Source organism: Tiliqua scincoides, chromosome 1, assembly GCF_035046505.1.
Source record: "Tiliqua scincoides isolate rTilSci1 chromosome 1, rTilSci1.hap2, whole genome shotgun sequence".
In the NCBI taxonomy this organism is placed as follows: Eukaryota; Metazoa; Chordata; class Lepidosauria; order Squamata; family Scincidae; genus Tiliqua; species Tiliqua scincoides.
This window is the reverse complement of record NC_089821.1, coordinates 264704962-264776094: the sequence shown is the minus strand read 5'-3', so window position 1 is coordinate 264776094 and position 71133 is coordinate 264704962. Positions and strand designations below refer to the sequence as shown.

The window sequence follows — 71133 nt, the reverse complement described above, 5'->3', positions numbered from 1 at the left end:
TTCTGGAATAGGAAAGTTTCTAGAAACAAATTAAAATATTGATAATTATTGGTGGCTGCATTATAAAAGCAGTAGTACTCCCAACTCTGCCCACTCAAGACTGTCTAGTTCTGTCCACTCAAGGCTCACATTGGTGGCCATTTCAAGATGATTGTCACCTTTTATATTTTAATAATGCTGGTGGAGGGGTGGGGGAGATAGCCCTCTAGCTATTCTGACTGGCGAGTATGGCAGGGTGCTTAACGGGAGTAAGGAGTAACTTTAATAAATAATTGTTGCTGTACACAATGCATTCATCTTAAAGGGAGAGGAAAGCCTCCAAAAGTAAAAGTAGTTGCTCTTTTTATATTTCTGATGTTAACAACTCACAAAGAGTAAAATAGACATGTGGGCTTGGCAGGAAGGCGTGAGATGCTTGTTCTAGCTGTAAGGAAATCGCAGGCTTTGGAGCGTGACTGTTTTGCACTAGCTTACTGTATTTGGAGCCGCTCCACCTATGAAGGAAGGCTGGCTATGGTCCTGCCTCAACACTGCTGATCAAAAATAGGATGTTCAGGACTTGCTTTGCCTTTACCTCCATCTCTGATTCTGTGCTGCCAGCCCCTTTCCCCAAAATGGATGTTCTGCTTTGAATTCCTTGTTAATGGAGCAACAAGTGAGCAGAGACACTTGAAAGTGAAGGCTTTGGATCCTGTGTTTCTTGTTTATTTGGGGGGCACAGTTTGCTGATATCTTACCTTGTTTAGTAGATAAAGGGAATGCAGTAGACATCACCCATCTCAACTAATTTGTTTATCCATCAGTGATCACTCTGTATGGCTCTTTATAGCACAGAAAAAAGTTCTCAGTCTAAATTTCAACACAAGAAGACAACACGTTAGATTTTACTGATTCTATCCATTGTTTCATCTAGTTTAGGCTGCAGTCCTATGGGCACATTCCTGAGATAAGCCATATTGAACTCAAGGCGACTTACTTCTGAGCAGACTTGGATTGGGCTGTGAGTTTGCCTACACTGGCTGGCAGTAGCTCTCCAGAGTTTCAGATAGGTGTTCTTTTGGAGCCCTACCTGGAGATTGCAAGGATTGTATCTGGGACTATGTCCTGCATACTGCCAAGCTGCAGCTGTTTCCAAATGGAAGTGAAGCAAAGTATGGGAAGAAAAGGCGTTCTGTTTCTTTACGTGAACTTGACCTTTGTGTCAGTCAAGAACAGAGGTTGTGTCAAAGGTTTCATGGAAAAGGTGGGTTTTATGGAAGAATTTGCAACAGGAGGGATAGGCAGGCTCATAAGGTTGTTCCAGGAGGCAGCTTTGATAGTCTGATTGGTCTGGTCCATTAGCTACAGAGCCAAGGAGAAACTAGCTTCAGAGGTAATGCTTGTTGCCTGACTGGATATCAGTACTGAATTAGGTTCCATAGGAACTTATTCTGGAATGGTGCTTTTCAGCCACTGGGAAATGGTACTTGACCCACTACTGTGGAGATTGTGTGGCTCTGTCTTGACTTGTCCCCCTCCCCCGAAGTGGAGGGCGAAGGAGAAGTCAGGAGATGGCAGCAACTGGAGAAATCTCTCTCTCTCTTTCTCTGCAGGAACAACTAAGTGGCAAGCCACCCATGCTTGTGCACAGCAGCTGTCTCTGCTGGTTGCAATACTTGCAAAAGTGTTTCTCACAGCAGTGATACTTGCAAGAACTGAACAGACCAGGTTGAAAGGCCTTGTCCTCAAGCATGCCAAACCTGATGACTGCACTGAAAGTGTGTGTTGTCCTCTTTGTTTTTTTAAAAATAATTTTACAAATAGAATAAATTACAAGTACAAACAACATGGGGGAGAAAAATATAAATTATAAAGATATTGGAGCAGTCTATACTATGCATGCTTCACACGCTACTTATATAAGTCTAGGAAAGGCTTCCTAATATTATCCAAAGTGTTCCAAAATGGCATTCCCTTTGTGGACCACCCAGCTCTGAGAAATTGCAGATACTTTTTTTGTGCTGGGATTCAAAATAATGTTGGCAAGCTGGAGGAGGGAGCTGCAAAAAAATAAGGTGGAATAAATAAAATGCACAGTTGGCAACAACTGGCCAAGCAGTGGCAAGCAGACTTGAGGGTGGGGCAGTTAGATGAAAATGGAACATGAATCAGCAGTGAGATGTACTGCTGTTGCGTTAAAAAGGGAGGGGGGCTAATGGATTGCATTAGCAGAAGCTTCATGTCTATATTTCAGGAACTGCTGCTGATTTACTTGACTCTTCTGATGAACCCTGCGCAGTCTTGGATACCATGATTATAAAAACAGATGAGAAATCATATTTTATTACTGGAGGCTTGAGGCTTTTCCAGGCAACAGTGTGCCCCTGCTTCAGTCCCAGTGTTGCACAAATAATACTGCATTGTGTCCTCATGTAATGAGAAGGATATCCATGAGGCTTCTTTTTGTTTTTTAAAAAGGACGTTGTGCATTTCAGCATTAAAAAGAGAGATTATGTTGCCTTGGGACTGAAAAGGCAGAAAAATACAGCAAAAGTTTGATGGTGCTTGTCTTATTTGTTTTCGGCATGAGTGTGCTATTGTTTAGCCAGATCTCTCTGAGTGGTGAATAATAATACTCTAAAAGACCTAAAATGTAGCATAGAACAATCATGGGGTATTGGTAAATGGAAGAATATTTGAGGAACACTCACCAATTTGCTTGTCATCCTTACGCAGGGGCCATGCTAATCTTCTCTGTATCGTTCCAATTTTAGTATATGTGCTGCCGAAGCAAGCATGAGGAACACTCCATGGCTTAGTGGAAGAACACCTGCTTTGTCTCTAGAAGGTCCCAGGTTCAACTCTTGACATCTCCAGCTAGGGCAGAGTAAAAAATTCTGTCTGATATCCTGAAGGGTCACTGCCAGTCTGGGTTGTCAGTACAGCACGACATGGCCCAGTGGTTTGAGTAAGGCATCATCTGATGAATGAAAGCTTGATAAAATCAAGGGAAAGAGAAGAAATTGGCTAATGAAGGTCACAATCCAAACTGTGCCCTAGGCTGGCGCAAGTCCCTCGTGCCAGTCTCCGGGTGTCGCAAACGAACCTGAAGGTATTTCTCTGCCACCACAGGAGGTAGGCTAGCACAAGAACATGCACTAGCCTCCAGTGGCTGAATTGAGGTGCCCATGGTGGACAATGGAGCTCCCAATCGTGCAGGATGTTGCACCCAAAACTCTGTCCAAGAAGGAACGGGCCACACCCCTTGGGCACTCATTATTATACTTCTTATGCTAATAGTACTGAGGTGACTTCATACTTAGACTGTCCAATCAGACCCTAGAGGAACAGAACCTTCCAGAAGTTGACCTGGTTGCTAACTCCTCCTAGTTCTTACCCCTCGCAACTGGAGATCCATAGCTGCACTCCATCACGCTTGATCAGGCACCTCTCTGTCTTCTAAGGTGTTAAACATTCCAATGGGTTGTAATTCTTGTTGTCTGTCCTTTCTGGCCAGCAAAGGAGAGACAACAATCTTTTTGTTTATTTACTCACATTCTTGCAGATAGGAACTGCTAGCAACTTCTCAGTTACACTGTCTTAGTGTGGTTCAGGCTTCTACTGCCAACCTAGGCCTAACATGTACATATTCATGACAGCGTCTCAGCCTAGCACTGGGCTGCTCAGATCTGTGCCACCTCTTTAGGTGGCGTGAATCTAAGTAGCTCTATTCAGTCCACTGCCATGCGACACAGGGCAAGTGATTCCCTTTGTCCCAGGTTGTGCTGCAGCCAGCTCCAACCCTGCACTGGATACAGCACAGGCCATTTGCAGCGCAGGATAGGATTGGGCTGCAAGAATGCAATCCTATCCACACTTTAATGAAAATAAGCCCCTTTTGAATTCAGTGTGGCCTGCTTGCATAGCTATGGCATATTGAAAGGCCTGACCAAGCAGAAAGATTTTTCATGGTGCTGAAAAGGCTAGAAGTTTGGCACTCAGAGTATCTCTGAGAAAGGCATTCTAGGTATGAGATGCTGCAACCAAGAAGACGGATTTTGTATTTAAAATTTCCATTTAAGTAGTAGCATAAACATTAATGTGTTTCAATTTAGTACTTTGAATTGGTTGCCTTTCTGTTTCATGAATGGGCTGTATCCTAAGGAGTGCCTGCACCAGTCCTTTCTCCCCCTTTCTCTCTATGGCAGGTCCTTGAATCTCCCTCCCCCAAATGTTCTTGAGGGTCAGGGAGTCCTCAAGAATGTTATGGAATGCTGCGCAGGGGGTTGCTGTAGGAAAGAAAAATGGCCAAAATTTGCACAGGTTTTTGCAATTTTCTCTTCTGCATCCCACACAATTCCTTGGAGTTCCCCACCCCTCAGGACCATTTGATTTAGGGACCTGATGTGGAGAGCAGCAGGTGGACAGCTCAATGCGAGTGTTGACCCAATGTGCTGCAGCAGTGAAGAAGGCTAATTCTATGCTTGGGATCATTAGAAAAGGTATTGAGAATAAAACGGCTAATATTTTAATGCTGTTGTTGATAAGGCCACACCTGGAGTACTGCATCCAGTTCTGGTTGCCACATCTCAAAAAGGATATAGTGAAAATGGAAAAGGTGCAGAAGAGAGAGACTAAGATGATTACTGGGCTGGGGCACCTTCCTTATGAGGAAAGGCTACAGCGTTTGGGGCTCATCAGTCTAGAAAGAAGGTGCCTGAGGGGGGACATGATTGAGACATACAAAATTATGCAGGGGATGCATAGAGGGATATTCTTTACCCTCTCACATAACACCAGAACTAGGAGACATCCACTAAAATTGAGTGTTGGGAGAGATTAGGACAGACAAAAGAAAATATTTCTTTACCCAGTGTGTAATTTGTGGAACTCCTTGCCACAGGACATGGTGATGGCATCTGGCCTGGATGCCTTTAAAAGGGGATTGGACAAATTTCTGGAGGAAAAGTCTATCACAGGTTACAAGCCATGATGGGTATATGCAATCTCCTGGTTTTAAAAGTAGGGTACCACAGAATGCCTGATGAAAGGGAGTGACACCAGGATGTGGGTATCTTGTTGTCTTATGTGCTCCCTGTATCCTGTGAGATACAGGAAGCGGGACTTGATGGGCCTACAGCCTGATCCAGTGGGACTCTTCTTACATTCTTATGAGAGGAAAGAGCAGGGAAGAGAACTTGTGCAGGTGCTCCTTGAGATACAAGCCAATGTATTTTCTCATCATGCACCATAGAAGCCAATAAGTTGCTTAATCATTTGATTTTCCTTTGCTGAACTGCCTCCAATTTGAGAGTCAATAACAGTATCTCTGACAGGAATGGAGTATTGATTGGTTTGATAGCATTGTAATAGTTTTTCCATCTCATATATTATACTTTGTTTTTTTTCTGACCTCAGTTGCATACCACTTGATGGCTGTATGTTTTTTTAACTTTATTCAGTAATGCTTAGCTTTTTCTTGCCAATACATTTTTTTTCTTTTTTCTTACTTATTTATGCAATCCAAATTAGTGCTCAGAGTATACTAGCAGTCCTCTTGTCTACATGTACTGTAGTAGAGTCGCAGCTTATGCAGTGGGTCTGGGAAGCTATTTGCCTGGAATGAATTATTAGTTACCTTTGTCACTGAGAAGAATAGCTGCAAGGCTTACATTCTGCCTTGTTCAGAGAGCACTGCCTTGTAACTCTCAAGGAGCTGCTCCAAGGCCTGTCTAATCTAAAAAGACACAGAACCTGCATGTGCAAGACTAACTGATCAATTAGGACTCAAACTCTTTCAGACAAGAATCTGCTTCATCAGATTAAAACCACTGCAGCAAAAACAAAAGTTGCGTGCTCCCTGCAATGGAACTGTTAGGGCTGTTGATCCAAGCTTATTTCTTACCCTTGGCTCTTTAACGCCACAATCCTTATTTTGCTTGTTGGGAGAAATTCATTTAAATGATGTGAGGCCCACTGCTATTTGGAGTTGGGCCATAGGATTTCTGCCTATGTACAGTTTAGTTTTAGCATGGCCCCACAATTCCCCATGTAGCTGATTCATGTGGAGAAATTATCCTGCTGAAGTTGTAGGTCATAGGTGTTATCTTTTTCACCCATTTGACGCATGAGGGGTCCTAGTGATGCTTGCTCTGCATGCAGCAAGGTCCCTCGCAGTATAGCAGATGTTGGAGTGCACTTCTTGAAAGTACATGCTGCTTCATTAGTGCTTGCTTCAGAAAATATTTCAGATCCAAGACTGGGCTGCTTGTACAGTCAAGCCAATATTGAATGAAGTAGCTCGATCCCTCACCTCTGTGTTCTTTCCTAGATGTTCTAGATGTCCTCCTAAATCGAACGGGAGTGATCCTCGGCTACATTTTGATCAGAGCTGCAATGGCAGCTTCACCACTTTGCCTGGAGCTGGGTTTTGCTCTGGATAGGATTAGGATATTCTGTGTACTGCAATAGGGTACTCAGCAGCAATTTTTTCACAAATCGTAATTTAGCAGATGGCTGCCTGGAGAACCCACTACCCTTTTGATGGCTGTTGGGACTGAAATAGTACAGGTGCATGTTGAAATAGAGATTCTGTGTTTACAACTATGTCTTATTTCATTTTGCCTATCTTCCAAATGGTGTTTGGCTGCTTTAGGAAAATTTACTTCCTGCCTTTCTGCTTTAAGAAGCAGACTTAGAGTTCATTCAGCTACTTTAATTGTACTCCCCTTGGAGAGAAGTGTTGGCATTTAAATGCTAACTGTTCTATTGTAGCACAAGCTTTTATGGACTGATACAATCTGTGACAATTCTATGTAAAACTTAAATATTTATGAAGAGGAGCATGACAGTTCAGAACGACAGTAATAGAGAATGTCTTAATAAGGCAAGGAAATTACATTAACACCTGTATTGGAAGAAGAAACCACTATCATGAATCAAGATTGAACATTTAGAATCAAACTTCCTGATTAACTTCTCATAACAGTAGTTTCATGCTAAAGCATTCCATTGTTAAAGAATGGTGGTTTCAAGTCAACAACCAAGTGTCCTAGGTGCCAAAAAGTTCATTCCACTGCTTTCTAAATGTTGCCTTTTAGAAAAAAATATGAAATTTTATTATTTCCTTGGAGACCAATTTGTCCTCCAGTTCCTCTAGTTTTTCAGTCTCTTCTAGACTGGATTTTTCTAAAATTGCAGCATCATCTGAAGATTTTGTTCCTTTGCTATTTGTCCAAAATTAGGTAACAATAGTGAATGTGTAGCAACATCTGACTTGGCACAAAACTAAATTCAGAGAGAGAACCCTAAAAAGGCTTTGCAACAATCTTCCTCTTCCTCAGTGATAGAAAACACTACAGTCAAGACCTAGTGGCATATGTTTATTTGTTCCTTATTTAAGAACCAGCTCTTCAGTTCTCTCAGTGTTCCATTGTTGCCATTAAAAACACATCTTTTGGTTCAATGAATCTCTAGCATATATGAGAGAGAGAGCGAGAGAGAGAGAGCTTTCTGTCAATTGTCTTTACATGTTCAAATTATGTTTTATATTTGATGATGGAACCTGAAAATTTGGCATATTTCCTAAGCCTTGCCTTATTCTGCAAGAAATCCCACTGAAATACTAATTTGGATAATTTGATATTGGGGTGTTACGAGCAAGGGTGGGAAATCCCTGGCTAAATCTCATTAGACCAAAAAACGTGTCGCGTAACACAGTCTCTGAAAATACCTTCTGGGCAAGAGTTTTGCCAGCTTTGTTGTTAAACTGTTATGTTGCTCCTAGCATAGGTGTGCACTCTGCATAGGAGCCAAGGAGAGGTTGCCTGAAGTCACTTGCAGGTCTGCTTTACTTCATTCATAAGAAATGTGTGGAGGGGAGATGCATTTGCTGCTTTCACTGCAACAGACGGATGGCCCAATCCTAACCAACTTTCCAGTACTGACCACCCACAGTGCAGCCCCAAGGTAAGGGAACACACATTCCCTTACTTCGAGGAGGCCTCCGTGACTGGCCCCCCCACCACCACACGATGCAACACATATTACATTGGCATGGCCCTAAAAGTGTAGCACATGAAAGGCTAGCCATTTGCTTTCAGTATGACCTTTTGTGGGCTCCACGCATCTGATGAAGTAGACTGCAGTCCACAAAAGCTCATGGTGAAATAAATTGGTTGGCCTTTAAAGCACTGCAAGATGCTTTGGTTATGAGAAACTCACTGGTTTTCTTTGCTCAGTTCACACAATCTTACACATAGCAAAGAGACTTTGGCTGTAATCTTAACCATACTTTCCTGAGAGTACGCCCCCTTGAACAAAAGAGTACTTACTTCTGAGTAGACTTGGTTAGGATTGTGCCCTTTATCCCATCAGTATTTAAGCAAAAATAACATACTCGAGTATGATCATGTCCATTTACATTGCCAGCTCTTTCATGCACTTATTATATAGGCTTACACAGTAGCAAAAGTAACTTCCATCCTCTGTGCTGTTAAGCTGCTTAAATCTCACAGAAACCAGTGGGATTTATGTAGCCTATGTGCAGGATTGCAGTCCTTGCATTTTCGGGCATACAGGCACTGATTTAGACACTGCCACTTCCATGTTCTCACAGATGTCTGAATCTGTGTATTGTTCCTTATTTTCTTGCATTGTGTCCTGTGTGAATTCAGCAAAATCTTTTTGCATTTTTTTTAGCAAAGTGACACATATGAAAGTCTTCTTAATTTTGGATTTCCCAAACTGTTATAATGAGCACCACAGTTTAATAGGGTTTGTCCTGCAGTCTTTTTTTCTTTCCAGTTTTGACACTAGAAAAGAATGCCTTCTGAACATGTACAAGCTGCACTTTCTTTGCCATGGAGTAGTATTCAAAGATTCTGAATTAGGGAGTAGTGCTATCTTGGGGCCCCGTTCACACATGCCTATAGTTGCTTCCCTATAGTTTCATTACCCCCCCATCACATGGGGAGAGGGCAGTTCCATGGGTCTTCACCACCAGACTGATCACTGACCTTCCTCAAAGTCTGTGGGAGCGTCCCAATAGTATTAGGCTCCACCCTTATGTTTATATCATTCCGACACTGCTGTGGTTACATTTCAGTGAGGTCTCGGTAGGTTAAGAGCATTAGACCTTTTCATTTTACAAACTGGAGATCTTACCCAAGTGCAGGGTCAGTAATTCAATCGTGGAATCGTGGTAGGAGAGGAGTCAGCCCAACCACCTCCATGGAAGTAGAAAAGCAGGAGCAGGTGTGGGAGGGCTATTAAGAAGGGGGAAGGGACAGGGCTAACCATTAGCCACAGGGAATATAAACACAAGCAAGTCCGATAATAAGAACAGTCTCCAACTGGAGGCATCCAGGTTGCTGATCTTTAGGAGGCTCCTGAAGCCAACCCAGTGACAGAAGGACCAGCCCAGGAGGACACCCTGGGTAAAATATAACCCCCTCCCCTAGGATAGTTGCTGAGGTCTTGAAGGGCAAGATTGGTCCAGAAAAAGGGTGAAGTGGAGGAGAGCATTGGGGAGGCTGATAGACTGGGAACCCTGGAAGGCCCCAGAGACCTTGACTTACCCCAGCAGCAGAACAGACTTCACACATTCTGACTTAAGATTTAAAATAGGGAGCAACAGCATAAAACATTATCTAAAGTGAAATCAATAAATAAAATCATCAAAGCAGCCATAAAATATCATAAGCCAGCATCAGCAACATAAAACTAGTCCATACTCCATTATCTGTATTGATTGAGAGGGATTGGAACTCAACCATCTAGTCCAACTCTACACACAGTGATTGGATGAAAGAGGAGTTGCATCTCCTATGGTGACTGCCCATATCTCTCTAAGTATGGGCAGTTACCAAGGCCAGACTTACACTTTGACCAGTCTGGCCTTAACCTGATTGTCCATTCAGTAATATCCATGTAGCCTGGATAGCGACATACCACTAGTTTAATTACTAAGAATTTTCAGACTGGCTCAGTGTATGATAGTAAAATGTATGCATGTTACTTTCCTGAGCATTATGTACACAGAAGGAAGATTGCTGGGGTTTTCAATTGGGCTTCTGTGATTCTATTAAATACTACTTTTTCAGAAGTAGTTAACCAGAGTATCTGTATTTGTTTGTCTGTATAAATGTATAAGTGATATATCTTTTAAAGTAACACTCTGTTTTTTTGAAGAAATTGGATATTAAAAATTCTGTTTCCTCCTGTAGGTCATGAACCTGGGCTTGTTCAGCTGGTGAACTATTACCGAGGAACTGATAAACTTTGTCGCAAAGCACCCCTAGTAAAGTAAGAATTTTTGTCACAATAGGCCATTGAAAGGTTGAGATGGACCATAACTTGGGAGGAACAGTAGGTCTATAGCAGAGCATATATTCCTCATTCGAAAGGCTCCATCACTCTCCTCTTCTCCATGCCTTTTCCTAAGCTCCAACCCGCTCTTCCTTTCTCAGTTGAGGGAGTGGGAGGAGTAGTGGTAGTGAATGGGTGGATGGAGGTGAGTGCCCCCCCTGCCACTCTACTTGCTCAGTTGACTGCCTCAGTCAGCCTCATGGATGGGCTGTCCCTTGATCTATGATGGTCCTTTAGGGGGAACTATAGCTTAGTGGTGGGCATCTGTTTTGCCTGCAGCATCTCCATGTAGGGCTGGAAAACACCCATGTCTTTATGTGTGCATGTGTTAATGTCATGCAGATTTTTTAAATGCTGTGTGTTCTACAGGAAGTAGAATAATCAACATAATCAAAGGAAAACTCCACCTCTTCTTGTTTAGATTAATCAAGACAAGTCCAGAATTGGCAGAGTCTTGCATGTGGTTCCCAGAATCCTACATGATTTATCCAACTAATCTAAAGACTCCAGTAGCTCCGGCACAGAATGGGATGCAGCATCTGATAAACAACACAAGAACAGATGAACGGGAAGTCTTCCTAGTGTCGTACCAGAAAAGGAAAGACAGCGGCGAGGGAAATGTATGGATAGCCAAAGCCTCTGCAGGTGCCAAAGGTTAGCACCTAACTAAGTCTGGAATAGATTAGTTTTGTTCTTTGATCATTTTATTCATCCTACAGATGCTAGAGTAATATGGTGGCTAAGACTGGGCTATGAATGAGCAAATTCCCAGTTCAAATCTTGTCGCTGCACAAATTTACTTGTCGGCCTTGCACAAGCCGCAGTCTCTCAGTCATGGTCCCCATCAGTTTATGGCGATAAAGGTACTGATCAATAATGTATATGAAGCTCTTTGAACACTCTAAACATGCTACTTAAATGCCGAGTATTATCCTGATGAATGAGGAATATAGTTTTATTATGTCTGCCTGCTGGTTCTGGGTTTGTGGATTATATTGTTTGCTGTAATCTCCTAAACAACAAAAGAGCCCTGCTGGATCAAGGCAAGGATTCATCAAGTGCCACATCCTCCTTTCCACAGTGACCGGCCAGATGCCTCTGAGAAGCCCACAAGCAGGAGAGAACAGCATACCTCTCTTCCACAGTTGCTTGTTAATAGGAAGTAGAGCATTGTTTGTTTAGGTTCTAAAACTGGACTCCATTCTTATTTATGTACTTATAATTACTCATGGTGTTCTGCAAGTTTCTGCTTCCTAATGAAACTCTACACCATGAGGAACACCACAGAGGAAACAGGTGTTCAGGAATGAATGGGAGGGCAAGTGATGCAACAAAGCAAGTGGAACGCAGAGAATGAAGCAGAGAGTTCAAAATAAGCTGAGAGGATTGTCACCAAGGCCAGATTTATCTCTGTTCCAGTTGGAACAACACCAGGACATGTTTCTGCTTGAAAAAGAATGGAAGACTCCCTTCGGGGATGGGATTACAGCTCAATGGTAGAGCACATTCTTTCTATCCAGAAGGTCCCAGATTCAGTCCCCAGTTAGGACTGGGAAAGATCTCTGGATAAAAGGGGATCAAACAGATTAATGGAGGAAAAGTCCATCACAGATTACAAGTCATGATTGCTATATGCAGCCTCCAGGTTTTAGAGGAAGCCCATCTCTGAATGCCCAATATATGGAAATGGCAACAAGATACAGGTATCTTGTTGTCTTGTGTGCTCCCTGAGGCATCTGGTGAGCCACTGTGAGATACAGGAAGTTGGGCTAATGGGCTGTTGGTCTGACCCAGTAGAGCTGTTCTTATATTGTTAGAAAACTGTGGAGAACCACAGACAATCAGTGTAGACGATCCTGAGCTAGATGACCAATTCTCTGACATATCTTATGAAAAACTGGAATGGGAGGCAGGAGGGGAAGGTATGAGTATGCTGCATGGCAAGGCTGGGTAAAGTTAAAAGGAACAAAGTGGAGGAGGAATGACCAGATAAGCAGATCCTAAGCTGGGGTACTTTCCCCATCTTTTATTGTGAAATATTGCTATTTTGCAGTTAAAAAAAAAAAAAAAAAAAGAATTAAAGCCCTCTTGCTTCCCTTCCCCCGGGCACTGAGGGACAGAAACTGACAAAAGTGGAATTATGAGCATCTGTAATCCTGCTGCCATGGGGAATGGGGGGCCATAAAACAAAGAAGCTGCAAGGAGGAAGCTACTAATGAAAGATGCTAAGGGCCTTTGATTAATGGGACTTGCTTCTGAATGAGCCTTATGGAAGAAGCTTGGTTGTTTGGGATAATTGCTGGATAATATAGCACTACATTAATAGCCGGATCCTACCTAACTCGCTGTGTGCCGATGCAGCTGTGCCAACAGGGTGCTCATTGCATCCTGTTGGGGAGTTTCAAGCCACGGCCTCCTCAAGGTAAGGGAATTTTTTTCCCTTGCTCCAGGGTAAGCTCTCGCTGACCTGCTGGGTGTATTCAGATCTGTGCCAGCTAAATAGGTGGTGCAAGTCCGAGTGGATCTGGAAAGGCATACTGAGGCCAGGAAGGGAGATAGGATATTGGCAACACTGCAGCAACCAATACTGCCCCCTTCCTAGACTCAAAACGCCCTCCTCCCTGTTTCTCCCCCTCCCCACTCCATTCTACCCACTCCCTCCTGCCCCTGGCACTGAGTTTTCTATGCCAGGGCTCTTTCTCCAGCTACTGGAACGTAGATCCAGCTGCTTGTGGCAGTTGCCAGGCCACACTGCATGGCATGTCATGCTTTGCGACAGCCGTAAAGGATCTTATGCTGCTGGAATGCTAGTTCTGGCAGCATAAGGCCATTTTAGGATTGGGTCATTGTATTTAATTCCACTTCCAAATAAAGCTGGAAAATAAATGCCTCCATAGCATGAAAGGGTCCTTCTGTAGAAGAAATCCATGTTGGAGGCCTGAGTGACTATAAGCAAAGCAATAGCTCTAATGCCATAATTTGGAACTAGAAAGTCACTTTGTGCGGTATCTGAGACATTTGGGTAAAAAGATACCAACTTGTAACTGGGCCAGGAAGCCTTTGAGGAAGCTACAGGGCCATTCTTATTGCAAGCATCTTTTACAGCAGGGGTCTCCAAACTTTTTGGCCAAAGGGCCGCATCAAATATCTGGTGTGGTGTGGAGGGCCGGAAAAAAAATTTAAATTAGAGATGGAACTTAGAGGAGAGAATAAATGAATGAATGGGCTCATTCATTCAACCTCTCTGGCCCTCAGAACACCCTCCAGACACAATCAGAGCACAGTACTGGTCATGTTCAGTTGAGCGGGCCAGAGGCTTTCAGGGGACAAGAGGTTGGCCAGGGCCAAAAAGAGGCTTGCTGCAGGCTGCATCTGGCCCCCAGGCTGGGGTTTGGAGACCCCTGTTTTACAGGGTGTGCACATTGTCATCAACAGTTATAATGCTTCATGTATAGCTACGTAGTTTTTCTTCTAGAAGTGCATATGGATATTGCAATATCACTGTGCTTGTAAGAAATGTATGCTGTGGTGGTGCTTTTGGTACATATATTTATGCTTCTGCACTTTTGTGCTTTTGCTATGTATGTTTTTTTTTTCTTGTTAGGACAAGGCATTCTTATTTCTTCAGAGGCGACTGAACTTCTGGACTTCATAGATAATCAAGGACAAGTGCATGTGATCCAGAAATATATTGAGAGGCCTCTGCTCTTAGAACCAGGTCATCGTAAATTTGATATTAGGTAATGTTTTCAAGAGTGTATAACTGAGTGAAGAGGGAGATTGATGGTAGATTTGTTTCTTGGAACACTGACATACAACCATCTTTTTCTTCTGACTTTTAGAAGCTGGGTGCTACTGGATCACCAATATAATATCTACCTCTATAGAGAAGGTGTTCTACGGACCTCTTCTGAACCTTACAATAGTGCTAATTTCCTAGACAAAACCAGCCATTTGACCAATCACTGCATACAGAAGGAATATAGTAAAAACTATGGGAGATATGAAGAAGGGAATGAGATGTTTTTTGAGGAGTTTAATCAATATCTGAAGAGTGCTTTGAACGTAACTCTGGAAAATACAATCTTATTGCAAGTCAAAAATATAATAAGGTAATGTATCTTACAGTAGTGCGCCTCTTGAGGACTCTACCAAGGCAAGGATTGCCATTATTTCTATTTCCCATTGGTTTAAATCCTAGTCTTTCTTCCACTGAGCTCAAGGCAGCAGACGTCTCCCTGCAACAGCCCTGTGAGTTACATTAGGCCAAGAAAGAGAGACTGCCCAAGGATACCCAGTGAGCGGAGGGGGAGGGGTTCCAACCTGAGCCTCCCAAGTTTTAGACTGACTTAGACTGTAACCACTACACTACACTGGCTTCTAATGTAGCTATTGTAAGTGTACAAAGTGAGATTTGTCCCCTATCCCAAGATCATAATGTGCAGTTCTTCTGCTTTTCAGTTTAATAGAGGGAGTAGCTCTCTCTGCGCGCGCACACACAAAGAAGGACCCTCCATTGATGTGAATAAAAGAACCTGACTACATGCATTGTAGAGGTGTGTTTAACCAAACCCCCTTTTTTCCAAAAACATGCTTTGGGAGAGGACAAGCAGAGCAGTGGTGTGTGGAGGAGTACCCATCCTCTTCTCTTCTTGCCCTTCTTCCCCAATACTATGCCCAAGAAGTATAGTAAGGGTTTGGGGGGGTTTGGTGGCCTCTTTTTGTAGTGCAGAAGTGGCAGACCCAAGATAACATCAGGTGGACTTCTGGCTTGTACAGCCCCTGGACATACCCGACTATGACAAGGGTAGAAACCAAGAATAACTTTGATAATTGACATCACCTTTCCTTTCACAGAAGCTGCCTTATGAGTATAGAACCTGCTATCAGCACCAAACATCTTCCCTACCAGAGTTTCCAGCTCCTTGGCTTTGATTTTGTGGTGGATGAGGACCTGAAGGTCTGGTTGATTGAAGTCAACGGTGCCCCTGCTTGTGCCCAGTAAGCATTCTCTCCCTGTATGTGTGTCAGTGGTACAGTAATGTACTGTATATCTGGAATTGGAACAGAAATATTCTCCTGTGATTTGTTTTCACTGCTTCTGCAGCATACAAAAACACAGATATAACATTTATCTCCTCTTTCCTCTCTCCCTGCCAATCTTCCAGACAACCTGAGCACCTCCTTGCAAAGGGAGTGGTAGGAAAACAGCCCTGGATGGAGTTACTTGAGGCGTACAATGAATCATACTAAGCTGCTTGGCTCTGCATCCCTTTCCTTGCTTTAACTGTATGTTCTCCCTATCAGAGGTGGATGGCAACTAAGGCAGGGCCAGAAAGTTCTTAGGAACAGTGTTGTCTGTACTGAGCTATGAATGTATGAGGCTGCCTTTTATAGTCAGATCATTGGTCCATCAAGCCATCTGACCAACAGCAATTTGAGGTCTGAGGGAGGAGACCTTTCCTAGCCTTACAGTCCAAACTCCAGTAACTACTGATGCCAGGAATTAAACATCCAGCCTTTTACATGTGACTGCTTTTTCTAGCAAGCAGTGACAGCCCATCTGTGCAGCCACCTGATGCAGGTTGCATCAGCAGCAATTTGCAAGGGGTCTGAGGGTGGCAGGTTCAGGGTGCATTTCACCCGAGTCTGCCACCACTGCCTCCATCCAAGCTATTGCCAATGCAAACCTTGGTCTCTGCTTCTCGCTCACTTCCTTACCATGCTGCTTGTGCACAGCTGTGAAAACAGGAAGTGCAGGACTTCCAGGTTTCATAGCAGCATGTGCAGAGCAGGGTATGGGTTTTGAGAGGGAGGGTTGTAGCACAGAGGTGGTGAACCCAAAACAGCATCAGGTAGTGTTCCATATTGCGCCACGCTTCCTGGTAAATATGGTTGATAGTATATAATTCTAGCGGGCTAGTTGTCTTGGAGCAGAAGAAAACTTTTGCTGCTTTCAGGATCTGTTTTCAGATTGTTCCGTTTGGGGCAGCTGCAGGCAATAGCATAAGAAAGCCCCTCAACTGTTGCATACCAAATATCAGACACATCAAGTATAATCCTTGAAAGGCAGCATTAGCAATTCACAGGGGCTCTGCATGTGGTCAGATAGACAGTATGTTTTTGAAAGGCAAAACTGCCAGCCTCTCCAGTTTAAAAAACATTCCTTTATTTCACTGTTATCCTGGTCTGTTGCAACAGTGAAGGGATAGTGGAGGTGAGAGGCTGTTGAATACCCACAATCTATAATTTTAATCTCTGAAAATATAATGGCCAACAAAACAAGTGGTGCATGTCAACAGTTACATAATTGGTATAAAAGGGCCAAGATGCGAGGAATGTTGGAGACTATTTTCACTTTCATTAAAAGAATGAAAGGAAACTGGCCTGCTGGTAGAGTTCAGATGTGAGTTCTCTGGCCTGTGTGAATGTGAGAGAGAGAGAATGAATATATCTTTGTAGGGTGGTGTCCTGCATTCTTGATGTAAAATGATGTGCTCTGCCTAGCACAATGATATAAAAGAAGGGGGCCTTTTGTCTTCTAAAATGAAGACTGATGATTAATTCCAAGCATAGGCTTCAAGTGAGGCTGGGCAGCCAAGTGGTAATAAATAATAAATGTTTTTATTCTTGAATTATGTGCATAATCACATGCAGATTGGCCCCTTAACTCCTGTATGCATTGTATTCTCCTTGCCCCTGAATGTGCTAGGCACTGCTGATAACATTAATTGGATCCTAATTTGGAAGGATCAACAAAATTGCTGGGTAGACGAGAAGGTTCAAGTTGGTTCAGCAATGTCTTGTCATGAGAGGGCATAATTGGGAATCCTTATGTCCTGAAAGGTATTGCATTTTTTGCTCTGCAAATGACATGGCTGTAACTGCTGTTTTTGAGATGACTCCACATTTAAATGTTGGAAATGTTACTGAAAGACACGAAAACAGCAATTTACCAAATGACATTCATGCTCACAAACTGGGAAGGATGAGGGCTTGCCTACTTTGGGCAGCAAAAGGTGTCTACATACAGGTGTCTGTAGCCTGTATTCATGCTATGTGGGCCTCTGTGTTCAATCCAGAATAAGTAAGTGATGTGGACCTGTGGAATCAGCATGTTGATGGAACTAGGCCAATAAAATGGTTAAGTTGGATCATGTTTGCTTGTTTTCTATTTTAAACTAGAACCTCCTGCTCTCTTGTTTTGTTTGGTTTTTAGGAAACTTTACGCAGAGCTTTGTCAAGGTATAGTGGATGTGGCCATCTCTAGCATCTTCCCCCTTAGTGACACCATGCAAAAGCAGAGCCAGCAATCAGTATTTATTAAGTTGTGATGATAAAAAGCCATCCATGCAACGTTCAAGGAAGACCTGCCACCTATCAATTCTAGGGACAAAGAGGAGATGTGGATTGATATTTCACCTGCACATCATGTCAGAAGAAGGAATTAAGAAACGACATCATCTTGGAATTTCAGATGGGGAGAAAAGTTTCCAAGAAGAGTTCAAGATGAGCCAAAGTTGTCTCAACAACTGTGTGTGTATTTTGGAAAACGTTTGCTTTAGAAACAGTTCCTGTAACTGAAGTATATGCCTGGGAGAACAGCAAAATGATTTGATTTTCATTTTCTTTTTAACCCAAGCAATTCCAGGGATATAATTATTTTAAAACATTACCATGTAAAGTTTCTTTGCCTTTTTCTTTTCCCTTTAAAGTAATAATTTTAGCAAACGGTAGTACCAGTAACTACCTGGAAACTTTGTATCTTGGAGGTTTTGTTAACTTTTGTGGTTTCTGTTTTTCTTCGCTTGCTACAGTTCTAGTGCCTTAGCTCCCCCCCCCCCCCGCAATAACAAAATCTTTTTCTTACATTGGTCATAGAGAATTTTTTTAAAGCTGTCCTGTTCTGTGCTATGTAAACGTGTTCCTTGAAAAACTGTTTTTTGAAAATATGTGTTGGTTTCAGTGTCTTTGTGGTTTTGTTTTAATATCTTAACACTGCTAGGTGTGGAAGACAAACCTGAAAGATGTAGGACATGCCCCATTTTTTTTCTCTTGGAGGCAAGCACATCTCATTATCTAACAAATCAACACAGTCCAGCAGCCATCTTTTGTAGTCTGCCAGATGTTCGGCAGTGTCTCTATTTCTGCAGGCATCTTAAAATAAAGTGTAGCAAGCCCCTGTTTGGCACCTTACTGAACATGGTTGGTACAGCCTATTTTCAGATTGGTTGGTTGCAGCTTGGTGCAGATTGACCTAAATTCAATATCAACCCATTATTCCACCAAATCAGCTTATTGCTGAAAACAATAACTATTAAGTATGTTGTGTTTATCCCAAAACTGGGAATTTCCTGTTCAAAATGTTCACATCATTTGGACTTCAAAGCTTCATGTGTCCTTTGCTTTACACCACCTTTCATCATTTTGCATTGTATTTTTTTGTTTTGTTTTGTCTTTATGCTTCCTGCCTCTTGAAGGAGAGAAAAATTGCTGGAAAGAAACATTCCTAACTTTCTCTCTTTCTTAAAAAATTAACTTGTCCTTTTCGGTTCGCATTTTTCTTCACTGATTCTGAGGTTCTGGAATAAAGGCTTTTGAATGCTACCAGCCCTTTTCCTGTTAGAAAAACCCTGTGCTCCAGTTTAGACAATACAGCTAAACCATGGCTTGGACATTGCAAGTGAGCTTTGGTCATCTGTTCCCCTTGTTCTGCCTACCCCATTTGTGTGTTCCAGTTTCCTTCCCTTCCCGGTGTTTGGTAGCTATAGTTGGCCATGACATCCAAATCTAGAAACTGAAGGATTGTCTCTGCCCACACTTTTCAAAGGAGACCCCATTGCATATCTTACTTCCAGATGAGGTGCGGTTGGCTTCTTGATAATGACTCCCAGGGCACAATCCTAACCCCTTATGTCAGTGCTTTCCAGGGCAATGCAGCTCCGATGTAAGGGAACAAACATTCCCTACTTTGAGGAGGCCTCCGGGGTGACTGCAGGATGCAGCACGTCCTATTGGCACCGCTATGCCAGTGCTGGAAAGCACTGACATAAGGGCTTAGGATTGCGCCCCCAGTCTGTGAAACATTTGCCATGGAAAACCTAACCAGTCCCTCTCTGAATGTCTTTTGGTATGCACCAGTTGAAGACCTTTCGTAAAGGCCTTTCCATACTTCTGTGGCTTTTATTTGTTGCCTGTTTTGAAAAAATTGTTAATATTGGTACTCTCTGGTAAGGTTGATTTTGTTTTGCTGGTGTTTTATATTGTTGGCCACTCAGTGGCTTTGTTACTTGTAAGTGTTGTGATGCGCTTCTTGACTCCTTAACAAATGGTGGTTATCACTAACCATAGTTTAACTTTGATCTACGGTTGGATACCTTGGTTCGGTTGGATCTACGGTTGGATACCTTGATTTAAACTGGAAACCCCACTCAAACTGTATTTCAGTTTCTAGGTTGGAGTCACACTATGATTAGCATAGTTTATCCAATTTGGATCATGGCAAACTATAGTTCCCATAAACCAGTAAGGGGCAAGGAACATGTGAACTTGAAGTCTTTTCACAATGGCAAAAGAATGATCTGACCATGATGATGATTGAACCAGGTTTGTTTTTCCTTGCCATTGTTTTAAAAAAAGAAAAAAGCAAACACCAAAAGAAAATGTACTTTGGCAATTGACAACTGGAGTTCCCAGGTCCAAATCCACCCATCTGAGGTGGGTGTTGCCCTCTCCCTCCAGTTATCAGCTTCAAAGATGAGAAATGAGAATATGGACCTGCTGGCAGGCTGCTTTGGCTGAAAGTTGGAGAGCAGTCTCTGTTATTACTATCTAAAACATTTTAGTAATTTTACAAGAATTTAACATTTTAGTATAATTGTCGCATCTATATGGGATCCACTGAACATCAAGTATAGTACATTTTGTGATTAGATTTATGGTATAAAGAAGTTTGCAGTGTCCCTCTTTTAACAGCTATTGATTCTGTCCTAAATGTCCTTGTGGGTGAATGAGACTGTGATGTGCAATAGAACATACTAGAACTTGTTTAGAACAGGAGGCTTTGTTTCTTAGGAGCCCAGGAGGTAGGCTGAATGATTTAGATCTCATGTATAGGCTGCGTTGCCCTTTTGTCTCCTGAATTTTCAGTAGAAAAGATATTGGCTGCAAACGTATATCCTGATCCTACACATATTCCTACATAACTTACAAATAAGTCCTATTGATTTCATTGAAACTTGGTTCATGTTTTGGTACTTAGGGTGGCAGCTTTAGATTTCATATTCTGGAAGTCACACTAGGCTCTGGAAATACTTGTAAAGAAGAACTGGTAGGATTCTATAAGCTATTATGCATTGTTAAGACATGGTTATTTCTCAATACACTGCATGTTTTAGTTCAAAAACATTTGGGTTTTGTGTTTCTAAGTGTCTGAGAACAGAATGAAATGAAGTTACTGGCAAGAGCATATAAGATTTTATTGCTTTACCAGGGAGCCTTTCTGTTAGCAATCCATTGAGAATACTGTTGTGATACTTGGGAAGCCAGTTCTGGCTTTGTCACTGAAGAACAGAATAATGGTCTGTTGGTTTAGAATGAGAATATTGGTTAGTGATTTTTCTCAGCACTCAGACTATTTCTCATTATTGTGCTTTTAAAGCTGCAATACTGTGTATAGTTACTTGGGAGTACGATCCATTAAGTTCAGCAGAATTTTCAACCAAGAAAACATGCATTGGATTGAATTGCATATGACTGCCTGCAACAATGATGACCAAGGATTTGCATGCAAGTAGAAACAAAACCAGGGCCCATTATGAATATGCACTCTGCAGCTTTCAGGCTTTTGGATATCTAGCTTGAATGTGCACTAAACACGCTGATATAATTGTGGTCTGGTATGTATAATATGGCCGTCCTTGCGAGTTGCATCTATTCAGCATGGGATTTTTTTAGCTTTTGGATTTGGTCACATTTATTCACCTCTTGGCTGCCTTGGCAAACTTAACTACAGAATCATGTCTATTGACATTCTGTGGATTGTATTAAGTAACCCAGTACATGTCAGTTTTAAAATCTTTGTCACGGTCAACAACTGCAAGTCCTTCAATGGTACAAAAAGTACTTCTAAAGTATTTAGGTTAATCCTCTGTGCATCTTTGATGGGGCTAAATGCAGATGCTTTAGTTTAGCTAGGTTTAGGGTTGCCAATTTTTTATATAGCCCTTCTCCCTGCACCTTTTTACCTGCAGCTTAATTAACCAGGGATAAAATTTATTCGAGTGTTAGAAAACACCTCATCTGCAGATTTTTGCAAACTAAGCTACTATTATACACATAGGCTAAGCTAGTCTTTTTTATTCAGCTGGCATCTCTCTACTAAATAAAATTGTGGCTTCCTCCCTGGAAACCAGGATCATGAAATCCTGGTTCATGAAATAAAATAGTAGTACATTTTCTGTCTCCCCTGCTTACTACAGAGGGTGTTTGGTGTTCACACTCTGGTCACACAGAATGCTAGTCAGGTGCCTCAGTTCTCATTGTTAGTCAGTGTGAACCATGAATACACCCTGGAAAGGATCCAGCCCTTTTTCTGGAGCTGGCTGCTCATTGCGGGAAAAGGCTTTTCTGCCTTTATTGATTTTCTCATTAAGGATGTGTTGAGAAGCTTCCAGATAATCCTGGACTGCTCGAACAGTCTGAAAATCACTGCCTTGGGGCACGTCTGCATTGGGATTTTTCAGGTCTCTGCTGAGGTCATTTAGCCAATTCTTGTTTTTATATCTGAGTCGGTTTAGAACAATGTATACTTTATTTTTCTTTCAGTTGATCCTGTATTTGTGAATGTCTGTGTTTTTAAAAAAAACAAATTTCTTTATTTGGTAACTGCAAGATCTCTTGTCCCTGCTGACCTCATTGCTAACACCTCATACTAATGATCTGGATTTTTTTTAATTAATGGAAGAGAAAGCAAGATGTAAACTATCAACAAATTGATTAAATTTCCTTGGATTATTTCCATGGTTTCCTTTACAACCTAATGTATTAAAATCTATTGTGCAGATTGAGTGAATGATTGTAAAGTCTCATTCCTATGGGGATGGGATACAGAGTTTCTTAATTTTAGGAAGAGCCGGATAATATGGATTGGATGAAGGCAGTTTTACTGGCCTTTTGGCTCCCCTTGGACATCTTTGGCATGCATCAGTACATGAAAGAAGGAAGCAAGCAAAACTTGTCTGGATTACTTTTGTGAGTTTCGCCAGTGCAAAATGGCAAGAAATGTTAACTTGTAGAATTGCAATTGCTGTCCACTGTTATGAGGCTCTGTTTTGTTTTCGTAGTGAAAACCTTGTTTAAGAACACATGGGGGGGGGATCTGTTAAAAGGGCTGTATTCCAGTAGACAACAATTATGTATATGCCCCATTTGATATTTGGGTCTATATTTTCTACACTGTACTTGGTTGTATCATACCGCCTGGAGTTTATGAAGCTTTCAACATCCAATGGCTAGCAGACTTTTTCCCAGAGAACTTAGGAATTAGTTCTCTGCTCAGCACACCTTCAAAGCAATAAGTGTAGAATAAATTCATGTATGAAAGTGTAGATACCCATATTTTCAGTCAAGACACTGTACATTTGTTCCATAAAATGACTGAAAAGTTGTATACTAGATATTGATAAGCAAAGCAAATCTTAAAAATAGAATGAGCTGGGTGTGCAAACGTAAAATTTGAACCATTCCCTCTACCTCGTGTCGTGCCTTGGTGTAGATACATGTAACCCAATTGAAAATAAAAACTGAAAGCCCAACTATACAAAGAGTTACTAAGGGCCCGATCCTATCCCATTTTCTAGGGCCGGTGCAACCATGCCAGTGGGGTGTGCACTGCATCCTGCAGTGTGGGGAATAGTCACAGAGGCCTCCTTCGGTGGCATCCTGCGGTGTGGGGAATAGTCACATTGTGGCTGCACCGGTGCTGGAAAGTTGGATAAGATTGGGCCCTAAGGCTGCTGTCCTGAACCCATTTTCTTGGGAGTAAGTTCCATTGATTCAGTGAGACTTCTGAGTAGGCATGCCTAGACATGTACTGTAATTATGCCTTTTTGTTAAATACAATATTTAGTGCAATCGTTTGTCTAACCTAGGGCTGGGTGGCTCAGTGTTGCTTCACACCTCTGGAAGGACTTTTTAGCCAGATGGGAGGGGACAAAGAGATAGGGTTTGACTGCAGTTGAGTGCATTTTCTGTTCTTATATACATTGAGTTGAGCTGTGGTTCTTGTATTCCTACAACTGCCTAGATGTAGCTCTGTTTCAAGATCTCGTAGAGATGTTTTCAAATTTTCTACTCTCAGAAAGCTTTTGTACATTTTATTCTCTGCTAAAGGAAGCCCTTGAGTGCCTACCTTCAGAATTTCAGTGTTTCTGATGATTCTGTAACATATTCAGGGTATGCATTCAGGATATTGATCACGTCATAGGGGCATAACACCATCTCACAAGAATTAAAAGTCTACCCTAAGGTATGACCAACACTTCTTTGTGACTGTGCATTGCAGGACAGACTTGTGGTGGGCAAGAAAAATGTTTCTTTGGTTACTGATTTTTTGCACAGATACATTTATGATAAGCTGCTAAGGAACTCGATGGTTCCCTAGGACAGGGGTGTCCAAACATTTTGGCAGGAGGGCCACATCATCTCTGAACCTGAGTCGGGGGCCAGGAAAAAAATGAATTAATTTACATGTAAAATTTGAATAAATTTACCTAAGTGAATTTATTAGAGATGGAACACACATGAATGAATGAACGTCTTGCTGTAGCTCAAGGCCTATAAAAGGCCTTGCACAAAGCAAGGCTAGCCTTTCCTTTGCTGCTGCTGCTACATCACAGGCGTGAAACAGCAAGCAGTGGAGACCCTTGTCCCACAGCTCAGGTGAGAGGTTGAACAGTCGTAATCATGCTGAGAAAAGTTGCGTTAGGCCAGCATGGGCTCCAGCAAGTCTCCAGAGGACCAGAGGCTCATTGGAAACTGGGAGCTCCCCAAGGGCCAGGTTGGGAGCCCCCTAGAGCCACAAGTGGCCCCTGGGCCGGAGTTTGGGCACCCCTGCCCTAGCACAAAACAGATCTAGCATTGTGATCATTATGACCCTTCTTTTGAATTTGAATTGGTCTAGCTTTCAAAGATAATTTTCTGAGCATTGTGTGCAATTCTTGTATGGAAGGAGTTTATGTGCACATGCACTTCTGTTTTGAAGTAGGGAAGTGACACATTTCTGCAGTATATGGTGATATTAAAATAGAAACCCTTTTAAATGCAAGCACTTTAAAAAAAACAAAACACTAAGTACAGCACCAAAAATATTCAGTGGTTAAAGAAAACTTCAGGCTTAATTCACCTCTGATGGCTTCCATTGACAACTGACATTCATTCTCCTTTGCAGCATCCTTTATAAAATTTATTGTGGGTTGTGATAGCACTTCTGAAAATGAAAATAAAAGTGATGGTTACTGAAGGAATCGGGAAAGACCATTGTACATTGGTTGCTTCTGAAACAGCAGGAAGGTTCCCATCATTGTTCCTGACAATGGCTCTGTGCCTTCAATGCACGACAGATAAATATTCAACAGATGTTTTCCCCAGAATGGAGGTTGCACCAGTAGCACTTGTACAACTGTTGCACTTCTGGCTGTCCTGGAATTAAATGCACAGAGCCTTACTCAGGAATGAGGTGGCCACCCTCATTAAAAAAAAAAAAAAGAGCCAATGGTTGGTCTCTCTCTTGCATGCACACACGCTCCCCATCAAGAAACTTTCATGTTCCAATGGTGGATTATCATAACCAACTTGAGCTCATATAAAAATGGGAAGGAGTATAATTTTCCCTCTTCTCCCCCCCATAGAGTTGTTGAATGTGGTCAACATAACTTTAGACAGAGTTGGCATGCATAAGGTAAACATGAAACTGTTCCCATGATGGTTTGGTTTTTTCTTGAGCATATGATGGGATGGGATAGGGTGGTCTAGAAATGGAATACAGTTGAGTTAACCACAACCTAATGTAAACCCATAAGAAAATATTCTGTTTTAAAATTACCGCTCTTGTACTTAAACACTGCAAACATGCTCCTACTACAATTAGAAGTTGGCATGAAAATAGTTCAGAAATGCATTAATGCTGTTTATGAGCACAAAGTTCATCAGACTTCCATATTGCACTGTATTTGAGAGTTTTCAGGACTGAATGTGAATGGTCAGTGGATTTCTTTTTCCAGATGCTGCCTATTTAAAAGAACAACTCTGTATAGTATGGCTGAAAGATTGCATCATCATTTAATGTTGGCTCAAGTGGTCTTTGGGGAAACAGTTGGGACTTCTGCAAGACCTGAAACCATCATGGTGTATGGATGCAGCACTTAAATTTTCATCTGACTGATCTTTTATTGGGTTTTAAGATTGTTGTAGTGTGACTGTAAAGTTTGACATTCTGACAGAATATGTGACTGTAAGCAGTGCATGGTTTGCTGAAACTTAAATTCAGACGTCTCCGAAGCAAATTAAAAATATAAAATCTCATTTTGTGAGTGGTTTCCTCTCCTTATCAGTAAAAAATGCATTTTTTTTTTAATGGCAGATTGGGGATCCACAGAAATAATTTAGGTAAGCAAATTGTCTTTGCCTTTTCAAGCCTCAGGTTTTCAGAGTCCAGGCTTGTAGAAGCTATGTTGGGTTGGTGGTTTTTCCCCCCCACTATAACTGCTTTCCACATGCACTGCCTCCGATGCATTCTCGGCATCACCTGGCAGGACAAAGTTCCCAACAACACAGTCCTGGAACGGGCTGGAATCCCTAGCATGTATGCACTGCTGTAACAGAGACGCCTGTGTTGGCTCAGTCATGTTGTGAGAATGGATGATGGCCGGATCCCAAAGGATCTCCTCTATGGAGAACTCGTGCAAGGAAAGCGCCCTACAGGTAGACCACAGCTGCGATAAAGGACATCTGCAAGAAGGATCTGAAGGCCTTAGGAGTGGACCTCAACAAGTGGGAAACCCTGGCCTCTGAGCAGCCCGCTTGGAGGCAGGCTGTGCAGCATGGCCTTTCCCAGTTTGAAGAGACTCTTGGCCAACAGACTGAGGCAAAGAAGGAAGGCCCATAGCCAGGGAGACAGACCAGGGACAGACTGCACTTGCTCCCGGTGTGGAAGGGATTGTCACTCCCAGATTGGCCTTTTCAGCCACACTAGACGCTGTGCCAGAACCACCTTTCAGAGTGGGATACCATAGTCTTTCGAGACTGAAGGTTGCCAACAACAATAACTCCAATATTCACCAACCAGATCCAACTGCAACTCAGGCAGCAGATTGGGAGTGTGTGTGCGCCCATCTCTGCACGCTGCAGCCCACCACTTTCCTCCACACTTCCTCTCCTGCTCCATTCCCTTCATTTCCAATTCATGGAAGGGGAGGAGCAGAGCCAGGCACACCACCTCAGGTACCAGGAGGTCTTAGAATACTTGGTCTGTCCTCCAGGCTTTTCTAACAGTTTAATTGAGGGGGAGGAAAACAGTACAGTTGTGATTGTAAAGGGACTGGAATCGGTAATCCTTGGCAGTGTACCATAAACCATTCAGTGGACTATTGGGAGATCTGCTCTGTCTTCTGCCCACCTGACCTAAATGCTGGCGCTGTCCCCTGTTCATGTCAAGTTCCCTCAGGCGGAGGGAGAAGAGGATGCCTCAGAAGCAAACAAAGGCCGTTGTTGCAACTTTCAGACAGGTAGCTGTGTTAGGGCCCAGTCCTATCCAAATTTCCACCACTGATGCAGCTGTACCAATAGGGCATGTGTTGCATCCTATGGTGATGGAACAGTCACTCAGGCCTTCTCAAGCTAAGGGAACATTTGTTTTACCTCAGGGCTGCATTGCAGCTGCATTGGTGCTGCAAAACTGGATAGGATTGGGCTCTTAGGGCCCAATCCTAAGGAATGCACTCTGACTTACTGACTTACTGCTGGCGTGCAGTTGCAAATGTGCCATAGGGCACTTTTGTGGGTCCTAGTGTTCTGTTGGAACTAGCCCACTGCTAACCAGTGCTGGCCTAGCGCCAGTGGAGTGTTGGAGCTCTGCTGCTTGGTGGTCATATGGACCGCCAAGCAGCGCAGAGGTAGGTGGGGGTGTGGGGGAAGGCAGGGAGGAGGCTTCCAGGGTGGGGGGAGGTGGAGGGAGAGTGGGGAGGAGGCATGCCAGGAGGGAGGCGGGACAGGTGGAACTTTGCTCCACCAGATCCAGAGCCTCCATGGCAGACTGGCTGCCCGACAGAGAGGCTCTTGATTCTATGCTGACCTTCAGGTTGCCGTAGAATTGAGTAGCCCTATTGTGGTGCCACTCCGTTTACCCAAGGGAAGGGAACAGAAGTCCCCTTCTTCTGAGGAGGAGGCGGTGACTGCTGCCAGGAATATGCTGGATGCAGCGGCAGCCATTTTCGGCACTGTTGCAGTGCTGTGTGCAGGGCAGCTCAGGATTGGGCTGCCCATCTGTTGTAGCAAAAAAAATGCAGAGTCTCTCAGCACCTAAATATTAACAGACTATTCTAACACAAACTCTTAGGAACTGCAGACCCCGTGCTCTGATGCATGAAGTGCAATTCTTAGAATAACTTGTAAGATAAGTATTTCTCCCAAATTGCAACTGAGAGACAGTAGCTTGAAACCATCTTGAGGAGGTCATGGTGGGGATGAGATTTGAACTGAACCTCCTGATTCTTAGTTAGATCTTTCTTGGTCCATCCAGTCTGCATTAAGGCAAAATAATTCCCTCCACCCCCTTCATACTAAGCTGCCCTTTTCATCCATTTCATACTTCTTTTTTAACTGATCCCATTCCTGGTAGTTATAGTTAGGTAAGCATTCCTAAAGATTTGACTAAGTGTGCTGGTTGGATTTACATCTTCCTTTTTCCATTCTGTTTACCTCCTGGTATATGAAAGTAGACAGGGAGGATCAGGTAGCGTCTTGTCCCTTTGCCAGCTCAGGGAAGAAATGCCAGGGGGTGAGAGAGGCACAGCACTGCCAATCCTCCTGTCATGTCAGGTTTCCCCTACCAGGGCTGGCCCATCCATGAAACAGTTGCCTCAGGCAGCATATTGTTGGATGGCACTCATCTCATTCTGCCTGCTTGCCTCCACTCTCCTTCTCCCTGTATTTGAAAAGGAAGAGGGGGACAGAGAAGAAGAGGAAATGTGGAGGGGAGATGAGTACTGGATTAGAACACAGGAGACTGGGAAGTGCAGAAGCTGGCACATCATCGGTAAGAGGGGCAGCATTTGGCACCTCAGGGGTTAGGTCTAGGGCAGTCCTGTCCCAGTGCTAGAAATGCAGGTGAGAGCTCAACCACAGCAACTGTCTACTGTGGTACTGGGGGCCAGGGCCCATGAGAGAGGATAAAGGGGGTGATTTGTACCCCGGCCCATGGTCAAAAAGGCCCTGAAATTTCCTTGGATCTTATATTTTCCACTCTCAACCAAGCTTGCTACCTGCACTACTGTGGGCATACGGTGATGACTCCTGGGTCCAGGAATGCAAATATGACACTCCTTAACACGGTGTCAAATCTCAGAGGAAGCTGGCCTGCTGCAGTAGCTCTTTGGCACATAGATCTGCTTGCCATGAAGGAGTGTATAGGAGCTCAGGGGACACAGCTTCAGGACTACAACTGCTGCAGAAGTCAGTTATGGTACACACAGGTCACTTTCCATTCTAGTGTGAGCCTAAATACAATGATGCTAATTTTCTGCAATGATTTTCTGTAACAGACTTAGGAGTGTGTTTGATTTTCTATGTTACTGTATATAGTTGCTGACACTGCACAGGCAGGTAGACCTGGGCTCCAAAAACGTTTCCAGTTGTTGCCACCCTCCCTCTGTCCTGTTTCACTCCCTCTCCACCCCTGTTCTGCCCACCCTCCTGCCCAACATTACCACCACCACCACCCGGCTTTGTTTCATCACCTTTGGGAAGGGACCAGAAGAAACTGTACCCCTGATAAAATTCCTCTCAGAGGCCCTGCTTGGGGCATGGCAGAACCTGGCCATAAAAATCTAAAAAGTTTGGAGTGACTTTTAAACTTCAGTTTAAACTTCTGGCACTGCATGGATGTCCAAGGCTGGCTCTGAATCACTAATCTATAAGCATGGAGTGTTGTCACCTGCAATGCATCGTTATTGTGAAACCCTGAGTTATGCTGCATTAGAAATTACACCAGCAAACCTGTTCCATTTGCAAATGTGCAAACAAGGGCTGCCGATAGTGCATGAATGCAGTCATGTTTTACTTGGATGGATTTGGATGGGGGTGGTGGTGGTGGAGATCAGGGTTACCAGATATCCTCTTTTTTTAGCCTTGTGTCCTGGAAAAGAACTTAAACATCCTCCTTTTCCCTGAGAGCGGGCAGCGCCTAGCCTTCTTGTAATAATAAATTACATGTAGTAAATTATATGTAATATAGTTTTCTTTCTTTCTTTAAATAAATAATATAGTTTTATTTATTTAAATAAAAAATTTAATAAATAAATTAAATTTAATTTAATAAATTTAATAAATAAAACATAAAAAATAAAAAAAATGTATTTATTTAAATATAGTTTTAAATTTAATGATTAGTGATATAGTGTTTACATTAACCACATGCAATCCATAGGCAAGCGTTTTTAGCTTTATTTGCATTTTTCTTGGCTGTCCTCTTTTTGTGGTCACCCTGGGAGAGATGCTGTTGGTCCTGCCTGCGCTATGGAACTACAAGTCCCAGCAGGCATCGGTGTGCTTGCGCGGGGAACTTCCGGCTGACTGAGCCCTGCAGCGAGGAAGAAGCATGGATGCTGCGTGCAAGTGGCGTGGCTTGCCCAGCGTGCCCGGCTTGAAGCACCTGACGGCGCTGGACTACGGGCTGCCCCAGGAGCAGCAGAGACCCGCCCTGCAGGAGCTGACGCGAGCCCACATCGAGTCCTTCAACTACGCCGTGGACGAAGGGCTGCACCGGGCTGTGCAGGTGAGGGGCAGAGGTGGGCGAGGGAGCTATGGGGAGGGCCAAGAGAGCACCTGGACCTCTTCTGTGGCCCCCTACCTGGAAGGCCTTCTGGAGGCAACACTCCTCTTGCTGCAGCCCACTGTTGAGCTGCCTCCTTGGGGTAGGTGAGGTTGGATGCCCTCTTCTAGTCTTGGTCCTACTCCCTTCCTCCCTCTCTCCCCAATGGCCTCTCTCACTCAGGTTCCTCATGCTTCAGGTGCGCATGCATGGATGGGAGCACTCCTCTCTATCACTAGTTCATTTCATAATTCAGCCACATTCAACCACTGTGCCATGGCACACCGCTGTGCCGTGAGTGGTCCACAGGTGCCACAGGAATTTGGGGGAAGGTCATTTATTAGTAGGGCCAGTGGGGGATGTGAGCCCCCCTCAGGCAGCATGGTGTGCCTTGTCAATTGTCAAAAACCTGGTGGTGTGCCTTAACCATTTTAGTGCCCTGAGAAGAAAAAGACTGAAAATCGCGGTGATAATGAGATGTCGCAGGACTTCTCACTTATCATCTGACAAGCATTTGGTCGTCTGATGGAATGCTGGATTTCTTGGTTGTTGTCCTGTTTTCAAATGAGTATAAGTAAACTATGGTGTTCTTTTTTTGTAGGCTATTCCACCTTTGGAATTTGCATTTAAGAATGATCAGATCACTTTGGCCATTGTGGGGGCTGTTATCAGCCCGCCTGTGGTACCTAAAGGGAGCATATGCAAAGAGCTGAAAGTTTACCCAGCAGAATGTAGGGGACGACGAAGCACCTACCGTGGAAAAATAACAGTGAGTAGCATGTGTAAAGGAATGAAATGATGTTTTAAAGTATTTTGGGGGTCATTATGATTCCTTTGAAAAATCAAGAGGTTCAAGCCTGGTCTACACATCTATCAGGTGGAAGAGACCTGCGGCATACTACTTTAAGTGTAGATTTTCATTTATGGATGTTACCCTTCACCAGCGGTTTTCAAACTCCTAGAGAGTTTGAAACTGCTCTAAGTCCTTGCAGGGGTAGGGGGAGGCAGCGGGGGCAGGGGAAAGGCAGCGGTGCAATCCCCAGGATCGTGTCGCTCAGGGGGCTGCAGGGGCTTGGCTGTACTTACCAGAGCCTCCTGCAGCCTCCCAGGGGTGCAGGGAGCCCTGCGTGACCATCTGCAGGGCTCCCCGAAGCTTCAAAAGCAAAAGTGGAGCGATAGCACCCCGCCTCCACAAAACTGGAAGTAGAGCACGATCACACCACTTTCACTTCATCAGCTTCTGGAAGCCCTGCAGATGGTCACTCAGGGCTCCCTGCACCCCTGGGAGGCTGCAGGAGGCTTTGGTAAGTACACTCAAGCCCCTGCAGCCCCCTGAGCGACGCGATATCGCATCCCTGCCTCTCCCTGCCCCCGCCCCTTAAGGGGGCAGAGGCCAGGGCCCTCAGGCTGGGGCGTCACAACACCCCAGTTTGAACAACCCTGCCCTACACTATAAAATAACTTGCAAGTAGAAATCTAGCACTGTAGGAAGTGGGCTGGGGCAAAACCTTTCTTACTGAAGTACTTGTCACTTGCATGACAATCTTTAGAACAGAATGTTGGGTTCTTAAGTATAGGATTGTTGATGTTCCAAAATACTTTTAAAAGAGCATCTCTTTCCAGGATGAGGTAAACTCTGGCATTAAATTAAACATTGACTGAGATCTAGCAATGAACTCTTCTGCAGTGCAGGTGCCACTTCTAAGAGGCTAACTTCTTTAGCTAATAGACTCTAAATAGAGCTTTCTGGGTGATGCTTTGTGTATAACTCCTTTCCATCTAATGTTTGACCAGATTCAGGTACTTGAGTTGCTTACCTATGTGCATGGTAAAAACGTTCCTGTTTTGGCTGTCATTAATCTTTATTGTGAGTGTGTTCTGTTGCTTATTTTTCACTATATGTAAACTGCTAAATACAAGATGAAAATGGTGTGGATTTTAATATATGTTATTTTATGTTAGGTTCTACATCTATGGATGTGTTATGATGATTCTCCACTTTTGGGAATGTATATTGCTGGTGTAGTGTAGTGGCTAGAGTGTAGAATTACACTGGGGAGACCCATATTCAGCTTTGCTCACTGTGTGACCTTGAGATAGTTACTATCCCTCATTCCATCTTATGTAGGGTAGTTGCAAAGATAAAATGTGTGTGTATGTTTGAGGGGAGTACATATATGCCTCCTTGAACTTCTTGAGTATTTCCAAAATGTGGTTAGGACATCAGAAACAGGCTTGTTCATACTTCTCTCTCTTCCTCTCCTATCTTCGCTTTTTGGAACTAATCTTGGTTGTCTTTAAGGCAAGTGCATACATAACACTAATATTAATTTAACCATGCTTAGCTCCAAACCAGGTAGCCATGGTTGCATGTTGTGGTTTGTAGCATAAAGATTGGCTTGTAAGATCTGTTTAAGCCATTTCTGCCCAATGTTGCATATACGCAACAAGGATAAAATGTGTACACCTGTGGGCTGGGCAGAAATGCGTTAAACGTAAATATGCACATATTACACTAACAATGGTTAAGTTTGAGAAGGGGAATTCAAGTGCAGGAGGAGCAGTGCTGTAGAAGCCTGTACTGTGTTTTGACAGTACATCTCCTGACAAAGCTTAGAAAAACCGACAGAATTGCATCTGCACCAGGCCGCACTCTGGACTTTGCTGAAACTTAGTACAGTGCATGCATTTCTCACTTTAGATCTAACTTGTCATCCTTTCTAGAGAGGATCCTTTCTTGTCATCCTCTCTAGAACAGTAAAGGAATCTGCTCCTTTCAAAGTTTTGTTACATGTAATGGTTAGGCACAGTGCCTGTTTTTTGTAAGATTTTTACCATGTTGCTGTGTTTTTTTGAGCACTTTATTCTCTTTCAACAATTGAGATTGCTGTATCCACTATATTTCTAAAATCATTCATTTTTTTCTATGCAGGTTGATGTCAGCTGGTCAGTGAATGGTGTCCCTAAAGGAATTATTAAACAGTCTCTTGGACATGCTCCAATTATGGTTAAGTCAAAACTTTGCAATCTCTGTGGCCTTTCTCCCAAAGCATTAATTGAACATCACGAAGAAGAAGAGGTAATAGTGAATTTTATTGTTTTTGGTTTTCTTCTTCTATATTTATTTAGATACCTGTATCCTGCCTTTCAGCCCTCAGACTTGCTATATGAAATGAGAGAGTGAATGTGGGGTATGGATAATATTACATCTGCTGTGGTGGTTTTTGCTAATCATAGTTAGCACCAGCCACAGCTTGCAACCATGATTAGAAGTAGGTTTGGAAAATTGGCTAACAAAAATGCCAGTGCATGCGCATAACCCTAATCTGATTAGTTCTCGTATGAATGGAAGGGTGAATCCTCTTGGCAGCAGGAGAGTGTAGGTGAAAGAAGGGCGCTCCTTGTCTTTGCTATGAGGAAGTATTGGTGTCTGCACTGCACCATTGTTGGATGTAAAGGTTACCTTTTATTTTTATTCCCTTACTTAAGTAACAGATTGGAATCAAAATTGCCTCCACAATGCACCAATTTGCCTGTACTTTGGATACCCACTGATTAAAACGAGCCTTCGCTGATTAGTCACCTAAAGTTTTACTGATCTACCTGGTACATCTTCCTGCCCAACTGAACTGCAGCTTAACTTCACTGACGTTTAATTTTTTTCCTCAGGAAATGGGAGGTTATTTCATAATTAATGGTATAGAAAAAGTAATCAGAATGGTGATCATGCCACGACGCAACTTTCCCCTTGCAATGATAAAACCAAAATGGAGATCCAGAGGCCCTGGCTACACAAAATATGGTAACTTTTAAATTACATTTATTAAAATATATTTCTGTTTTGCATTAAAATATTTTGTGTATATTTCACTCTTACATGGGGCTCAAGTAATTTCCCCTCCAAAGGATGGATCAGATCAACATGCATATCTGCAGGCCTTCTGCAGCACCAATCATACTTAATCATGTTTATTAAGTGAGGCATTGACCCTTATCAGGTCAGCAGGCCTAACAGCATTTTCATTGCTCTGCAGTGATGCATTTCTTGTGTCAGTCTTAATTCTGACACAAGCCATTAAAGACTGTTCAGAGATTTCAAGTCCAACATACAAGGAGCCACACTATTAACTGGGACTAAGTACAGTATATGAAATCAGTCTTAAAACTGCATTGACTTCCCATTCTGGTCACAATTCACACCGTTGGACTTTGTCACGATATTTCTCAGAGACCAGCACCCTCCCTTAGAGGCATGCTCTGCGATTCCTACCAAGTTGTGGCTCCCCAGCATGGAATGAAGCATGCCTGTTAGAGCCTGATATCTTCCTGACACTAGGGGAATACCTTTCTGGGTTCCCAAGACCTTTAAGATGTTTATCTTTTATATAGAGTTTTAAATTGAGGCCATCTGTTGTTCTGCAACTACCATTTTATGCATATGCTGTTGTAGTCTTTTGCTGTGCTAGCTGCCCTCAGGAAGGTCTTGTCTGAAGAACGGAATAGAAATGTTTGAAATAAATGCAATACATGGTGCCACAAAAGTGTATGGAAGGGGCCATAGGTTAGTAGTAGAGCACATGTTTTGTGTGCAGGAGATTCCAGGTTTATTCCTTCTTGGGCAGTAGGTTCACAAAATAGTGCTTGTTATCTGCTCCGACTGGTGCAGCTACATCAGGTAGATGGACCAGTGATTCGACTTTGTGTAAGGTCCCCTGAGCCCACACAGTATTTATTGCCTGATGAATTAAATATCTACTCCTTAAATCTCTGTTTGTTGTGGTTAGGATTATACCGTCTCAGTTTTGTAGCATAAGAGCTTGTATGCCGCATCCTCATTTTCAAAAAATCAGTTTGTTTAATAGTAGTCAGGTATTTCATTAAAAGTGTTATTTAAATTGCATGTTGGTTCAAGTGTGAAAAAGGAGCCTATGTAGTATCTAACTCCCTCTGTATTGGGTGACAGTTAAATTCCAAGAATATAGAAATTGTCCTTTTGCTAGCAAACGTGTCTGTGATTACCTATCTTTAGACAATTATATGCTACTGTAATACTGTGGGCTGCTTCTTTTGGGTGATGTTAGGTGTCTCAATACACTGCGTTCAAGATGAACACACTGCTGTCAATATGACCCTTCACTACCTTGAAAGTGGTGCGGTGATGGTGAACTTCATTTATCAGAAGGAGTTGTTCTTTCTCCCACTGGGATTTGTGCTGAAGGTATTATAGTCATGCTGTCATCTTGGAATACTTGTTAAGTTTACTGATTTCTTCCTCAGAAGTGAGACACATGGTACAATAGCTATGCAATTAAATCCACAGAAGTTATTAGCACACCTGCCTGTACATACTGGTGTAAGTCATTGGTGCCGTATTGGCAGCCTGGAAAAAAAGAGGAGGTGGGACCTATTCCTCTTCCAATTTATGAGGAGCTTATTTGGCTGCTTGAAGGACATTTTCTCTCAGGCAAGTAGGCAAGTGGATTTTTACTTGTAAAAATATGAATGAGGGAGAGGGTGTCACTGTAGCCTGATTCAAGCATAATAGCCTGATATTTCTCCTTGGCCTGCCAAGAGGCTTCACCATAGGGCTTCACCGTAGGCTTCACCGTTATCTATTCTCCTAGATAAGAGAAGTGGGACAGGAACTGCTTGCTGGTGACCTCTGATTCACAGGATTCTTCCTGGGGAGTTGTCTTTTTCACCCCTCACCCATGTCCAGGGAGAAGCATCTGAATTCACTGCCTACTTAATGTAGTGGAGCCATGGATCTCCATGACATTAAATAAGGCTTGGGAACTAGCAATTTTTTTTTCCTGCTCAGTTTTTTTAATGGATATTAGAGAAGAATTCAGGGGTTTGTAAATTTCACATCTCCTTGGAGATAAACTTCACTATAAACCCCTGAAATTCATTTCTCAGCTTAGAAGAATTTAGCCAACATCCTCTTTTCAGCAGAAAGGTTCACAAAGCAATTTACTTTGTGAAAAACTGTTCCCATCCCAAACAAACTTACAAATAGAATGTTCTCTTTAGTCAGCATAGGTAACTACTAGGAATAGAAAGGTATCTGTTTAATAGAGCATGTTTATGTGGGGCATATGAGAATGAATTTCAAAGTGAACCTGTAGTGGGCATGTTATGAAGACTCTGTATAAATTATTAAAAAGACTATTCTTACTGCATACTCTTGTGGCTTAAATTACTTTTGCACACATGCAGACCTTAAGTATCTGACACCTTTAGCTATACCTGCTGGACACAAACTGATTTGCTTCAACCTTTTCTTTCTTTCCAGGCATTAGTTGGCTTTTCAGATTTCCAGATTTTTCAGGAGTTGATTAAAGGAAAAGAAGAGGATACTTTCTATAAGAACTGCATTTCTCAGATGCTGAGGCTGGTAACAGAGAATAGTTGCATGACACAGAAACAGGTCCTCAACTTCTTGGGGCAGCGCTTCAGAGTGAAATTGAATGTTCCTGAGTGGTACACGAGTGAACAAGTTGGAGAGTTCCTCTTCAAGTATGTCTTAAGTTTTGTTGTACTACAAGAACTGTATACTTGTTACTGTTTGTGACAACCTGTGTGCAGTGACTGATCCAAATTCAGAATAGTGCATTTTGAGAAACCTTTTTTCAAGAGAATGAACTTAAGAGATGTCGCTCCTGCCAAGAGTGATCTTTGTCAAGTCTTCCAGCTGACTGGGCCAGAGTGGGACAATGCAATGGCAGCCAAGCATTGCGGCACCGGGCAGCAACATCACTGCCACGCCCCAACCAGCTGAAGGCTGGGGGAGCGTGGGAGCAACCCAGAGAAGCCCCAGCTGCCAGTGATCAGCTTCCCAAGGTAGAAGGGTTAGGTCAGCTTCCCATGCGGAGGTTAGGTCAGGGCCAAGAGGGATAGAAGTGCTGAGCAGTGGTGTCACTAGGATTCATGTCACCCAGTGCAGGAGGCCTATGCGTCACTCCATGCAGTGGGCGGGGCAGCAGCCCAGGTGGTGGGCATGGTGATGTACTATCGCATCGCCCCACTCCCACTGTTTTTTTGGCTGTACCTTTTGATAGAACACAGATATTTCAATGTGGTTTGTTTCATTGCATTCTGCATGAAATTGTGCATTGATTGATATATAACATAATGGTCTTATTCCTCCAAACTCTGATTTTAGTGATTTTGAAAACTTGTAGAGTCTCTCACACACACACCCCGTGTCAACTTACTAACAACTTATTGCAGCAGTTCTCAAACTTTTAGCACCGGGACCCACTGTTTAGAATAACAATCTGTCCAGGACCCATTGGAAGTGATATCCTGGCCAGAAGTGACATCATCAAGCCAATTAAAATTTATAATTATAAATAATTAAATTAAATTAAAATAATTAAATAAGGGAGAGCCAGTCCTGTTCCACCAATTGAATTTTCTCTGTAGTCTAACTGCAATAACATCCCCCTCCCCCCCAAAAAAGAATCAGTGAGATTTTCAGCCCTCTCCAGTGCCCAGTTTAAAGTTCTTCTATTTCAAGCATATCAATATAAAGACCCATCTGGCTTTACAAGTGCAACATAGAAAACATTCTCCTTACCAGTTCAAGCCTCTTTTTTTGTCCTTTTTAGTGGGGTGGGGGGGAGGCTGCCTTCTGGAGCATTTCTTGTGCTACAGTTCCATTGGATCGGGACCATTCTGATGTCCTCATATTCCCCTTTGCCTGGCCTGATCAGAAGCCAAGGCACATCTGCCCATTCGCAACTAAACGCGACCATGTGACTTAGTTTCACTTTCCATAGGGCTCAATACACTCACAGCTGGGAGGGAGGGAGGGACTTCCTTCTTGGGTGTTTTTGGGGGGCTGCATTCATTGGATAGGGACCATTCTGATGTTGTTGGATTCCTCTCAGCCTTCCCTTTCCGTAGGACTAAGGCAAGTTCGCCTTCTCGTGAGTAAACGCGTGATACGGCTCGGTTTCACTTTCCATAGGACTCCATGCATTTTTTGGTTTCCTGTTTTTTGGCCATAACTTTTGAAGGAAAGGAGCTATTTCACTCTGGTTTTTTGCATTGCATTTCGTTGGAAATTCTGCATCCAACAGAATATGGCATGATGGGGTTGCTCCTAAAACCGTAATTATAGCATGTCATCCCCCCAGTGCGCGTCACTCCCCCTTGTGCGTCACTTGGTGCGGCCCGCACCCCTCTAGTGACGCCACTGGTGCCAAGGGAAATGTAGGAAGGGCGTGATGGCAGAAGCAGGGGAGTGGAAGGAAAAGAGGGACTTAGGGGGAGAAGAGTGAAAGAGATTGAGATTGTATTGTTTTTTGAAGTCTTAGTTTTTATCTTTTTAAATACATTTAGTGTTAAGTCTTCATTTTTATTATACAATGCATAATATGTTAATGATTTTAATGAGGAATATTTCATTTTTTCCTCATGGTAAGGCAAGGCCAAAGGGAGAAGCCAAACTTAGGCCAGAAGGAAATACAGTAAAATGTCATGATGTTTTGTTCAAATGTATGTATGATGCCAAGATGTGTTAATGCTGAATAGTGCTTATGAACCAAATGTTATGTTATGTAAGGAGAAGATGTAAGTTCAGCATACCCAAAGTCCATACCCAAAGTAAGCCAACATGTATGTTTGCTCAGAAGCAGCCTTCTGCTCAAGCAGGCCCAGAGAAGCAACTTTGCTCTCTTTCTTTCTGAGAGGGTCTGTTTGTGCAACAGGCCACTGTAAGCAACTTAATGCTAAATGTTTACTCATGTTTACTAATGCTGAAACTAATCATTTATGCAAATGCTTGTTCATGCAATGTTATGAGTAAATTGGTTAGGCTTATATATATGATTCCATAAGACAAACAGCAGGATACATTTCTGCCCTCTCTCTGTTTGAGACAGTTGGAAGTAGGTGAAAGGTACGGCTAGTCCAATTATTGGCTAGTCCAATAAATCAGTCCAATTAAAATGCTATTTGACAGCTAGCAAATAATTAGAGAGGACCGCAGCTAAAGGAATATCCAGTTTTAAGGAATGTCCAGGCAAACTGCCAAAGGAACTGATATGTCAAGATGAGTGGCTAATTAGCAAAAGTTGTATTTTGTAAAAGTATGCAATAGGAAAAGCTAAGGTGAATGTTAGAATGTGATTCAACAAGATTCCCTTTTTAGCCAAATAAACAAATAAAGTACACAATAATGCTTAAGAACATATCAAATGCTAGAAGCCTGAGTGTTTTAAGCATTTCACAAATAAACAAAGGCAAATTTAGGGGTATGCTCAGAGGACAGAGAGTGGAAGCTGGTCAGGCAGTCCTGAAGGGTGTTGCTCTTGGCAGCCTGCCAGAATGATGAGTTCAGAATGATCCAGTTGTCAAGAAGTTAATTGAATTGATAAATGGAGCCAGGCTGAACAAAGAACACACCCCCAAAAGCTTGAAAGTCAAACTGGACAAAAGGAGCAATTTGGACATAATTAAACCAGGAAAATAGCTTTAATAATTACTGAAGCTATTCTTTAAAGTACAAGTATGGTATTTTAAGTGAATTTAATAGGTTAATTGTAAGAATAAAAGTTAGTTGGAGTACATTCCAATTCTGTAAGATTCAAAGTCTTGTTTGATGTTTTAACTGAAACATAACTCATAAGGAGATTTGAAAATAATGAGAAGTCAAAGATGCACCTGGCCAGGAAATGAGTTAATTTAAAGAACTTATCTCTTAGTACCATGAAAGAGACATAACTCAAATCAGTTTAAGAAAGTCTGAGCTAAGCAGCCATTAATCTAGTCTCACTAATGAGGACATTTGTAAATCAAGTCCAGCTAACTAACATTGTGTCTCTAAGATAAGAGAAACACCTGCATAATGAGGTAATAAATTGTCTATGAAGTTGTTTAATTGGCCAACATTCTTGAAAGTCCACTGGTCAGCAAACCATTAATGAAGCTTCTAAAAGCTGACAGAAAAAGTTAAGTTTAATTAAAATAAATAGGAAAAGAGTTCTAAAAAGGAAACCTTTATTTAAAAGTTAGTTTCCCTGTACAGAATAAATATATGTTTACTACTATACCTTGCTAACATCTCCTAAAGTACACATATAAGAGAAAACTTAGTTTAAACAATGCTGGCACACAGCCCCTATGAAGCCTGGTACTAAGAATGTTAAAGAGATGGTCAAGGTCAGGCCAATAGAAGAATAAGCAGAGACAGGCAAAGACAGTAATAATTGGGTGAACAGTGCCACCTCTGGACATGTTTTATGCAAATTTCTATTTTTCTTATTGGTCAGCTCAACCTAGCCAACCAAATGTCTGTAAAACGAGCTAATTAATTTCTAGCGAATGAGAGTGTGAGATTTAGAGACAAAGAGGCCAGAATACTATTTAAACAATGGACACCTATGGGAAGATTGCTTTTTCTCTGGGACACTGAGAGACCACAGCTCTCTGTGTTCCCCATTTTGAACCACCAAGAGAAGCCCATTGCTGGCAATGAATAAAGATTGAAGATAACCACAATTCTAAGTCTACTGAGATTGTTTTGAACCCTGATTCGCCGTGCAGCAATGGAATACTGGTTTTCTGTCTTCCCAAAAGAGGACTTTTAACAAAGTTGATGTAAAGATAGACAGCTTTTTTTTTCTCCCGTTCAAAATGCGTTGGGAAATGATTAAGCTGAAGTTTTGTAAAGTGGTGAACACTGTTTTGGTTGAAATGAGTTGGATAATCTTAGCATAATTATGAACTTGAGGTGGTCCTTTTGTTCTTGCAGCCAGTGCATCTGTATCCACCTGAAAACCAAAGATGAAAAGTTCTACTTACTTTGTTTCATGACTCGAAAACTCTTCACATTAGCTAAAGAAGGCTGCATGGAGGACAATCCGGACAGTTTAATGAACCAAGAGGTGCTTACGTCAGGACAACTGTACCTCATGTTTTTAAAGGTATAATTTTCGGGTAGTTTGCATTCTTTCATTCTCATGTGTAACATGAGTCACAGACAGTTTCGTTTCTTTTTATAAACTACAGTTGCCCTTTTCTTGATCCTGCTGTAGCATTTAGGATCATGTGGTTTCCATAGAGTTTAATGGAATGTAGGAGTGTTGAAACTACCCTGGTTAAGATGTCCACCCCAGGTTAACCCATAGCAAGACCTTTGGCCTGTTACTGGGTCAGTTGGGTGAAACAGTGTATTTCCCAAGGAGGAGTGCTTGTCATTCTACTTTGTGTGATTTACGTTGGAGGAGGAAAGAGATTTCCCAGCTGCACTGCCTGTGATCTGCTCTGATGATCCCCTCCTTTATAAGCCAGAAGAGAGCTCTTCAGCTCTTAAAAAGCTGCACCTAGGTAGTTGTGCAGGGATTTATGTGTCTACATTTTAATGCCACCCTTCCTCCAAGGAGCTCAGGGTTGTGTGCATGATTCCTTCCCTCCTTTTTGTCCACACAACAACCCTGTGAGGTAGGTGAGGTTGAGAGATAGCGACTGGCCTAAGATCATCCAGGAAGCTTCTTGACCAAGAGGGGATTTGGACCTGAAAGATCCAGGTTCAGCCACAAAACACCATCCTGTCCAACAGAAATGTTGTGTGTGTCTTTGAAATATTTTGTCTTGTCTTGCTTCATGCTGACTTGCAGGAGAAGATGGAAGCCTGGTTGCAGTCTGTTAAAATGGGCTTTGACAAGAAAGCTCAGAAATCAAATGTAACTATTAATTCAGAAAGCATGATGAAGATTGTTGGCATGGGTACTGATCTTACAAGGATGCTAGAGTATCTCCTGGCTACTGGTAACCTGCGATCGAAAACAGGTAAAAATGGCAAACCACAAACCTGTCAAGGGCACTGTGGCAGAGAAAGCTCCACCAAGCACTTAGTGGAGCAGGATCAGAAGAAGGAAAGCTGACCACTGCTCCTTTCCTGCCTTTGCCTGTGGTCTCAGATAAGGGTGAGAAAGGTCTGATGTGCCTGTATGGCTTTGCATCCTCCTGGTGCCCTCCTGGTCCCTACCTTGGGGATGAGAGAACAGTTTCTCATCAGTCATCCCCCCCCTTACGGAACTGGCACAGCAAGCTGCATAGCTGCACCAACAATTTTTGGGTCCTGCAGGAAGGTTGGCCGTGTCATCCTTGCAGTGGCACTGGAACCACAGTTGACCCTTGCAGTTGTCAAGGTACTGACCACCCTGCAACTCAGGATAAGGCACCTGAGATCCTTATTCCCCTTTGTTGGTGTCCAAGGAAGCTTTTTTCAACCCCAATTGGGATGGGGTGAGTTTGGTGAGTGGCCTCCCTCCCCCTGGCTTCTGTTGACCAAAACCCAGCCCGAAACCTAATGAGGCCACTGACAAAACCACCGACAGTCACTAACAAAACCAAGACAAAATATCACAGGCAGTAGCAAGTGGTGTAGAAAAGCATTTTCCACTTTGTTGATTTCTACTTCACTTATTTATTTTAGGAGTTTATATACTATCCATCTTATGCAAACACATCTGCTAACAAAACAAAATCAGTGTACAAACAGCAAAGTATAAGATGCATATCAAGTAACGTATACAAACAAGATTAAAACAGCAATTTTAGAACAAACTATAATCCAGGCAACCAATAGAACAACAGCAGACTGTAGAATGCTGGGAATTCCAGGGTGTAATGCAGGAAGCCTCTTGTAAGTGGTAATGCTTCAGAGGCTTCTCTTGACCTTGGCTTCTGCATCACCTGCCAGGCTGATAATGAAACTAAAGATTTCAAGGAGCAACATCTAAGATAGTGCCAAGGAACTAGAACTAGAAAATGAGATCAGGGAATCCTTGCTCTCTGCACAGAAGCTCCTGCATGCGTGCAGACAGCTCTTTAATTTTCATCTCAGTGTTAACTTACCCCAGTGGTTCTCACACATTTAGCACTGGGACCCACTTTTTAGAATGAGAATCTGTCAGGACCCACTGGAAGTGATGTCATGATCAGAAGCGACATCATCAAGCAGAATCCTAGGCTGCAATCCTACCCACACTTACCCAGGAGTAAGTCCCACTGACTATAATTGTTAAAAGAATATACACAGTAGCTTGTTAAAAGTACAGAGCTGTAACATTTCCCCAAATGCAGTCACATACCATGGTAGCATCAAGTCTAATATATTAAAAATAAAATATTGAAATGAATGGGGACCCACCTGAGATTGGCTCGCCTGAAATGTAAATACACCTGAAAGGTAAATACAACTGAATACAGGTGTGCCCTCCTATCTATGAAGGATCCATTCCACAGACCCCTGTGGATACAGAGAACCCTTATCTCTGCTACAACCACCCCACATGTGCCCATTAACATGATTTAAAGGCTTATCTTTGTGAAAATGCTTTACAGGGCCTATAAAGTTTTACAGGCTTTACAGGGCCTATAAAGTAGGGCCTATAAAGGGCCTACAAGTTTTTGCTATAAACTTACAGGCTAATAGTGACGATTAGGCTGCCTCCTGGCAGCCTGAATGCTTCAAAAGATGTGGGCAAGGTTAACAGGAAACAAAAGTTATTCCACTTCCTGTTAACCTCTGTTACATTTTTGAAGCGTTCAGACTGCCAGGAGGCAGCCTAATCATCGCTATTAGTTTGTAGGTTTATAGTGACCCTGTAGAGCTCATTAATGGACTTGGGGACGGGCACTGCCCCCACTGGATCCACAAATTCGGGGACCTGCGTGTATTGGCAAATATCATTCAAGGTGGCACAAATGGTTAAGGCTGATGCTCAGATCCAACTCTCATTTTAGTTCTCCTTTTCTTCTCTCTCTCTTTCTCTCTCTCCCCTTCAGGTCTGGGCATGCTGCAAGGCTCCGGTCTGTGTGTGATGGCAGACAAACTGAATTTTGTTCGCTACCTCTCCCATTTCCGCTGTGTGCACAGGGGCGCTGATTTTCTCAAAATGAGAACCACTACAGTGCGCAAGCTGCTGCCAGAGTCCTGGGGGTTTCTTTGTCCTGTGCACACACCAGATGGTGAACCCTGTGGCTTGATGAATCATATGACAGCTGTGTGTGAAATAGTAACACAGCCTTCATACACAGTCTCCTTGCCACCTTTGCTTTGCTCTTTAGGTATGTAATATATTAAATCTTCAGGACTGTGTTCACGTCCTAAAAAATACTGGCAGTTGGTAGGGTTGTTGTATTAACAAATGCCATGTTTCCTTCTGTAGGTGTCACTCCGGTTGATGGCATACCAAGCCAGCCCTACAAAGAATGCTACCCAGTCACATTAGATGGCTCTCTGATAGGTTGGATAGAGAAGGATCTAGCTCCTGGCCTTGTGGACACACTCCGGCATTTTAAGGTTTGTTTGACCTTAAAGGTTTGTTTTACTGCAGTGTAAATCTCTGATGTGTAAGAAGTACACAGAATTGCTACAGAATTAGATACCTATTGTATTTTTTTCCTGGATTCAAAATTATTAGCATTTTCTAAACAATTTAGTTCTGAGGCGAGGGGGAAAAGTTTGGGCTTTTGCTTCCTCGCGTGCTGGGGGTCGAGGGAAGCTTTGCAGGTGGCTGGCTGGCCCTTCATCTTGTCGGTGAGGAGGAACTGGAGCCAGGCGGAACCTCCTTGCCTCAGTGTTCTTAAGGGACGGGAGTGAGCCCCAAGGCAGGGAAGGAAACTGGAGGTTTCAGGAAGTCACTTCCAGAAGTGCACTGGGATGTCTCTTTAAACTTTCCTTCCAGCTGAGACTGCTTGTGAGGAGGGGGCGGACCCCGTGAGGGATGCAGAGCGGTGCAGCAGCAGGACCAGCAGCAGCAGGGGTGAGGGGGAAGGGGACCGCGGGGCTTTAGGAAAGCACAGCCGTGTGTGTGTGTGTGTGTGTGTGTGTGTGTGTGTGTGTGTGTGTGTGTGTGTGTGTGTGTGAGAGAGAGAGAGAGAGACCCCAGCAGGAACCATGAGGTGTGGCAGCTCCTTCAGTGGGGTAGCTTCCATAATGGAGGGTGAATGGAGCGGTGGGGAGACACGATCTGGAAACAGCTTTCCGAACTGGAGGCTGCCCGCCAGCTTACCACATGAGGTAACAGAAGCCCCCCCCCACACACACACTTATTTCTGGTTGAGAAACAGTTAAAGCGACTTTTTTTTAGCTGGGTGGCCATCTGTGTTGTCAAAGCTGCTCAACCTGTACTTGAATTTGTGCAAGTAAAATGTGCATAAGATGTGGATTGGCTGTGTACCTTTTTAGTAGACCTCTATCTTATCAGGCTCAGAGAGGCTTATGGCAGTTTTTCCAAATACAAATATATCTGCTCCCAAGGAACTTGCAGTCTAAGTAATCAAACAGATAAAAGAAAATGAAACTCTGTAGACATGAAGTCTGTTGACAGACACTCACACACACCCCTGTCCCAGCAAGGAGATATTGTACATCACCAGTCTCATAGAGGCTCCTTTCAAAGAAGGAAGCATTTTCTATGAGTATCCACTTCCCAGATTGCATTCTGTTGAAAACATGCTTCAGAGTGGGATGGGGTGGGTGGAGGGCAGATCTCACTGCCAGATGTGATGGTGATGGTGTCCCTAGTGCTCTGTCCAGGTGATGGGTAGATCTCAGTTCACAAGTCTGGGGTGTTGCAGTTCCAGCAGTAGCCCCAGCTGCCATTGGTGATACCTTTGATACTAATGACCGTTTGTAATGTCTGAATGTTTCCCTTTGGCTCTTCATAAACCAGCAGTTGGTTGAACAGTTGGTATGCTGTTGCCACTTTCTTTGTTGAGGGATATGAAAAATGCACCAACTATCTTGATTTTGATTTGCTGTATGCAAATAGGCAATGCAAGAGAAGAAAATTCCAGTTTGGACAGAAGTCGTCCTTATCCCCATGACAGGAAAACCCAGTCTGTACCCAGGGCTCTTCATTTTCACCACTCCTTGTAGGATGATGCGTCCTGTACGAAACTTGGTCCTGGGAAAAGAAGAATTGATTGGCACAATGGAACAGGTACACTGCATGTTCTCCAGATATACACTGATTGCAAAGTGATGACTACTCTTGTTCAAATACACTACATTTGCTTAGTCAGCTGCTGTAGCAGCTGGAAGTGGCTCAGAGCATTTGGCCATCTGTTCTCAGAAGAGCACTTCTGAAAGTGGTGTTAACTGAATTCTCCTGATCTCAGGTCTTCATGAACATTGCCGTGACTGAGGATGAAATTGAACCTGGACTGACTACTCACCAGGAGCTCTTTCCCCATAGCATGTTAAGTGTGGTTGCAAGCTTCATTCCCTTCTCTGATCACAACCAGAGTCCAAGGAACATGTACCAATGTCAAATGGGTAAGAACTGAAGATACTGCCATTTGTACTTAATATTCTCAGTCCCACTTTCTTCTTAGAAAACTCCAACTTAATGCCTCTTTCACCTTCTTTGTGATTCTGGTCTTCAAATCTACCATAAAGGAATCTCTAATTAATTGGGCAGCGTATTTTTTTTAAGTAGGTGGTGGGTGCCGAATCCTTCTTTCTTTCACTCTGTTTCTTCTGTGCTTTCCTTCTGGCATTTTGGTCTTCCGCCTATCCTTTCCTCAGACCACTGCTACATTTCCTCAGCCACTCCTTCCATTCCTACCTCTTCTCATTCATCTTCCTTGTCTCCTTACTGCATCTTTTCCTAGTTGCGTCATCCAAGAGTCAAATTAGAAAGAGCTTTCAGGAGTGGGCTAAGCTGAACAAAACTGCTTGGCCTTCAGGTGTGAGTGACACTGGTATGCACTGCATGCTGCTGGTTTTCTGATTGTTGCTCATACAGTTAGAAAACTTTTTGCCAACTTTTCTTGTTTAGAGTGTATTGACATTTTTTCTTGCAAGAGTAATCCTAATCCCATTCCTTTCCCTCGCCATCCCAATCAACAATGCTACCATTTTTATCCATTTTTGCAGCTTTCTGGTTGGCCTTTTCAGGCTTTTCTATTCTTATTCTAATTATCTTCTCCTGTTGTGTGTTTAGTTTCCTTTTGCTGTTAGCCACTTTGAAGATCTGTTGTGAGGCAGAAAGGCAACACAAATATTTTAAATGGAAATGCTGTCTCGTGTTTATTAATGGAGGATGATGCAAGAGATTTTGAATGTTTTTTTCCTCAGGGAAGCAGACTATGGGTTTCCCACTTCTAACTTTTCCATACCGGTCAGATGACAAGCTCTACCGGCTTCAAACTCCTCAGAGCCCAGTGGTACGGCCATCCATGTATGATCATTATGACATGGACACTTACCCTACTGGTACTAATGCAGTCGTTGCTGTGATCTCGTACAGTGGCTATGACATGGAAGATGCAATGGTAAGCCTTCAAGAATGACAACGTTTGCTGACTATGCCCTCTTTTCTTGTTCTATAAACTCAAGATGGACATAACTTGTATATAATCAAAGCAGGATTTGACTGTTCTGATTCAGTTTTAATCATTCAGTGAAGAAAAACTACCACATTCTCATGCCTCTCAGAAGAACATGCCTGGCATGCATTTCTGGGGAGGGAGTGTCATTAGCCAGGTGCAATCGCTGAATAAGTCCTGTTTTGGATCACAGACAGCCTTTGGCACACACAGCAGCATCTCTCCTGTTGAGCTCTACTTGAAGTGAGGAATAAATATGGGAGAAGGCACTACCTAAAGCATCCCTGAATGGCTGTTCAGGATTTGAAAGGTTGAAACCAGCATCTTGAATTTAGCATAGTAACCAGCTGGCTGATGTGGTTACAGCTACAGCCTTTAGTCAGTTTTTGAAATCTTTTCAGTTCGGTTAAGAGACATCACCAGTTAATTGGGCAGTGAAAGAGAGAGATAGTGTGTTAAATATCAAACCTACAGATGGCATGCACCAACTAAGGAGAGGTATTTTCCTTTTAGCCTCATAAAGTAGGGAGAATGCCTCTTCTAAAACAGCACTGGTGCATTTTATGTATAATACACAAATCTGAAGTGTGTGTTTTCTTCAAAGCTTACTATTTTTGGCCCATACAACTTCATTCAATTCAATCTACGTAATGTTTTGTCAGACTCATTTGATGAATCAACTAATATTTCTTTAATTGGATTACAACCCTAGCTTTCCTGTCACCAGGATATCTGAAGAATCACATGTGGCCGTACAAGTGAGGCCAAGTGCTCAGGTGGCAACTTCAATATCCAGTTGTCTGAACTCTGGGTTTGACCATTGCCATGTTTCATTAAAGAACAGAAAATGGGTCACTTGAACCATATGAGTACTGCCAGTTGTGTTCCCTCTAATCTTCACTCTGAGTGCACAGTGCCCTATCATGGCTGCATGCGAGCAGCTCCAGAGCACTCTGTGATGATGTCGTCGTCATTGCCAAGCTCCAGATGTGAAAAGGAATTTGCATTGGGCTTTCCTTAGGGCTCTTCAGCTTAGGGAGAACACTGATTGCCATTCTCAAATTTTTACTCACTTTTATTTTTCTTTAGATCTTGAGCAAGTCTTCATGGGAACGAGGGTTTGGACACGGAAGCATCTACAAGACGGAACGCATTGATCTAGCTGAAAAAATCAAGCAAGGAGATGACAATCTGGTCTTTGGGCTTGGTCATGATAACCCAGCTCTTCTGCAGAATTTGGATGCTGATGGCCTGCCCCCCATTGGGGCCAGATTACAATATGGGGACCCTTATTATAGCTATCTGAATCTCAACACGGGGGAAAGCTTTGTGACCTACCACAAGTGAGTTCCATTCGCTACTAGTTCACAAGAGTTTCCAGCAGACAGTCCTGAAAATGGCTTTGTGTAAATTGCTGTGTGGATACTCTGTTTATTCCTTGGGAATATTGCCACTCTAAACAGTCCTGTAAAATACTTTGGGCCTATGTGTTGCTGTGGAGAAGAGTTATGGAAAAATCCCCCACTTAGCCAGTGAAGCTCTCCGTTGGGCATGTAATTTTCTCTCAGTTTGGCATGCCTTTTGGTGTAGCTAAACCTGTCATGTTTCTGGCTTGCAATGGGCCTCACCTGCCCTGTACAAAAGACTTGGAGTGTAGAGAATGGGCCCGGTGTGGGGGAGAACAAACTGATTATTTTTGTGAAGCATGTATCAGTGCTCTGGGGGTCTATCAGGGGTTATTTATTTAAGAAATGTTTAAACTGCCCTTTTGTCCCCACAAAGGCCAGCAGGGCGGCTCACATCAAAACAATTAGTATGTTGATTTATATTCTGCACTTTCCCATGGGATACAAGAATACAATATTTTTTGCCATCTTTTCACAGGCAGTTGGTATTTCTATGAGGGGAAAGGCACAGTCTAGCTTAAAAAGCACAGCAACTGGAGGAGGAGATACTGCCTTGCTAACAGACTCCCCCCTCTCCAGAGACAGTTTTTCTATTTCCGGCATTATTGATTTATATTGAGGAAGCATTAATGAATCGCCCCCCCCAAGAATTAACACAAACTGCCTTTCCCACATCACATAGCGGTGATTCAAATCTTTTCTTTCTTCTCCTCCAGGAATAGGGAAATCTGTATTGTGGATAACATCAAAGTATGCAGCAATGACACTGGAACAGGAAAATTCAAATGTGTTTGCATCACTCTGAGAGTCCCCCGGAACCCAACCATTGGGGACAAGTTTGCCAGCCGACATGGACAGAAAGGCATCTTGAGCCGGCTGTGGCCAGCTGAGGACATGCCGTTTACTGAAAGCGGGATGGTGCCAGACATTCTCTTCAACCCTCACGGGTTTCCCTCCCGAATGACCATTGGGATGCTAATTGAGAGCATGGCAGGCAAATCTGCAGCTTTGCATGGGCTCTGTCATGATGCCACCCCTTTCACATTTTCTGAGGAGAACTCTGCCGTGGAGTACTTTGGCAAGATGCTTAAGGTTGCAGGCTATAATTACTATGGGACTGAGAGAATGTACAGCGGTGTAACAGGAGTAGAGCTGGAAGCAGACATTTTTATAGGTGTTGTGTACTACCAGCGCCTAAGGCACATGGTCTCTGACAAGTTCCAGGTGAGGACTACAGGGGCCAGAGATAAAATCACCAACCAGCCCATTGGTGGAAGGAACGTGCAGGGTGGCATCCGCTTTGGAGAGATGGAACGGGATGCTTTGTTGGCTCACGGGACATCCTTTTTGCTGCATGATCGCCTCTTCAACTGCTCTGATCGTTCAGTGGCTCATGTGTGTGTAGAATGCGGCAATCTCCTTTCTCCTCTGTTGAAGCCTCCTCCCACATGGTCTACCACCAGCATCAGGCAGCACATTTGTACCCTCTGCAACCGGAGTGACACAGTTGAAGCTATCGCTGTTCCTTACGTTTTCCGATGTTTTGTGGCTGAATTGGCTGCCATTAACATAAAAGTGAAGCTCAGTGTGAGTTAGTTCTGGCCACATGAACCGACGCTTCCTAACTTGGGGAGAGTAACAAATATTCTTCTCCTCGGAAATCTTTCAGAGGGCCTTTGATTCATTGTGAATTGTGACATGTTTAAAAGAAAGATGCAACTCCGCTTAGCAGTGAGTCTACTCTCACTATTGAGAAGGCAAACTGAAAGGATGTGTGGAATTCTCAATGTATCTTTGTGCTAAATTGCAATTTCTGTTAATTTTGGAAGATAATATTTTTGTTTTTTAAGCATACCTGGTTTTTAATGTGCCCTGCAGATTGAGAATTGAAATAATTTTTTCATTCTTCTTTGGATGTTTAGCTTTTTGATCACTGATGCTGACAACAGAAGCAACGAAAGAGAGATCGGGAAGTTAAAAATGATGATCAGAAAGCAACCAAAAGAATTCGTAGTAGAAAAGAGATGTGCCTTTACATCTAGCACACTATTCCAAACCTAAGCAGTTTATTCCATTTTTTTTTTAAAAGAAATGATTCTGACTACAGTTTTGACTACACAGCCCTGAAATGTATCATCAGTAAAAGCTCTGGAAATATAACATTTTTCTTTCTCCACCTACAATTGAGGGTCATGGCTTCTGGCTTGAATGGAAGAAATTTTAGTAAAGACAAAAATAAACTTTTGCTGATGTTTCCAACTTCATTATGAAGTTACCAAAAAAGGATTTGCATGCTGCTGTTCTCTTGCATTCTGTGATAGGAGATGGCTGCACTCTCTGCATGATTCTTTTTTGAATTGGCTTTATTCCCACAGTCATTTCTGAGTTGTGTGCAGAAGGTCAGTCCAACTTCCGTGAGTTGGTCTCAGCCGTGGCTCCTGTGCAAGGATCAAGAGGGGCCTGGCTCTGTCTGTCATAGTCACTATTTCAGACGTTGCCCTTCACAGAAGAAGAGAAGTTCGGTTTATATTTTGTGGCTGCTAATTACTTTGTCCATGAAATGACCTGATTTTTTTAATAAGATCTAAGTAAGATGATTAGTTGGTTTTTAAAATGTTGCCAAAACATGCTGCAGTGTCCACAGATAAACCTTTATATATTCTGTGTGGAAAAAATGAGCTTTTCAATAAATCTCAAACTGTAATACAAAATGCAAGTACTGATCTTGGATTTTATTTAGTGTTGGCATTGGCATTCTTATGTATTGTATTGGCAACCTTCAGTCTCGAAAGACTATGGTATCGCGCTCTGAATGGTGGTTCTGGCACAGCGTCTAGTGTGGCTGAAAAGGCCAATCCGGGAGTGACAATCCCTTCCACACCGGGAGCAAGTGCAGTCTGTCCCTGGTCTGTCTCCCTGACTATGGGCCTTCCTTCTTTGCCTCTTAGCCTCAGACTGTTGGCAAAGTGTCTCTTCAAGTATAAGAATGGCATTCTTATACTAAGAGGCAAAGTGTCTCTTCAAGTATAAGAATGGCATTCTTATACTAATCTAGAATTTGACTTATGACTAAACAAGTTTATGAGTAAACCTGACCTTGGACCAAACAGTCTGTCTCATTTTACTCTGTTGGTTTAGATTCAACACAGCATCTTAAAGGAATAACATTAAATGCTGAATGAAGCCACTTCTCCCTGAAAATCAATACAGAGCGATGTTTTTAGATTGGTTTGGTACATCTGCTTTAGCAGATGGAAGAGAAAAATAGACCCAAGGAAGCCCAAAATGAGGAAATTCAGGGCTCCTGGCCACCATCTTAAACCATCACTCCTTCCTCCCCTGTATGTTTGCCCTTCAGTGAATGAAGCAGAGGACCCCAGGGAAAGTAAAGTCCCTGCTATTAGATAGGATATGTCAGATAGGTTCCTACAGGCTCAACCTCACAGTAAATTACAGAAGTATGCAAAGGCTTCTTTCTGCCTCTTAAGACCACTTGGCTAACACATTTTGGCCCAAATCCTAACCAACTTTCCAGCTCTGTCATAGCTGTGCCAATGGGGTATGTGCTGCAGCCTGCAGTTTGGAGGCAGTCACGGAGCCCTTCTCAAGGTAAAGGAATGTTTGTCCCCTTACCTCAGTGCTGGAAAGTTGGTTAGGATTACACCCTGTGCCTGTGCACAGCTGCACACCCTTAACAGCTGTTAACACGCCGGAACAGTTGAAGCTTTATAAGAGGCATAGGCTACTAGGCATACACTGCATCAGTCTCCAAGTCTGGATTAGCTAAAAATAGGTAAATACTGATGCACTCCTTAGTTTTGTTCCTTGATGGCCAGCACTTTCCCTATGTTGTGTGTATATACCAACTTCATTCTTATAGAATCTGGAATCCTATGCATATTTACTTTGGACTGAGCCCCTTGAACACAGTGCAACCTTCTTCTGAATATGCATGCATCCTATTCTAAATCGTATTTAGATTGTGAGCCCTTTCCAGACAGGGAGCCATTTAGTTATTTTCTCTGTAAACAATGTTGTGAACATTTTTGTGGAAAAACAGTATATAAATAGCTATAATTATAAATAACTCCCTTCACTTCAATAAATTTTGATGTAGTGTACTTAAAAGTAGGGAGAAGTGTGAAGAAGCCAGATGAGTTTAAAAGAAACCGAGTAGATGAACGGCTCTGCAGGTGCAATTTGGCACTCAGCATAATTCTCCTGTTCCCACTAATCACCAGAATATTTTATTTCTCTAATGTGGTTCCGTCTTTCACACGGGAAACTGTAACATTGAGCACCGAACTATGACACAAGATGCACTGCAGACTGCACTGGCTCATCTTACTTCATATTTTTTTAAAAGTACTTGTTTACTGTTCTGCTGCTTTATACGGAGCAGTTCATACAGAGTTCCACTGGTTTCCCGCTCCAGCTGCTGGTGAGGTCCACACCTGTGTAGCTTAGGCAGTGCTGCAGCATAAGCTGATGAGATGGGACGTCATGGTCATTGCCAATATTTAGGTCTTAGTGAATATGGGTACAATTATGCAAGTCAGCTAAGGTGGGCAGTATAAACACTGTTAATAATAATAATACGATCTGATAGATGTCCTTGTATGGAAAATATACTGACTGGGTTCTGGATAAGCAGAAGTGAAGAGTGCCACAAAATGTGACAAGAGGTTGGTACACATGTTCTCTAATCAGCCAGGCTTCCAGTCACTAATCCTCAAAACCTTTCAGACACTTCTTTCAAGCTTTCCCTCTCAGACAAGAAATGACAGTTTTGTTGCTTCATATATTTAAAAGACAGTTCTTAACATTGTCACATTGGAATGTGACCAGTCCCAAGCCACATACCACATTTATCACAAGCCCATTTTCCTAAAGTGGTATTTGCTACAATGGCACTTTAAGGCTTAAGCACTTTGGCGAGAGCGGTACAAATCTCAGTGCAGCTCACATCACCATGCTGGGCCTGTGTCCATCTGCTTACTTCTTCCCACATAAATGAATGCTTGCCATTTCTTCTTATATAGACAAATGAAGTGTTGGAATTGGGGATGCCTTTGCATAGAGGTATGGGCCTTAGCAGGGATCTTGCATAAGAATAAAATGTTTGTACATGGATGCAGAGACACACTGCACAGTATAAAAGCCCTTGGCACCCATCACAACGATGGACTTTTAAAAGTAGGCAGTATTCACACAGCAGCAACAGCAGGTGCAGTTCCATCCCTACTCTTATGGTTCTGCTTAAACCATGCTGCCTCAATAACTCAGGTGCATCCTTTGCTTTGCTTACTGCCAGTTGGAGGCCAGCTTCGTGGTTTACAAACATTGGTAGCAACGGCTGCCTTGAATATAACATTCAGGGTTTTCACTTTTCTGCATCCTTCCCCATTTGGGGTTCAAGCTAAGCTAGCAAAGCATCATTAAAGATATGCACTTGCTATATAACATCCTAATCAATGAGTCACTAAGTAGGTACTGTTTATGGATCAAAAGGCTTCCTGGTTACTCTGTATCCCAAAAGGGATGTGTATGTTTTAATTTCTTTTAAAAGTTGTGTGCTGTTCCCTTCTCAAGGAATCCAGCACTAACAATATAATTAAGGATCATTTGGATTTGGCTCTGCTTTTGAAGGGCTGTGTTCCAAGTAAAAACAAGCATTCTACTGCAGTGTTTCTCAAACAGTGAAGGTCGTGAGCCCATTTCAGGTGGGCCACCTTTCATTTCAATGTGTATTTTATTTTTAATATTTAGACTTGATGCTACCATGGTTTGCAACTGCATTTGGAGAAATGTTACAGATCTGTACTTTTAACAGGCTACTATGTATATGCTTTAAAAAATGATAGTCAATGGGGCTTACTTCTGGGTGAGTGTGGATAGGATTGCAGCCTTTAGGATCTCTGGGGAATTGTTTTAAAAACAGATCATCCACTGCTTGGGAGGGTTAGGAGGCTTCTTTTTTATTTTGAATAAATGTTTAAACTTATACTTATTCTAAACTTTTAATTTACTTAAGTTGATTTTGTTGTATAAGAATATTAAAAATTTTCCTGTTTGATGTCACTTCCAGCCATGACATCACTTGCAGGTTAATGACATTACTTCTGATGGGTCCCGATAGATTGTCATTCTATAAAGTGGGTCCCTGTGCTAAAAAGTTTGAGAACCATTGTTCTATTGTATCCCAGTAAGTCCTTCCTAACACTGAGAGGGGAGTATGTTTGCATGAGTTGTTCTTCCACCTCTGGAAAATGGGCCATGTTATAGATTCTTCTTCCCAACCTTCTGGGACAGATGCCCACAATCCAAGGTGTGTTGAACAAAGACGTCAGCCACCAACATCTGCTACTGGGAAGTTGTTCATCCTCCAGGACGTGGGGGAATACGGCTCACTAGACTTGGGGCCCTATCCTATCCAGCTTTCCAGTGCTTGCAGCCGTGTCAACAGGGTGTGCACTACACCCTGCAGTGGGGGAGGGGGCAGTGACAGAGGCTTCCTCAAAGTAAGGGAATATTTGTTCCCTTACCTCTGGGCTGCATCGTGGCTACACCGATGCTGGATCAGATTGGGTCCTGACAATCGGAATCCCTCATGTGGCAGAATCATTGTATAACTGGGATTTGCATCTACATTCAGAGCTCCTTGTACAGAATGTCCATGTTATAAAGGAGCCATCTCCAAGGAGGCTAACAAGAAAAACCCAATTCTATTTGTTGTAATTCTGCCCTCTTGATTTCAATAGTCAAGAAGTGATAATGAGATTTTCTGGGATTGAAAGTGGGGCTTCCACATCCTTCTATGAGTGGCAAAAACATATATGTTATGCAAAACACAGAAAAATGCCAAATAAATTATGCAAAGTAAAATAAACTATATACATCTCAATGTGTAGCACAGAATTCGGCTTTTCTGGTTACAACACAGATGACTAGTGTGCAGAATTTTAATTTTTTAGCACAGAATACACAAAAATGATTTTGCAAAACTGAGCACAGGTCTAAAAAGCACCCAGTTAAAAAAAAAATTAATTACCATTTCATATTTTACAGGCCCCATTCTCTCTTGATGTAGTAGTAGCCTCTTGTCCACAAGGGTTGTGACTTTGTAAACCAGCAGAGCTTAACATTCAGAAAGAATATCATAACACATGCACCAAACATAATTGTATGTCCACAAAGCCAGCGGGTTTTGGTTAATGCCATTTCTTTATAATACAGAAGACAGTTTCTGTTCATCATGGGATGATCTCCCAAGGCTTGGATCTTCGGGCCATTTGAGATGGTGTGGGCCTCCCCTCAGTTGCAGTGATGTTCAGTTTCTGGAGTCCAGGAATATTCTGCCCACTCTGGACTAGGTGAAGGATCTCAGAAAAAGTCACAGAAGTATGCGGAACAGGGGGTTGACCAGCACAGCTCTCTCTGGTCTCTTCTGGTTTATCATCTCCAGTAGCAGGATAATTTGTTGTCTCTGCCACTCTGGACTCCATTATTCAGTTAGTGTATGGCTTAGGTAATGCAAGAACCTCCTGTCTAAGATACAGCATTCACCTAGGTGCCACAAAAAGGGAGCTAGCCCAGAAGGTATCTGAAAAGAAGAGACATTTTCTGACATTAAAGAGAGGACAATCGGAGTCCCAGTATATTTCTCTCTAGTCTGTAGTAACAAGGAAGAATTAGACACTACATGTCTGTTATTAGCCAGAGTCTTGCAGTGGTTTGAGTGTTGACCTTGGAAGATCCAGTTTAAGAACCTACCCCTCCCTGAATAGGTCAGCTTCAGTCTTGCTTCAAGGATAAAAGGGGGGACTGAAATCCATGTAAGACCTAAACAGCTTGGAACCTGGGTATCCCAAACACTGCACTGTCACATAAGCTGTTCACACACTTTCTTTGGGACGGGAGGCCTTCCTCCATGGTTTTCCACCATTTGACATTACGTGCCTGGTAACTAGGGAGAAAGCCTTTCTAGTCATGGCATCCCAACAGTAGAACACATTCCTCAGGGAAGCTCACCTGGCACCAGACTTTTAATTATTATTACTATGGTGCCCACCATGATGTCATTCCAGGGCTCGGCACAGAGGTGTTGATTCGCTCCAGTGTTCCAGCGTGTGACCTAGGCTGGCTTTGTTTGCTCTGCTGAACTGTTTACTGAGTTTCTGTTAAATTCTCTGTTTTACTACTGTGTTTTATCTCTGCTGTATCATAATAATTGGGTGATCAGCTTACACTGTTGTGTTACCATTAACTGTACACCATCCCAGTGGATTTTCTCAAAGAGAGGTCAGAAGTCTTTTAAATTAATTGCTCAATTAAAATGCTGGCTGCACCTTGAGCTCCTGGGAGGAATGGTGGGCTAGAAATGTAATTATACAAATACATTATTACAAGTTATTAGGAAAGCTTTACAAGCAAGCATTCACTTGCACAAGATACTGCTGCCTTCCTATTCCTTAGGCAATGAAACTACATGGACAGTTTGGACAGCTGTGGAGCACTGAAAAGACATCATGATAAGAGCCAATAAGTGGTGTTCTAGGGCAGTGGTTCTCAGACATTTAGCACTTGGACCCACTTTTTAGAATGAGAATCTGTCAGGACCCACCAGAAGTAATGTCATGCCCGGAAGTGACATCATCAAGCAGGAAAATTTTTAACAATCCTGCACTGCAATCCTACCCACACTTACCCAGGAGTAAGTTGTATTGACTATCATTGTTAAAAGAATATACATAGTGGTTTGTTAAAAGTACAGGTCTGTAACGTGTCCCCAAATGCAGTCACATACCATGGGATCATCAAGCCTAATATATTAAAAATAAAATATTGGAATGAATGGGGACCCACCTGAAATTGCTTCATGACCCAGTGGGTCCCAACCCACAGTTTGAGAAACACTGTTCTAGGGAATGAAAAACACCAAAAATTGCTGGCAAAAATTGCTGCCAAAAAAAAATATTAGCTGGACTTAGGTGTGCATGACTGTGGCTGCATCTGCTGACACTATACCACCTATATCACATACCTAGTACATTTTTAAAGCAATTTAAATTATAAATTATTTTTATAAAAATGCACCTGTGGAATAAAAACACATAACATTGCCCTCTGCACTTTTCCTCCTGTGAGTAGGAGAGATGGAGCTTGCAGACATGTTTGTTCTGCCACTCTGACCATGCATAAGGCTTTACATAATAGGCTGTGTAAGAGTAAATATGGCAGTTGGAGCAACTGGGGCAACTGAAGACTTGGCCTGAATGATGTGTGGATGCCCAAGGAACTGGATTACACACAGAGTTTCTAGTTTTCCTCAGGGATTCTTTTCCCTGGTTTCTTAAAAGGGTTGAAAAGGAGCAGGACATGTTTCCTGTCCTTGAAAGAAACAGGAGGCACTGCTACTGCCTGCTATATAGGCCCACAATGGTACTGGCCTTGAATATTCGCTGAACAAAATACAGTATTTGGTGAATACCTGGGCCCTGCTGGGGGAGGTCTGAGCATGACAGAAAACTCAGTTCTATGGGGAAGCCATGGAAATACCTTGAAATCTGAGGTATGGGGGCACATAAGGGGCTTACCTACTAATTTATTATGTGTGACACATTGTTTTTCCCCCTAAAAAAATCAATTATCCTAGATCCTAAGACAAACTCCTGCTCTGTCAGTGGAAGTTATGTCACAAACCAAAAAGCTAGTTTTCCTTAAAAAAAAAAAAAAAACCCAAGTGGGCTGCAGTAGTGATCTGGGAAGGGCAGGGCAGCCACTAGCCTCACCTTAGCTTCATTTAGAGCACAATCCTATACATGCATACTCCAAAGTAAGCCTCACTGAGTTCAATGGGACTTACTCCCATGCAAGTGTATATTGGATTGTAGCCTAAGGTTACAGGAAAGCCCATTGGACACAATGGGACTTACTTCTAAGTCGACATGCATAGGAATGGACTCTTGGCCCCCAGCAGAAGCTCCAGTCCCAAGGGTAGCCCCCTTATTAAGTGTTAATTATTCACTACTCATCCCCAAACCCCATAACAACGGGGAACAAAGAGCTTTTTGTTTCTTTTCTGGCTTCAGAACAAAGCCCCAGCCATCAACTGACTGCAAAGTGGAGACATGATGCCCTGTACCCCCCAAGAAGCATCTGTCATACCAGATCCAGCAAGCAACCACTCCTGGCTCTCCGCTTCCCAGCGATGCCTCGGAAACAGCTGCCACAAAGCATCCGTCCAGCGCACAGACTTCCTGGGAGTTTCCACCCGGGCGGTGGGGGGGGGGAAGGCTGGATCATACCAAGAGGGATCTGCCAGTAGGGAGACTTACGTAATTGTTTATTAAGGCTATCACTCCAATAAAATCATCATTCTACGTGCTCGAATCGATTGATTCAATTGCATAGATTTGCATAGATTTCAATAGATTTGCATGCATTTCAGTTGCATACATTGGAAAGCAATAGTGCTGAAGGAAAATTGTTGTAGGTCTTCAAAGTAACTCTGAAGTTACTTTGTATGAACAAGTCTTACTTTTCTCTTTCATGCACACTAAAGGTGACCACGATTTTTTTTTCTCTGCCACAGCTCCTGCGCCTTCACTGGCTGCTGCATGGCAGGCAGAAATTTAACAGGTGTGTCTTTCACAACAGTGCCATGCTGGTGAAAGCATCAGCTGTAATATTTCTGCCTGTCACAGAAGTTATGCTGACAATCAAAAGATGGTGGCACATGCAATGCTTTGTAGGGTATTGGTAGCAGTTGGCAGCTGTCTCTAATTTAAATTTAAAAAAAATCTCATCCTTTAGATCGGTGGTTCTCAAACTTTTTAGCCCAGGACCCACTTTTTAGAAAGACAATCTGTCAGGATCCACTGGAAGTGACATCATTAACCTGGAAGTGACGTCATGGCCAGAAGTGACATCATCAAGCAGGAAAATTTTTAACAAACCTAGGCTGCAATCCTAACCACACTTACCCAGGAGTAAGCCTCATTGACTATCATTGTTAAAAGCATATACATTGTAGCCTGTTAACGTAACAACAGCCCCACTGGATCAGGCCAAAGGCCCATCTAGTCCTGTATCTCACAGTGGCCCACCAAAACATACCCCCAAATGGAGTCATGTTAGTCTAATATACTAATATACTAAAACAAAATATTGAAAGGAATGGGGACCTGAAATTGACTCACGACCCATCTAATGGGTCCCGACCCAGAGCTTGAGAAACAGTGCTTTAGATATTTTTAATACAATATATAAAGGGAGCTATTTAGCCCCAGTCACAGCTGTCAATGAAAAGGGTGGTTCTAAAATTTAGAACTGAAATTAAATGGACATATATTCAAATATTTGACAATTTTAACTAGCTGCTCTCTGAACAGTGTGCCATATTCCATCCTTTGACTATAAAGTAGAGTCGAGATTAAAAAGCTGATTAGATTCTATGCATCTGTGCTAAAAATACTAAAAAACTGTACCTATTTTCAAGGTCTGCATCCAGAAAAGTTCTGCAACTTGTATGAGCTAGTATGTAAACTGAGTTAGTGCAAATGCCACTTAAAGTGTAATCCTAATTTACACTGGAAGCTGGCAAGCCAGCGGGCTCACGCTGCATCTAGTGCAAGTTTGGGACCAAAAGCAGCTCAGACTGAGCCAAGGGGAAACACTTCCTCTTACCCCATGTCACGCTGCAGCGGCCCCAATGGGTCTACTCAGATCTGTGCCACCAGACATGATGGTGCAAATCCAAGCAGCCTGGGACTGCCCTGGGCCACTCAGGAGCGGGGTCAGTATCCGTCATAATTGCCAGATTCTGGCCCCACCTCCCGCTCCCAGCCTACCCGCCCTTGAAATGCCCACCACCCGCTCTCCTCCCACCCTGAAACGCCAAGCTTGGTTGACACAACTCACCTCATCTCCGGGGCCCTGGGTCACAGACAGCTCAGAACCCATTAGTTCATATATAAGCAGGTTACATTGGTAGAAACTCTTTTTCCTCTCTGTTATTCACAGTTGAGCAGCCAATTATGGCAACAATAGAGCTCCATTCATGGCCCCTGCCATAGTGTCATTCTAGGACATTGTGGGACCAAAAAAAAAAATCTGTCCCTCACTGGCAGCTGCCATTTTTGTGGGAATAGCACCATATTTTCCTATAATATCCTTCAATGTCACTAGGCTGGTAGGAAAAAAAATAGCGAAAGGACACAATCTTCCCTGGGAACCTGAAGGTGGGTGACTGTGATACAATGACCATAAATGGGCCTTGCAGCCCTGCCATGTGCTGACACAAAGACTTAGAATTACCAACTCGGATGGAAACTATTCCTGGAGTGTTTGTTTTTTATTTCAACACAATATAACGTCACTTAGCCAGGGAAGCCCTGTTAAAATATCCAGGAGGGCTTACAGTAGACTCCGGAACAGTAATGCTGATTCTTAGAGACTTCAGGCCAACTTTGGAGGATGGTAACTCTACTGGGACTGACCGCAGGATTGTCTGTTTTCTTCAGGTGCTGCTGCTCACACAAGCCAGCAATCAGTTAAAAAAAAAATCAAAAGAAGTGCCTTTTTGCTTTTCCTGCTCGGCTGTTTACTAGAGAGAGCAGCTGTGTAGCTGTTGGAAGAACACCAAAGTCAGAGAGAAGTGCAGAGATGGTGGGGAGCATCGTCTACCAGTGTGATCCCTTTTAGTGATCCTATTCCTCCCAGTATGCCACAGGCTCTCAACACTAACTTGCCCTGGAGGTTACTCAGGTACCTGCTGACCAGCACAGCACTTCACCTTCTGACCTGTGAGTCCTTCCTTCTCTGCTCTCCTTGTCGAGGTCAGCTGCTTTTTAGGGAGGGCAGGGTGGGAGAATAGTCATATGTATTCCTTAGGACAGGAAGAGACCCCTGTCTCTTGCTATGTCTAAACCAGCCATTTTTAACCACTGTGCTATGGCACACTGGTGTGCTGTGAATGGTTTGCAGGTGCGCCATGGGATTTTGAGGAGGTTCATTGATTAGCAGGGCTATTGGAAGATATGAGCCCCCCCCACTGGTAGCATGGTGTGCCTTGCCAATTGTCAAAAAACTGGTGATGTGCCTTGACAATTTTAGTGCCTTGTCAGTGTGCCATGAGACGAAAAAGTTTGAGAATCACTGGTCTAAACAGTATCAGATGTTCTGGAAATACAGTGGCCTTGTGTGTTTAAGGGCGCAATCCTAACCAATTTTCTAGTGCTGACATAGCTGTGCCAATGTGGCGTGCATTGCATCCTGCAGTGAGGAGGCAGTCAAGGTAAAGGTACGTTTGTTACCTTATCTTGGGGCTGCATTGCAGATAGGCCAGTGCTGGAAAGTTGGATTGCCCCCTAAATGTTCTTCATATTTAAAAAAAGGCCTTCACTGAGGTTCACAGATTCTGGGGGGAGATGTAACCCTTTTTCCTGTGCAGTTTTCCATATCTAAATTGCTATTAGCATAGCATGGGGGGAGGGGGAATGGAAATACCTGATGCATGTCTGTATTTTCTCCACCAGGTTTGGGGGAGTGGAAGAATTGATTTAGATTTTAAAGCACTGGGAGAGCCAATCATCAATCCTACCCCCCCCCCATCACGTGTGGTTCACTTCAAGGTTCAATCTGTGAAAGGGAGGAATAGGGGCCAAAAACAGCAAAATTCCAGGGAGAAGACTCCAAGGAGAACCATTTAAGCATAGCCCTCCAGTCCTGTTCTGACATGTGTTGTACTTTGTGCATGCATCTTTATAATGGGCTGTTTTGTCTCACCACAGGCAGCTACTCCTTGAGTTTAGTTCCAACACTAGCACCACCACTCAGTGTGGTAATAAATGGTGAAAGAAAGACCCTGGTAGTCTGTATGGCAAATGACCCATCTGAGGACGCACTGGGCACCTTTTGGTTTTCCAATGGCAATGGAACTATGCTGAAGTCTTTCACCTATGGGATTTCCATGGAAGAAGACGGCACTTTCAGCACACTCTCTCTGCTTTCTATCACCACCCAAGAATTTGAATCGTGGGATATGGTTGCTTGCTACGTTGCAAAAAATGAAACTTCAAGGATATGGAGCACTACATCTCTTCCAATAATGGGTATTTATCAAAAAGCACAGATCATGTTTACAAGAAGATATGTGTTTCTTATGAGTGGGATAAGGGGACTTGAATCCTGGATACAGGGATCCCTAGCTGTTCCTTCCTTTTTTCCCTTTGCTGATGCCACTGTAACTCCTGTAGGAGTTGGGGTGTTGTGGCATCCTTGTGTCATATTGTGTGTGTTTGTGTCATGTATAGTGTCCTTGGGGCATCTCCCATTGGTTAGAAACGGTGGCTGTGGCTGTGTTATTCATTCCTAGTGGCTGGCAAAGTGGTGTCCCCCTAACCTAACATTGGCTGCTCATTGGCCTTGCCCCTGTCCCCTGCTCAGTTCACCCTGGCGAACCAATGTTGGTGCTGATTGGATTTAGTGATTGGTTCGTTGGACATCACACTGTTGACATGCCAACTTCACAGTGATAAGAAAGAAAAGCCCCGCTGGATCAGGCCAAAGGCCCCTCTAGTCCAGCTTCCTGTATCTCACAATGGCTCACCAGATGCCTCAGAGAGCTCAAAAGGCATCCTGGTGCCACTTCCTTGCATCTGAGGTACCCTACTTTTAAAACCAGGAAATTGCACATACCCATCATGCCTTGTAACCTCCAGAAATCTGTCCAATCCCCTTTCAAAGGCATCTAGGCCAGGCGTCATCACCATATCCTGTAGCATGGAGTTCCACAGACTAATTACACGCTAGTTAAGGAAATATTTTCTTTTCTCTGTTCTAACACTCCCGACACTCAATTTTAGTGGATGTCCCCTGGTTCTGATGTTGTGTGAGAGGGAAAAGAGCATCTCTTTCTATCCACTCTATTCATCCCCTGCATAATTTTGTACGCCTCAATCATGTCCTCCCTCAGGTGCATCTTTTCTCAATTGAAGAGCCTCAAACGCTGTAGCCTTTCCTCATAAGGAAGGTGCCCCAGCTCAGTAATCATTTTGATCACTCTCTTCTGCACCTTTTTCATTTTCACTATATCTTTTTTGAGATGTGGTGGCGACCAGAACTGGACACAATACTCCAGGTGTGGCCTTACCATCAATTCGCACAATGACATTGTAATATTGGCCGTTTTATTCTCAATACCTTTTCTAATGATGCCAAGCATAGAATTAGCCTTCTTCACCACTGCCACACATTGGGTCAACATTTTAATCGAGCTGTCTACCGAGATCTCTCTCGTGATCTATCATGGACAGCTAAGAACCCATTAACCTATATATCTATATAGGAGCAAACCTTCTGGAGCTCTTCACAGTCCCTTCTACTCTTCACCACTTGCAAAAATTTAGTGTTGTTCGCAAACTTGGCCACTTTGCTGCTTAACCCCGTCTCCAAGTCATTTATGAACAAGCTGAAAAGCACCAGTCCCAGGACAGATCCTGGGGTATAATTATTTCTCATCTCTCTCCTTTGAGATGACAGATGACACACCAATGTCATGGTGATGACTCACTGTTGTCAGGGCACCACTTCATGGATGACAGGTTGTGTTGGTATTTCCATAGCTGCTGGGAAATACCACTGTGCCATCACTGCTTTATTAACACAGCCTTGGTATTGGCCCTTGTTGCACCAGTGCACTGTCCATGTGGTGTTGTCAGGATGGAGTTAGAATATGACGGACGTTGCTCCAATGTCTGTGTGATGTTAGCACAGCACCTGAATGGGATTGGGCCTTAACAGTGCAATCCTATGCATGCCTACTCAGATTTAAGCCCAGTTGAGTTATGCCCAGTCTTAAATCTGAATTGGGATTTACACCTAGGTAAGTGCATATAGGATTTCAGCCTTAATCAAGTACGTGTATTTACATAGAAGTCTCTCAATTAAAACAAACACAAACCCCTAAGGATATTTCATTCACAAATTCTATGTATTTCAAACCAAGGTTAATAATTTGGAAATTTATGAGAACAAACACCACAAAATAAAAGCTTGTAACAACACAAATAACATTTTACATCTTCCTCCTATAATGGCTTCTCTAATATTTATTTTGTCTTCCAGAGGAAAATATGAGAGATCCATGCCTGGATGAAACCCAAGGAGGTAAGCAGTAATATTCCCTTCCAGTCTCAGGTGTGCAAGAATTTGTAACTGGATCCAGCCTTTTGGGAGGCTGCGCAAATGTCAAACATACCTCTGTATGTACCAAAGGCTAACACTTTAAGAAGAAAGCCTTTTACAAAGTTGCTTTCCAGGGGAGAGAGGAAGTTGTGTAATATGTATATGTATACTTACTGAGCATGAGGCAGCAAGCGAGCATGCTGACAGGCAGTGCTAATCTTTTCAAGCAGTATCACTTCTTTGCCAAAGCATGCAGCCCATCCAACCCCCCCCCTTCCCAGCCACTTCTTCCATCTCACTGCATTCCAGCTACTTAACTGTTTCTTTCAAGCCAATGGAGTGTAAATCCCCATAGATGGTAGTCACCAGCCATCAAGATAATTAATCTTCAATAAATTATTCTTGAATAATAAATTATTATATCAATAAATGATCCTCCTGAAAGAGCAGGTTCGCAGCTTGGGGATTCTCCTGAACTCACAGCTGCTCCTGGATGTCCAGGTATCGGCTGTGGCCAGCAGCACTTTTGCCCAGCTTCAGCTGGCACACCAGCTGTGGCCGTACCTGTCTCAGGAGGATCTGGCCATGGTGGTCCATGCCATGGTGACATCAAGATTAGATTATTGTAACACGCTCTTTGTGGGGCTGCCCCTGAAGGTGGTCTGGAAGCTACAGCTAGTACAGAATGCGGTGGCTCGAGTATTTGTTGGAGGTTGGCGGTTTGACTCTATCACACCACTGCTCTGGTGGCTGCACTGGCTGCCGGTTCGTTTCCGGGCTGAATTCAAGAGGAGCTGGTTTTGACCTTTAAAGCCCTAAACAGCTTGGGATCAGCGTATTTGAGAGACCACCTTCTTCTGTATAGTCTGGTCCGTTCTCTGAGGTCATCAGAGGGGGGCCTGTTGGTTGTGCCACCATTGAGAGAGGTGAGGGGGATGGTGGCTAGAAACAGGGCCTTCTCAGTGGTGGTACCTCCGTTATGGAATTCCCTCCCCTTTGAATTGAGGACAGCTTCCTTGTTATTAACTTTCCAGCGGGACCTGAACACTTTTTTATTTAGGAAAGCCTTCAAAGCCTTATAAGGGCTGCTTTTACAAATTAATGTTTTTTACTGTGCGTTTTATTGCTGATTGCTATGTATTTTATCTTGTTTTTAAGTGTTTTTATTTTTAATGTTAATCTGTATTTTATTCTGTATTTTAATGTATTGATTTTTAGCCGCCTTGGATGCCCTTCAAGGAGAAAGGTGGAATATAAATAAACACACAAATAAATAAATGTCTTTTAGTGCCCAGCAAAAATATTTTGAAGTATTCCCTGTGCAAAAACCTTGAATGGGTGATATCTTGAGGCCACCCAATAACATTCCCATTATATTATATCTTGACAAAATCTGTGAATGGATGCTCACTCGCCCCAATTTTGGGAAACAAATGGGGTGCCCTGGATCTGAGATATGAGAGTGACACATCAGTGGCTGTGGATTTTGCTCTATGTTGTATTCGTTTATTTCTGGCAGCCCAGGACCAGATGTTATCTCCTGAAGTTCTACACAACCGCTTACAGGTCCTACTTCTTTTGGCCATACGAATGTTGCTGTTCAAATGTATCCTGTTTGATGTGCTGATGACCTGCTGCCTCCTTTACAAGAGGTAATATCCTCAATATGCAATATAGAGTAAAAAGCAAAAACCCAACCCAACATCGTAAAGAGAAGAAATAGCTGCTAATAAGAAGATGAAACAGCTGCTAACAAAGAAATGTGGTGAAGCTGATTATAAAACCAGTTACAGGTAGTGGGATCTCCACACTAGATAGGTTGGAAGGCAAGGGTGGCATTGGAGCTTGGCTGAGTTGGGCACTGGTTTCATCTAAGGGCCTATCTGGCTGGACTGCCTCCTGAATCCTCAGTTCCACTGCCGGCAGTAGCACCCAGTCCATCATCAGGGGCATGCTGGAGGTGACAGGAAGGGCCTAGTGCAACTTTGTCCCAGAGCCTCCAGCCACCTGGCCCCAACCCTGTTGGAAGGATACAAAGTAGCTTCTTTGGTTCTGCCCACATCATGATCAGAATTCACACAAAAACAGCCTGGCAGCCAACCCTAACCTGTGCTGGAATGGGCAGGCCATGTTATCCTGTGCAGGTTGGGGAGGGGCTTGAGGTATTTTTCCCCTAATCCCTTGTCCCAGTAGCTATGGGGCTACTGATTTCTGAGTCCAAAACTACACTCTGTACTTATGCAGAATTGTAGAATACACACAGCCTTGAATATATTAACAGACTTGGTGCGCATTCATACCCTCCAATCTCTTGGGAGGAAAGACAGGATAAGAATGGAGTAAATTCATCTCCTAATCTGACATACTATTTCATCTTTTTTTTCAGAGAATACACACCATCACATCTGAAGCCTCACAACAGTTCTGCAGTTCATTCACCCAGAACAAGATCTTGTTCTGCCCCAGAAAAGTATTACCATGGATAGCAGAGAGCAGTGAATTGAGGAGAAGAAAAGTTAGCAGGCATGTAAAAAGACATAACTTGATATGTAAAAATAGAATGAACTTGCTCTGCTAGTTTCTAAAGTAGAACTATTAATGAATACCATATTGATAGGGATTTGAAGAGGCCTCTGCCCTTCTGTCTTTATCTTGATAGTACAGTATTCTCATTCATGATGGGAATGAGTCATACCAAAACATCATACCAAACAGCATCCCCAATGCTGTTACTTGTAACAGTAATATGGCTATAAAGTAGCATCTTTTGCTTACAGAATAGCCCAAACACATCAAACATTTGAAAAGAAACATGTAATTAGTTGTTTTTATGATGCATGGTAGAAATAATTGAGTTGTAAATTTATTTACAGGTTTTACCATTGTAATGACTTATTTTGACAAATAAATTGCTTCCATACTGAACGATTGCAACAGTAACATTTCAAGGGACAGGTAGGATTTTCAAGTTGAAATTTGATACCCTAAGATCACTGTTTAGCTGTGAGTCCCCATCACATGATAGGAGATCATAGTTTTGGGCAGGTAGGGTGATTAGGGAGGCGGATCGGGCCTGGGAGTGGAGTGGGATCGGCCATAAAAGCACAAGCTGAATCCTACCCCCACACCCTGTAGCCTTACATAGGCTGCTTGGATTTGCGCCAGCAAATTTGCAGGTACAGATCCAAGTAGCCCCATGGAGTGGTTACACACCACACAGGTAAGGGGAAAAATATCCCCTTAGCCAGAGTTGCCCTCCAGCTGGCACCTACCTTGCGCTGGATACAGTGCAGACCACTCGAACTGCCTGTTCTGTTGCAAGTTAAGACTGGGCTGCCCAGCTGCAATCCTAGGCTTAGGTATCTGGAAGTGAACCCAGCGGAGCACAACAGGGCTTGTTTGCTTGTGAGTGAACATGCATAGGAGGCGTTTGCTTTGATGGAGTTATCACTCTAGGTGCAAAGGCTTAATATCACATCTGGACACAAGGGATGTGCGGTGGGTGGGGAGGCAGGTGAGGCAGAGCCTCCCCTACCGTTGTCCTTTGAAAAGCAGCACCACCGCCGTGTGAGGTGCCCAAGCAGTCTCAACCCACACCGTCCGTGCTCAGTCTCAAGTGGGTTGAGACTGTTTGGGCACCTCACACGGCGGCAGTGCTGCTTTTCAAAGGACAACGGTAGGGGAGGCTCTGCCTCACCTGCCTCCCCACCCACTGTGCATCCTTGATGGACACACCACAAGAACCAAGCGCTTGCGTTGTGAGTGCTTGGGCGCCTCACATGGCAGCAGCATTGCTTTTCGAAGGACTACGGTAGGGGAGGCGCTGCCTCACCTGCCTCCCCACCCACTACACATCCTGCAGGACACACTGGAAGAACTCATCTGTCCCTCCCGCCTTATGCTGCCAGCTCAAGTTGGAAGGAGCCAGACCCCGCCCCCCTCACCAGTGAAAGCCACAACTTTCAACCAATGGCTGATCCAGAGAAGCACCAATCAGGGGCCAGCATGAGAAAGATTCTTATTGGCTGAGCGGGTGGGTGGAGAAAAAGCGAGCTGTCCGCGTTTTTGATTGGAGAAACGGGAAAATTCTCTCGCCTCTGATTGGCGGACGGAGCTTTCTGCGAGCCAGTTGGTCTGAGCGTGACACGCTCCCGGCTGCGATTGGTCAACGCTTCCGGTTGTTATAGTTACCGTCGGCGAGAGGTGAGGTTCCCGGAAGTGCAGGGCGAGAGGGGGCAGAGTGTGCCTGGGGGTGCAGCGGCGTGGCAGCATTCAGCGGCTCCTCCTCCGCGATGGCTCCGTGGGGGCCCTCCGGGGCGCTGCTGCTGTCGCTCCTGCTCCGGCTCCCGGACTCCGGGCTGGGGGGCGCAGTCACCGAGGACAGCGACTGGGTGAAGCTGCCCAGCAAGTGCGAAGGTGAGAGCGGGGCGGAGGAGCAGCGCTGGGGCCGCCGCCGCGGGGTGTGGGGTTCCCTGCCACCGGAGATGCTGATGGTCCTTCGGGGCTCGAGGCAGTGAGTTACCTGGTCTTTCCATCACCCTTTGGCGACCCACCAAAAACAATAAGGTCCTGACCCACCTGTGGGTCGCGACCCACTTGGAACCACAGTTTGGGAACCACCTTAAGGCTTAAGGTGTGTTGGCGTTATTATCACCCCCATTTTACATATGGGAGGTTGAGGGTGGTGAAGAGGTGAGAACAGTGTGAGAGCTGGTGTGCCGTGAATGGCCTGCAAGGTGTGCTGCAGGAGTTTGGGGAAGGGTCATTGGGAGATGAGAGCCTCCAGCTGGCAGCGCAGTGTACCTTGTCAATTGTAAAAAGAACCTATGGTGCTCCTTGACTGTTTTAGTGCTACCTCAGTGTGCCACGAGATGTAAAAGGTTGATAATTGGTGGGTTAGAAGAGAGTGCCTAAGAGGCCATTCTAAGGAGTTTGTCCCCAGGCAAGATTTGAACTGGTGTCTGTGATTTAGCACTCAGCCGCACTTGTTCTCCATAGCTGTGAGACCTCTGTGTTCAGAGCACCCAAGTTTAATAGTAAGCATTTGCATACAGCTTCCAAGCGTTCAGAAGCTCTTCACTTCTGTTAATGTGATGTGGTCTGTACAACTACCCTATAAGGTAAGTACATGTGTTGCATCTGCTGCTGAAAGGGAGTGCCTTGCCTAAGGCCACCTAGAGAAGTTCAGATTGGGGAAGTCTGCCTTCATAGCTCAGTTTCAGTCATTGCATTCACTGTGGCTCTGGGGACAAGCAGGAAGGGAGGGCAATTGCCTCCCTAAGCAGTTTGTGAGCTTTCCAGAGGAAACTAGCTGACTGCTCTTGAAAGTAGACTGTGCATAAGACTAGATGGACTGTTGGTCTCTGCTGGAAGGGATCTTCTTATGTGGCTTACTTTAAGGTCTACTTCTTCTGTTTGGTGTTGATTTTGCAGAGCCATCACAAATGGATGCCACTTTGGAGGAGAATTTCTCGATCCAGTAGGGTTTGTGATGTTTCTCCTGGATCTTGTGGCTCTAAATCTTCCCTGTATATTTTGAGGAATGGGATTTTTGGAGGGGAAGGTCGTACTGAATGGAGTTGAAGCTGGTTTTAGAAGTGAGAGAGTACAGTTGAATGAGACAAAGAGGCAACAGTTCTGAGGTTTAGGTATAGGGTAGCCCAGTGCCTCCCAAAGTCAGGGAGTATGGGAATTGGAATAAGTGCTTGCGGGTGAGGGGCAGAGACAGCTACATGATAGTCATGATGTCCC

At 43.3% G+C, this 71133-nt stretch overlaps 4 protein-coding genes and 1 non-coding gene across 5 annotated transcripts in view; 4 read left to right on the top strand and 1 right to left on the bottom strand.

Moving 5' to 3' along the window:
• TTL (tubulin tyrosine ligase) overlaps positions 1–25929 on the top strand; it is a 30025-nt gene extending 4096 nt beyond the window's left edge. The window contains exons 2-7 of the mRNA XM_066625038.1: positions 10206–10284; positions 10769–11001; positions 13952–14087; positions 14190–14459; positions 15205–15348; positions 17567–25929. Coding sequence (XP_066481135.1) covers positions 10206–10284; positions 10769–11001; positions 13952–14087; positions 14190–14459; positions 15205–15348; positions 17567–17681 — 977 coding nt within the window. The 3' untranslated portion in view covers positions 17682–25929. The remainder of the gene's footprint in view (positions 1–10205; positions 10285–10768; positions 11002–13951; positions 14088–14189; positions 14460–15204; positions 15349–17566) is intronic.
• Positions 2671–2777, bottom strand: LOC136638377 (U6 spliceosomal RNA). Its single transcript, XR_010793602.1, has one exon. It is a non-coding gene; the product is annotated as a U6 spliceosomal RNA (small nuclear RNA).
• A 4291-nt stretch (positions 25930–30220) lies between the features above and the next one.
• POLR1B (RNA polymerase I subunit B) lies at positions 30221–51276 on the top strand. The gene is made up of 15 exons (XM_066611849.1): positions 30221–30397; positions 31035–31202; positions 33366–33512; positions 34103–34235; positions 35515–35651; positions 36729–36952; positions 41196–41367; positions 42061–42232; positions 44237–44518; positions 44620–44753; positions 46228–46398; positions 46577–46733; positions 47538–47734; positions 48878–49131; positions 49911–51276. The coding sequence occupies exons 1-15, from the start codon at positions 30221–30223 to the stop codon at positions 50788–50790; spliced, it is 3405 nt and encodes a 1134-aa protein (XP_066467946.1). The 3' UTR covers positions 50791–51276.
• A 10642-nt stretch (positions 51277–61918) lies between these two features.
• On the top strand, positions 61919–67038 carry PTCRA (pre T cell antigen receptor alpha). Its single transcript, XM_066623600.1, has 4 exons — positions 61919–62000; positions 62985–63308; positions 65323–65364; positions 66902–67038. Exons 1-4 carry the CDS (start codon positions 61919–61921, stop codon positions 67036–67038), a joined length of 585 nt encoding a protein of 194 aa, XP_066479697.1.
• A 2562-nt stretch (positions 67039–69600) lies between these two features.
• Positions 69601–71133, top strand: part of CNPY3 (canopy FGF signaling regulator 3) — a 15737-nt gene continuing 14204 nt past the window's right edge. Inside the window, exon 1 of the mRNA XM_066625026.1 lies at positions 69601–69798. Within this exon, the coding sequence (XP_066481123.1) occupies positions 69675–69798 (124 nt within the window). The 5' untranslated portion in view covers positions 69601–69674. The remainder of the gene's footprint in view (positions 69799–71133) is intronic.

Excerpts from the sequence above, each read along its gene's own strand:
- PTCRA (XM_066623600.1), top strand. The coding sequence starts at position 61,919 with ATGCCACAGGCTCTCAACACTAACTTGCCCTGGAGGTTACTCAGGTAC. Across the intron at positions 62,001-62,984 it reads AGCACTTCACCTTCTGACCT|CAGGCAGCTACTCCTTGAGT; the intron begins GTGAGTCCTTCC and ends TTTGTCTCACCA. Across the intron at positions 63,309-65,322 it reads TACATCTCTTCCAATAATGG|AGGAAAATATGAGAGATCCA; the intron begins GTATTTATCAAA and ends TTTGTCTTCCAG.
- POLR1B (XM_066611849.1), top strand. The coding sequence starts at position 30,221 with ATGGATGCTGCGTGCAAGTGGCGTGGCTTGCCCAGCGTGCCCGGCTTG. Across the intron at positions 46,399-46,576 it reads TGATTGGCACAATGGAACAG|GTCTTCATGAACATTGCCGT; the intron begins GTACACTGCATG and ends TCCTGATCTCAG. Across the intron at positions 49,132-49,910 it reads AGCTTTGTGACCTACCACAA|GAATAGGGAAATCTGTATTG; the intron begins GTGAGTTCCATT and ends CTTCTCCTCCAG.